Source organism: Fulmarus glacialis, unplaced genomic scaffold, assembly GCF_000690835.1.
Source record: "Fulmarus glacialis isolate BGI_N327 unplaced genomic scaffold, ASM69083v1 scaffold42835, whole genome shotgun sequence".
Taxonomy (NCBI): domain Eukaryota; kingdom Metazoa; phylum Chordata; class Aves; order Procellariiformes; family Procellariidae; genus Fulmarus; species Fulmarus glacialis.
In genome coordinates, this window is record NW_009211887.1 from 3635 (window position 1) to 75723 (window position 72089).

The 72089-nt window shown below is 38.4% G+C and overlaps 1 protein-coding gene across 1 annotated transcript; it reads left to right on the forward strand.

The window, feature by feature from the left end:
• Positions 1-12624: 12624 nt before the first annotated feature.
• On the forward strand, positions 12625-55011 carry VEZT (vezatin, adherens junctions transmembrane protein; the record flags this gene model as incomplete). The annotated part of the gene is made up of 11 exons (XM_009577703.1): positions 12625-12765; positions 19999-20088; positions 22553-22728; positions 25528-25803; positions 30875-31012; positions 39356-39503; positions 42594-42925; positions 43574-43767; positions 49039-49139; positions 50319-50526; positions 54446-55011. Coding segments are annotated over 11 exons (2370 nt in total), but the record flags the coding sequence as incomplete, so codon positions are not given.
• Between the last annotated feature and the right edge of the window lie 17078 nt (positions 55012-72089).

Consider the following 72089-nt stretch of genomic DNA (forward strand, 5'->3'; position numbering starts at 1 on the left):
TTTGATAAGATTCATAGGCCTGACATATTCCTGATTGCTTTTTTCTCCTTGTAAATATAGGCGCTATGTTTGCTTTTTTCCATTTTTGAGTTTATAGATTCATTAAAAATCCTTTCTGCTGGATCTTTGATCTCCTGTGCCCATTCTTTCAGAACACTGGGATGAAGGTGATCCAAACACTCTTCGAGTGCATTTTCAGCTCCCGATTTCTGCTTCCAGCTAAGTCATTTGTCCTATGTTTTAGTGAGCTTGTTCAAGTTTGGTTTTTACATTTGGATAGACATTAAAGGTATGCTCACAGAATGGTTGAGGTCGGAAGGGGCCTCTGGAGGTCATCTGGTCCAACCCCCCTGCTCAAGCAGGGCCACCTAGAGCCAGTTGCCCAGGTCCATGCCCAGACGGCTTTTGAATATCTCCAAGGATGGAGACTCCACAACCTCTCTGGGCAACCTGTGCCAGCTTGGTCACCCTTACAGTGAAAAAGTGTTTCCTGATCTTCAGAGGGAACCTCCAGTTTTCCAGTTTGTGCCCATTGCCTCTGGTCCTGTCACTGGGCACCACTGAGAAGAGCCTGGCTCTGTCCTCTTTGCACCCTCCCTTCGGGTATTTACAAACATTGATGAGACCCCCCAAGCCTTCTCTTCTCCAGGCTGAACAGTCCCAGCTCTGTTGGCTTTTCCTCATGTGAGAGATGCTCCTTCCTTCAGGTTCACCCAGATCGTTGTTGGAACCTAATCCCAGAAAGTCTTCCTGACTGTGTCAGCTCTATGGTGGAAGGATTGGAGCTGACTTTTGTTGTTTTCCATTTTAATGCTGGGTTTGCAGAAGAAAGTTAATCCATGCAAGGTTTTTTACCAGATTGCACAAAAAAATGAGATTTTGACACCTACAATGTCAAACTGCCACCACCTTAGATTTTTAAGGGCTTTTTCATACACAATGTTTGAAATATAAAGCTTTGCATGTAGAATTGTGTAAAATATAGTACTGAATTAATTTCATTGCCATAAACATCTCTCCATTTTTTAAAAACTTTAATTAGGAAAGAAAGCTTTCTTCACTTGAGACATTGTTTTAATTAACTCATGAGTCTTGTGCCATTCCTACAACCAGTTCTGTCCATATTATTTACTTAATGTTGCTATTCACTAGCTATTTCAGTACTAATGGAAATACATGTTAAAGAATAAGCCCCACTAAAGGCTGGCTGAGTGTCATGATGGTAGTGTCACTGTTGAATCTAATCTTTTATTCTGGATCTAAAGGATCTGGTCATTAGTATGACTCCAGAATTTTGAATTTGGGATTTATTGTTTGTCCCGTTAGAAATCCCAAACTGAAAAATACAATATAAATTGTATATGTGATCTTTCCTGACTTCAAATTTTATTTTGTGCAAATGGGAGAATAATACCGAATTAACAAAATGAGACTTTCTTTGGCTCACCTATCTGCATCGAATCTCAGAATCCATGCTAATCTGTATTTAAAAGGGGATGAATGGGGATGAATGCAAAGAGAGTAAAAAATCTCATGTCCAAATTCAAAAGTTTATATCCATGTAAAATATTGAACACAGCTCTACTGAACCTAGAATTGGAACGCACAAACTCAGAAGAAAGATTTTGAACGTATAATAGGTGTGCTCATTTCACAGCCAGCCCCTGCTCAAGCAGTCATCTGCCCATCACTGGGGGAAAATATGCAGACGTGGAATTACCCTTTCCCGAGTTTGGAGAGATGTGGTCTGCGTTCTTTGTTGTCTTGCTGTAGTGGAAGAAGCTAATGTGAAAAATGAGTCCTATAAACAGTGTAGAAGTGCTTTTCAAGCAGCATGCCATCCTGAGAGAGAAAGGAAACACCAGGGCTCGGTAGAGCTGGCAACTACATGGCACTGGGTCGGGCCTGTGTGGGGAGGAGGTAGGAATGGTGGAGTCTATTTAGGAGGGACATGGCACAAAAGTGCTTGGGAAATATTCGGCAACATCATAATGCGTTCAAATGTCAGGTTCAAAAAGACAACTCTTACTGCTTATTTAGGCAAGAAGCCAAGATCCTGCTTGGTGCTGAGGGGCATGGAGGATGCCTACATAGAATCATAGAATCATTAAGGTTGGAAGAGACCTCTAAGATCATCGAGTCCAACCGTCAACCCAACACCACCATGCCCACTAAACCATGTCCCTAAGCGCCTCATCTACACGTCTTTTAAATACTTCCAGGGATGGTGACTCCCCCACTTCCCTGGGCAGCCTCTTCCAAGGCCTGACCACTCCTTCAGTAAAGAAATTTTTCCTAATGTCCAGTCTAAACCTCCCCTGGCGCAACTTGAGGCCATTTCCTCTTGTCCTATCGCTAGTTACTTGGCAGAAGAGACCAACCCCCACCTCGCTACAGCCTCCTTTCAGGTAGTTGTAGAGCGCGATGAGGTCTCCCCTCAGCCTCCTCTTCTCCAGGCTAAACAGCCCCAGTTCCCTCAGTCACTCATCATAAGCCTTGTTCTCCAGACCTGTCACCAGCTTCGTTGCCCTTCTCTGGACACGTTCCAGCACCTCAATGTCCTTCTTGTAGTGAGGGGCCCAAAACTGAACACGGTATTCGAGGTGCGGCCTCACCAGGGCTGAGTACAGGGGCACGATCGCCTCCCTCCTCCTGCTGGCCACACTATTTCTGGTACAGAATGTATCTGATATACATATTTCTGTAAGATTTAAAGAGATTCTGTAAGATTTAAAGAGATTCCAGCAAGAGGCACCACCATTTCCCAGCATAATACAACTATATTCAGAACAGCCTTTAGCTGATGTGTTCTCTGCATGCCTACAATAGTAAAACATGACTAAAATATGGTATTTCTTTGCTTGGAGTACTGGTGTGTCACAAAGTTGAGATGTTCAAATCCTCATCTGAACCCTTTTAAACCAAATGTAGCTTTTATCAAAACACTCAGTGATGTTTGTTTTCACAAATGCTTTCTCCACCCAAATTAAGCTGTTCTAAAATTATTTTGTTTAAAAAATGAAACAAAAACAAATGAAACCCCCAGGAAACCTAATCTCAGAAACTTTTTGTTGTGATGAAAACTTTAAGTCACGTTCATTCAAAAACCTGAAAACTTTAGGACTTGCAAAATAATGTGATTTTTGTCAAGCATCAAGCTTATTGTATTGTATTCTAAAAAATATGTCTCAAACATTATAAATTAGGAAAAAGAAGAAGCTGAAAAAGAACATTTACACAACTTCAATGGTAGTGTCAGTAATACTCCCTCAACAGGATTTATCTCACCAGATGTTGGGTGGACTAAAGATGTAGTACTCTCATTTTATACATATGCATGAAATAAAGCTGGTTTGAAATACACAGTTCTGTCAAAACTACAGTTCACTTGTCATTCTGATGAGCTGTTTCTGAGACTGTGCTTTGTCTGTCTGAAGTGTGGGCTGTTGCCAGAAGAAGCATTCAGGTTTCACTCCTCTTTTCCGGCTTATTCCCATCTTCTTCCTTATGCTGGCACCTGGATTTGTGGGTGATGCTGTAAGCTGGCTCAGGAGATTGATTAGACTATAAACTAACTTGGCTAAGAATGTAAAAAAAATAAAATCCGTCTTTTTTTTCTATCAGATCAGTTCCTTGTTTCATCTCACCATTTGGCTGTATAAATATTACCATTAGTGTTCTAAAATGGTACTGCAGCTTTCATCTGCGCCCACTGGTAATGGCAGATTAAATTGACCATGTAAATGCAGCCTGGGGAGATATCTCTGCTGCAAACTGCAGTGTACTGTAGAGGCACCTGAACTAGTGACGGATGGGCTATTTCAGATATTTTGCTTCTCAGCAGTCCGCTAAGAGGAAGGAAAGGACAGGCTGTGCTCCTTTTCATCACATGACTGCGAGGCAGGTGATACCAGAGAGAAAATAAAAGAAACTGCAAATTTAAAACTGTGTAAAGAACAGTCTGGTTGTTGCGGAGGCCAAGTAATCTCATCAGGCATTTTTGGATAACACTAATGTCATATCTGAACGGATAAAGTATTATGTGGGCTGTATGGTGCGTGAACCCATATTGCCTTTATTATTTTTCATAGAAAATTTGAAGACAAAAGTACATGTTGATCCATAGTAAATTTTGAGGTCTGTTGGTCCAAAAATTTTTTAATCATCCTCCTCTGTATTAATTACTCTGCGGTCATGTTTACGGGAGGGTTAATACTGCAGTACTGCTCTCACAACTTCAAGTCATGAATCAGTTTCCTTGAGACACTTGAACAAAAAAAAAAGACTTGCTGTACTTTTCTTTTAGTCTTTATAATGTGACTTTCTTTTTTGTTTCTTGATGCCTTTTGCTTCAATAAAGATGTTTGGTTACAGTGTGTTGTCATTAGGAGTCAGAATTAACATGGTTTATAATGGATAAACAAGGTAATGCTTTGGAGCCGGTGTTTTAAAGAGGTTTCCAAATTGTTTCAGAAATACTCCAGTAGTTTTCCAGTCAGATGCATTCATTTCATTAATTTAGTTTTGAATGTAAGTGAAGAGTAAAATCTGTGAGTTGTTAGTAACTGGTATAAAACAAACCAGTTTTCCTGTATCAGCCTAGTCCGATGACCTGCATGATCAGTGACTTCTCACCAAAGCTCCAGGTACAGAGTCTGTCTGGCCTGTTACCCTGTCCTCCACTTTTACCACTTTTACTTTCAGTTTCTCAGATATTTTTCATCTCTGTCCTTGTCAGAAAGGTCCTGCTCAGCTTTTCACCTGTATTTGCAGGTCCACTTTTGAGCGGGTAGATAATCCAGAGCTCTCAGTGAGTTTTGGGGCTTTGTCTAGAACGTAATATTTCTTTTTAAGACTTTTCCATGATGGCAATAATGTGCAACCACCCGCTGAAAATGTGAATCAAAGAGCTTTCCCATGTCACAGATCCAGTGATACAGAACTATACACAGGCTGTAATACTTTCCTAACTCTTCAGGACACGTGGGTGCATGCAGAATTATATATTGTGCATCAGAAAATGTCCGGGAACAGTAATAGATTAATGGCTTCAAAGTAGTTCTGGGAGCCTGCTTCTAAATCAGATGATACAGTGGTGCTGGAGAAACCAAGGTCTACGCTCCTGTGGCGGTGAAGGCAGAATAGGAAATTTAAATGACTCTTTCGCTGCCTTGAAGTCATTGTCTAATATTAGCCCTGTCAGCGCCTGGCTCTTTGTCAGTCGAAGCACAGGAGGAGGTGGTTACCAGCCAGGAGAATATGACCAAGGCTTTTAAATACTGTTGCTTGGAAAGTCTTATTAATGGCTGCATATAAGATCGATGTGCAATAATTCTTTCAAGCAGTATCTTTTTAAAAGCCTTTAGCAATCTGTCATCCTCGTCTCCCTCCCCCCAGTTAGAAAGCCACATTAGTCAGGAGAAATTGCACGGTCCTGGGAAGTTTCAAACTGCATCCGCTGATGCTGTCAGGAAAATGCTACTGTGCAGGGGCACAGGTGCAATTACACTGACGGCTGCTTCTCATCCTCGGCTCGGGTCATCCTGGAGGGACAAGCAGAAAGAAACGGGGAGGCAGGCGAGATTCTGTCAGGTGCATGGGAGCAGTACCGAAGAGAAAAATGGAATACCCTCTTCCAGGAGACAAAGATCGCGCTGTCTGTGAGTGTTAGCTCAACTTCTTCAAATCTGTTTTTTGCGAGAAGGGGGGGAGGTTTCAATACTGTTTATTTTGTTCTGAGTTTAGCCACCTGTTCAGCATATCTTAGCCTTTACTGTCACTGTGGTAGAAATGTTTAATCTTTTTTTTAACTGATAATTCATAACTTTTAGTTATTTTGGAGGTGGTGTAACCTCCCACAGTGGTTTTGGCATATTGGAAACCTCAGCTTTGGAAAAACGTATCTGTATTTTAAGAAGAGATCTTTAAACCTTTTATTTTGTGCAGTGGCATTAAATATTATTTTTAAGGTTAATCTCCATTAGCTATGGTTGGAAATTAGAGCAGGGGTTTACTAGGTAGGAAATTTTATCATAGTAAAGAACATTGGGTGTGGGAAGCCCCTGTCTCTAACGGAGAAATCCTGAGTCATTTAGTTCACGATGCATCAGCAAAAATAATTTGGGTGTGGCTTTGATTTTCAGCTGCTATTGTAACAAGACTATGAAAGCTGACAGTGTCTTAATCTGATTTGTGATTGCAAAGGTTTTTTTCAGAATACGCACAAAATGCCTCACATTAAAGTGCAATATCTGTGCTTGCAAGGCTGCAATAGATGTAAGTATTTGAGTGGGTATCTATCAAAAGTAAGCTCTTTTCCGAAGCTAAGGAATTCTCTACAGCCTTTCCGTCACATAGCAGTAGGCAATGTTGTATATGTTTGATTATCTTCTAATGTTTGGCTTGGTTTTGATTTTTTTGTATTTATTTTTACTGTAGGCTTAGAGTTGCAAACATGATGTTTAGTCTTCAGTTTAGGTGATGTTTTTTTCTAACCAAGTCAGTGCTGTATGGCAAGTGGCATTAAAATAAGCATTGGGAAAGGGTTAAAGAACAAAACTAATTTAGTGGACTGTTCTTTAATCCTGCATAATATATCTTGGGTTTAGAATGAGACTCAACCACTTTCAACAATGAAAAAAGAAGAGTTGTAATTAAACATATGTATGTGAGTGAAATTATTTTTAGTAGTATGGATCTAAAATAAATATGCTCAGGGAGTTATGAATGAGGAGGACAGGATTTTCTTTCTTGATTCTGGAAACAGCTTATATAAACCTATACTGTACTATAAATGTCTAGTTACAATTGAATGGCTTTGCAGTATGACTGACTGTAGTGAATTAGAAAAGTCATAGAAAGATAAGTGGGTTTTTTGTTGTCAGTCTATGCTGAGTCCCGAGAAAACCCTCATTCTTAAAATTTTCAAAACATATATTCCTACTCAGTACATAGACTGTTTCTGACTACCCTGCTTCACTCATTTACAAGATTTTTCCATGTATAATCTGTACAAAGTACACCAGAGAATAGTGGCATTTTGTCTTCTGTCTGTCCTGGAACTGTTTTCCATTTCCAGCACACATTTTGGACAAGTACCGTAATAAAAAAATGCCCTGACTGTAAATGTAATGCCTGTCTCTTGTACCTAGGTGGTCTCAGAAAGTGACTGAGAAGAAGAAGAAACTTAGAAGAAACTTCAGAAATAAATACAGCATATTGCTGAAAAACCCCGTAAGTGAGGAAAAATCCTCACTTACTTTAGATAATATTTCCCATCAGTAACTGGTAGTATGATGATAACATAACAATAAGCTGAATTATTAATTTTTTTTTTCTTCTCTACTTTGTAAATGATTCATTACCATATCATTCTACCAGAGACAACTAGAAGTAAATAAACAAACCTGACTGTCAAACATGAGTAATACTAACTATTCTAGTTATTATCTAAGTTGAGAGTGGTTGAAAGGAAAGATTCAAAAATACATGGAAATAGATTCTTCTAGAATAATATGCTGTATTAATAGGAAGATGAGATTTTATATTTTAAACTTCCTTTTCATCCTGTCCACTGAAACAACCTTGCTGTCCCTTTACCTTATATTCTAACATAAAAGCTTGCTTTCAAGTCTAAATTATGTATTTTTTTAAGTTACAGCCTATTACTGCTTCCAAGGATAAACTTTCTGATATGTCCTGAATTTCTTAAATGAAAAGTGTAGTACCTGTATTATATGCAGAAGTGTAAAATCAGTAGATCTTTTTTTTTTTTTAATGTTGGAATGTTGGACTGTTGAAAAAAGGAATGCATGAATTTGGGGCAAAAAAAATTAGGAGGAAAAAAGGCAGATCCCGCCTATTTTCCCCAACCAAAAAGTAGATTTTTTTAATATTATCATGGCATTTGCAGGTGAAAACAGCTGAGCCTGACAATGCTGATGAATGATGGCATGAACTGAAACCAAGGAACTTTTCTCACAGTTAGAAGTGCATGTGCAAGAATAGGTGCATATCTGTGATCTTTTTTATGGGAAAAAAGGCATTTAGGAGTGAGAGGTTTGGGTAAGGATGTAAGCTAGAAATTCAGAGCTATAATTTGTAGGACATTAGACACATCATGAGATTTAATTATTGGTTTTAAAGCTTTTTGTGAAGATTAAAAATGCTTTGTAAGCATTAAGTATAATACTTCTGTCTCTTGTATTGAAACAAGCAGTATATAGAATAGGATCTTTTAATGGTATATTGCAATTCTGTGGTTGCATAATTAATAAATTTCTGATTCTTTGATAATATTGGAACTTTTGTGTGAATGTTCACATACATAAAATCTACCCTTCAACTTTTTAAAATTCCTTTACTTGATTTTATAGCCATTACTTACATATGTCATGGGGGAAATTTGCTACAGACTGTTGGAGACATGCTCAGTGAGTTATACAGACCACACAGCTTTTACAAGTGACAGGCTTGTCAGTATCATTTAAAGTTGGGCAGTATCTAGGACATGAAATATAAAAAATAAATAAATAGTGTGTGTTTTTGTCTTAGCATAGGCTAATGTATCTATGCCATCAGTGATATTTCTAATAGAAGAGGAGTGTAATCTTCAAATTTTCTGAGCAAAATGTGAAGTTGAGTGTGCTACACAAGAGACCTTACTCTTAATGGAAGAATTTTATGATCAGTTCATTAAGGTTCTTAATAATCTAATTTCACAAGGGCCTCAACCCACTTCTTATTCAGTGCTTTCCTTACCCACATCTTACATGCTATTAATGGATTCAGAAAGGAGAACAATGGTGGTTTTACTTACAGCATAAGGGATTTTAGTCACAGCATAGTTCTTGGTCACTTAATTTAATAAAAAATGAGGTTTTCCAATGTGCACTTAAATTCCACTAACAATCTTTTAGAAAAGAATGGGAAAGACGTAGCATGTGGAGTGAGAGAAATGTGCTAGAGGAGGATTGTCGTAGGCTGAGTACTTTCTGAGAAACTGAAAGAGGAGAAACCTTATCTACTTCAAGGAATATCTGATAAACATTCAAGTTAAATTTTAATCAATTATCATTTGCTAACTCAATAATTAGAAAACTGATTTCCAGTTCTGAGCAGTGATAAAAAATTGCAAATCTACCCTTAATGAGACCCTGTAGAAACCTTTGAAAAGTTAATCAGAAGAATTTATGTAAAAACTAGTAAGGTGCCTGTATTCCACCTTGATTACAAGAACAAAAAAAATTATTCATCCTAGCTAGGGGCTGAAGTTTCATTAACATTTGGAGACATGGTGTATTCTTTACTATTTCTGCAGAGTAGAAAATGTACTAACTACAGTTAGATGGAAGGTTTTGATGTTGCCAAATACCCAGTAAGAAGGAGGAATTGGGCATTCTTACATCTATGTAATATTTCACTTACTAAATGTAGCATTCAGGATTTTACTAATTCTCTCAGTCTTCAGTGGACAGAGCCTGTGTCTGTCTCTGTCTCTCTGCCTTCCTTCATCCATTTTTGTGAGGAAATTGAACCAATCTAAAACCAGTTAGACCGGTTTTCTTGATCGGCTTTTAGAAAATTATCTCATCATGGACCCCAAAGCGAGGTGCACCCTGAGATACTAGTGGAAAAACTCCTTGGTATATTTGGGTTATTTTGCCAACTGTCTGTATGTAGGTGAGTACCAATAAAGTACAAGAATAGTCGTGTCAAATGATGGCTGGCCTTGCTTGTGACAAATATGATCAAGGTGATGATCAAGGTGATGGACAGGTCTGGTCAAGATGATGGACAGGTCTGCCAAGAGCCTAGATACAATTTCATTGGAGGCCTGCCTGGAGCGAGCATCAAAACTATGATTTTGAATAAAACATTCTCTGTTCACCCACTGTTTTGTCTATGTGTCTTCATCTAAACGGGGAAAATTCTGGCTGGTTCTGACTGAAACCTCCATGCTACCCTAAAGCCTCTTGTGTGGGGATGTTCAGGTTGCTCCAGGTCTGCTGGCACTGCACAGCCTGCTCTGTATGAAAACCATTTTAAGAAGACAAGGTTATGTATCCGTTCATATTCCGAGTTACGTCCTCAAGTTATTAAGTGAATTTAACAGTGTCTTTAAATACGAGAAGTATTCTAGTGTATTCTGTTTTCTTCTCCATTTTAGTTAAGTAATTCTGGTAAAGTAGAGAGAAACATACTTTCTTTCCATCCAGTCCAGAACAGCACATTGTTTAACTAGAGTTAGATGCATTTGAAAAAGTACTCAACCATGGAGAAAGGGTGCTTAGAAAAAAGATAGGATTGAGTTGTCACACTGGAAAAATTCCCACAAGGAAATGAGTCATTAACCTATCCTAGCGTTTTGCACAATCATTGTCATTGTGGGTGAGGGGGATTGTCTGTACCTGCACAGAGCTGGGAGCTGGTACGAATGTTTGAGTTTCAGGTCATGACTGGACACTGAATCTGTTGTGAGTAACTGAAGAAGAGCGTGCAAAAGTATGAGTTTGCATGCTTTAAATAGGTAACAGTGATCAAAATAGCACTTTGATGATGGGGTTAAAGAAAACAAGTTGATTTGTTCAGCTAGTATGAATGATTGCTTCCAAGTTTTATTGTATGGCAAGCAGTCATTCGAGATTTGGCCATGTTGGTACATGGTCATGGTAGATGTGCCTTTTTCACAGCTTGCACCAGCAAGTTAATCATAGTTAACGTAACGATTTGTAGTAGGTGCTCTGTTGGTGGTTGTTTCTGCAGACCTCTGCAGCTGTATTTACTGTAAAGTTTTTGTTTACAGTATTTTTGTTATCTCACCGATAGCATGTTAGAATTCTTAAAATGTTTTGTGTTCTTCCTATGCAGTTTGCTAGTGTTTGCATACTAGCGTGGGTTATTGATAAAGTTTTTCAGAGGTCAACATGAATCCCTAACTAACTAGGCTATTTAAGACTGATTGCTGAGAGGTGTTCTTAAAAAAGAAGTCTTTTTACATCTCCTGAGTAGAACTGGAGTTAGCATAAATACCCTTTCTATCAAATCTGTCATAGATACTGCCATATATGTGGTTGCCAACAGAAAAATAAGTTAAGTAAATCTAGATATCTGATGCAATGAAAACAAGAAAATTCAGAAGTCTGTATAGATAAATATCTAAACATGTAAAAACCCACTGTTTGGCGTTCAGAATTCCATACTTTCACTAAGAAGTTTTATTAAGGACTTTTTGAAATCAGTAATTTTGCCAGCAGCTTAAAAAAGGTGGTGGGGGTGGGTTATTGGTTGTTTTTTTTTTAAATAACTATCATACTCCTTTGCCAGAAGTGTTACTACCATCTGTGGAGAGAGCAGAAGCCTTTTTCTAATTTGTTTTTCCATTTCTGTAAAACACTCTAGGTGGCTAATCAGGTTACAGTGAGGCTTCATTTATTGAAGTTTGAAAAGTTCTTTAGTTTTAAAGTTTGTTTCAGTAGAAGTAGTTCAAAGTATAATCTATTCAATTTTTATAAACTTTAGGAAAACAGTTTCATTAAGTGTTCTGGAGTCACACAATAATATTTTAAAATATATTACCAAATACATAGTTTATTTATTGAAAACATGTAAGTTACATGCTAAAGAACCCTATCAGGTAACCTATAAAAAATATTGCTATGGGAAGAGTTGATTGGTTGCATGCTTATTTCTCATCACATTGTTTTGTATGTTGACTCTCTTTACAGCCTCTTTCATTATGGTCAGGATAAAACTTAAGGAAGATATTTAAAGCAAAATTTTGGCTTCTTTGCTATTAACTGTGTTGGTTTTTTTCCTGTTGCGTGGAATCATAGAATGGTTTGGGTTGGAGGGGACCTTTAAAGATCATCTAGTCCAACTACCCTGCCACGGTCAGGGACATCTTCCACTAGATCAGGTTGCCAAAAGCCCCGTCTAGCCTGACCTTGAACCCTCCAGGGATGGGGCACCCACAGCTTCTCTCGGCAGCCTGTTCCAATGTCTCACCACCCTCATTGTAAAAAAATTCTTCCTTATATCTAATCTAAATCTACCTTCTTTTAGTTTAAAGCTGTTACCCCTTGTCCTGTCACTACAGGCCTTGGTAAACAGTCTGTCTCCGTCTTTCTTATAAGCCCCCTTTAATTATTGAAAGGCTGAAATAAGGTCTTCCTGGAGCCTTCTCTTCTCCAGGCCGAACAACCCCAACTCTCTCAGCCTTTCCTCATAGGAGAGGTGTTTCAGCCCTCTGGCCATTTTCGTGGCCCTCATCTGGACCTGCTCCAACAGGTCCATGTCTGTCTTGTAGTGGGGACCCCAGAGCTGAACACTACTCCGGGTGGGGTCTCACCAGAGCAGAACAGGGGGGCAGAATCACCTCCCTCAACCTGCTGGCCACACTTCTTTTTATGCAGCCCCAGGAACGATTGGCTTTCTGGGCTGCAAGCGCACATTGCCAGCTCACGTCCAATTTTTCATCCACCACTATCCCAAAGTCCTTCTCTGCAGGGCTGCTCTCAATCCATTCATTGCTGGTTGTGCGTTTGCTGTATTCACAGTTGTGTTTTGTGGGGAACGGGATGATTTTTAACATTGTTTTTTTCTCATTTTTCTTTTTTAACTCTCTTTCAGAATTCCCCACTCTACCAATATCTGCAGGATTTGGGACACACAGATTTTGAAGTATGTTCATCTGTGTCACAGAAGGCAGAGCAATGTGCAGCAGCAGAAAGCCAAAACGAGCGGACGGTGCATGCTGCCCAGAAGGTGAGCGCTCTCCTGTTCCTGAGTATTTCCCTTCTCAAAAGAGAACCACATTACTTCACAAATAGGCAAAATCAGAGGGGATAGAGATAAATCTCTTACTGTATTAAAAAACAAACAAACAAACAACAAAAACAAGCAAACAAAAAAACCCAACCAGTTGTCATATCTTGTCTGCAAATGTGTTTGGAAATGCATGGTTTGCCAGTATAGTTTGAAGTGTTTCTTTGCACTTATGTAAGCTAGGGAAGCAAGAGACTTTGATAGTGAATTTTTTGAGTGTTGTAAATTATCTTATTTACTGGATGTTATTATGTTAGCTTAGCATGACATTCTGGGAACAAAACCTGTAATTTTCTGGAACAGATTATTTATAGTTCCCAGCCCCTCTCAGGCATTCAGTTGCTAAATATCACTTACTCTGTGGCAAAACATATTAAGAAAGAGGATTTCTGGGAAGTATAAATACAATAACGAATCTGAGTGAGATAGTAGAACTGTGCTTAGGTTATGGCAATTTTCTAACAGTAACAGCTGACAAGGATCATCAAATGATTAGCTCAGACTTCTTATTTCTCTATCATTTTAAGTAAAGGCTTGTGGATTTTTTTAAACATTTTGGTATTAAATTATGCTTGAGAATTTGGTTGTTCAACACCTACTGTGGCCTACACATTTTTTTGTCTTCCTTATTAAAAATAAATGGTATTTTACTATTATTGGTAGTGTACAGGCAATGTGACTCAGATGAGGAGCTGTAGTGCGGGTGAAGAAATTCCTCTTTTGAGGCAGCTAATGTAGGAATCTCATTGCAACAAGCATGTTGAAAATTCAGCAGTCAGTCTGTCTTCTCCTTAGCACCTAGATGGAGCATGCAAAGGGCAGTTATTTTCTGCCTACCTCTTTCACTTCCACAGTGGAGAGTTCAGTTTTCGGTGGACATGCTCCAGCTATGTGCTTTCCAGGAGGAAAAAGAGGCCTCCATGCAGACTCCTCTGTCCTGGCCACTGCAGGCTGAGGTGGGCAGTGCCTTACAGGTAAGGACCCAAACCAAGCATTCATGGCTTGATACATTGCCTCGGAAGAATTACCATTTCTTTCTCATCTCTCCCCACCATCTCCAGTAGCTTCCATCTTTGTGCACCTTAGGTCATCTGATTCTTGCCCACTGTGGCTTTTAACCTTCCACTGGAGCTCAGTTTTCCTGTTGTTCATTTCTGTTTTGTACCTTTTCAGCTATCTTCGAATCAGAAGTTCACAACCCCTTCCCTCTCATTGGTAAGCTTTGCTGCTTCCCTGCTCCACAGTTCCACTCTGCCAATTAGCTGGCAGTGAACTGCGGGGAGAATCCTATTTTTCCCAAACACAGGCAATATGAGTGGCCCTGAGATCTCCGGAAGGTCTCCCTGCACATTGTGGCGGATGGGAGATCATATGGCAAATGAGGAGAGCTGATGCTTTTCTTAGGATCTTTTCTCAAATAATGCCATGTTGATGTATATCCGCTACTCAGTTCTCAAGATGCTTCAGGGAATTAGCCAAGTAATAGTCACAGTTAGTTAGGCTTTATTTCAACAAAGTTTTTTCAGTTTTGTACGTGTCCCTCTTGTTCCTCCTTTGTTTTAGGTCGGAAGTATTTTTTTCTTGTGGGATTTTTAATCTATTCTGCTCTGTGTAGGTTCTTAGGTGGGCTAGGATTCGGAGGTGTATGAATGGTGTGGATAACATCAGTCAGTTTTCTTCTGTGGTTTTTTGAATGTTTGCAATAGTATGGTGTACTTGCAAGGACTGACATGCACAGTCTTTGAAGTGGAAATGTAGAAGTTGCAGTGTGAAGCTTATTCATCTAGCAGTATTCAGAGAAGTGTTGGGAGGTCATATTTTCATGTAGTGATACTCATTTCAACCACTCTCTGTATAGACTATATAAATGTCCTCACACACTCATTAGTCCGTTTGAAAAGACAGGGTAATAAAACGTGAAACATTTTGCTCTGGTCTTCAGTTCTGTTGGAGTCTATCTTCATGGATAGATTGTTCATAGTTTGTGTTTACCAGCTGGGCAGGTGCACTGCGCACTTTGCTTCACAGCCTCGATCCGCAGTTTCTGGGACTTGTAGTCCTATGGAAGTGTGTCATGACTCCCTTCTTCTTTCATGGCCCACTTTCTGATCAAAGATGACCATGTAGATAGGATAACAGGGTATATATGCATTGAGCAGACCTGTGAGTACCACTGCATGCCTAGCGCATGGATTAGAGAGCGCCTGTAAAAAATAATCATACTATCATCATAATCCTTAAGTTTTGTACTGTTCTGCCATGCTCTTGTAGAGCTTACAGTTTTTCAGAGAGTTCGGCAATCATGTAGAAAAAAACTACCAGGCAGCTTCATACAGAACTCCAGTCTCACATACTGAGGATTTGTGAGCCTAAGAAACAGATTAACTGAAGGGAGAAAGGGAAGTGATTCTTGCAGTGTCTCCATGTTTCATTGGCTGGTTTCTCTAATGTAAGATTATTTTAAATTTAATGAATAGATTGATTTCTAGTTACTGTTGATGTGGATAGCTATTACATTTGTAATAATGATTGCTTCTATCAGTGGTCACAAGGCAAGACTGAATTTAATTCAGGGCTTAACTCACAATTTTTTATACTTTAATTTAAACTACCTTTAAAAGAATTCATGGAAATATTAGGTCCACTACCCTTACTTTTCAGAATCGTCAGCTGGCACTCACCATAGCCCTCAAGAAACCACCTGAAAATATATTTTCCCTTTAAAGCTATTGGCAGTTTTGTGGTACATTTACATTGAAGATACCTATTCTGGCTTAGTGCAGGAAGACTTTAATTAAACCACTGTTAATTGAAAATTAGGGTGACATATTTCATTGGCTGGTTATCTGTTTGTTGCTATGAAATAATGCATGGACTATTGCTTGTTAGCTGCATTACTTTATTTTGCATAATTACTTTTGTGGAAGTCAGTAAAGCAGTATGATGCTGTGTTCATGTATATCATTTCCACTGAATTTAATACAAAAGTGCTGTGGGGTTAAAAACCTCAGAAGTATTAAGATACACTGCTTTTAAAAGCCTTAAGTGTTCTTTTTTTTCCCCTCCTTTCCACTCAACCATTTTAGACTTAATTTTATTGTTTTGGGAGCAAGTCCCCCAGTATTGTGTCAGATGTAGAAGTAATTCGTCATGGTTTGCCTTGCAACTTGAAGGGAGTGGGTGTATGAAAATGGGCTGTCCATTTCTTACAAATACTAGGATGACATTCACATTGTCTCATCTCTGTCTAGACAAGGATATGTATTGGAAAGGAGGAAGAGACCTGTGTGTAATTTCTAGTGATAAAATGTCATAGGTTCTTACTGCTGCTGTTCCAGTACCAGTTTGGGAACATTAACACTTTTCTTTTGTAATCTGATGTCATAAAGTCTGTTTTTGTCATTTGATTTCTGTGTCCCATTTTGGTAGGGTGTCTCAAAAGGAAAGAGAATGAGGGAGAGGCAGCTGACCACACATTTAAAGAAGTAGACTGATTTAGGAGAATCTGAGGCTTTGTTGCAACTTTTGTATGACATGCAGGCAAATCATTTACATTCCCATCCAATCATTTCCTCATTTTTACGTGATTCTATTACCACTTCTCTTCTCTCAGCCTTTGCTGGCCTAGTCTACTGAAATTATAAAATGTCTGGGAAACAAATGGCTTCTGAGTTCTGAATATATACCTGCCCACAGTCTTAATATAAAATTAGCCTAGTTGAGGCTTGGTGTAATATAATATAACCACAGGGAACAGATGATGTTCCAAGCTGAGTGATGTCTAGTATGTGTGTATTGTTTTCCTTCTGTTCTGAAAAGCAAGTTTACAAATGCCTTTTTAAACACTTTATGAAAATAAAAATTGAAAAGTTGCAGTATTGCTTTGTCTTTGAGTTGAGATTGTTTACTCCTCTTGTATTCAGTCAAGTAGGAACCCTGTGCAGATACAATCTGGTGACATGTAGCAAGATTTTGACACGGCAAAGATCCAGTTTGGGATTTTCAGGGACTGAAAAAACAAATCTGGAATAAAAAAAATCAGTAGTGACTGATACAAATGTTGCTGCTGTGTCTTGCTGTCCTGCCAAGCAGAGCATATGTTTCAGGCTCAATGAAAGGCAGACGCATAAGTTGAATTTGAAGCACAACTTAAATAGTTCTCTGTGTTTGTGGTTTTGGTGGGTTTTTTTAATCGGAACATGGTCTTAATGAACATTGAGCTGAAAAGCTGTAAAGGTGCTTCAAGACTGTGTTCTGAGGGCTGATGAAATGCCAAGCTCCCATCTGAGGGAGTATAGAGATGTGATTTAGCACGGTAATTATAGGTGCAGTGTTCCTGGTTGTACCAATCTCCGGAGAAAGTTACAGCTAAAGTTCTGGTCTCATGATCACTTGATACTCAAAAGCACTGTTTGCAAGAGCTCCTAGACCTGTTTTCTGGAATTAAATCCTATTTGGGTAATTCTGCTTGATCTTTAAGGAATATATTTCTTCCCATTTACATTTTTCCTTTCTCACTCATTTTCATAGACTGCTATGCATAGCTGAATGTTTAAATTGATTATACTGTCACACCTTATCCCATCTTAGATGTGATAATATTTCATCACTAGAACAGGGCTGGTGCTGGAGGCAGCTACTGAGGATTGTGTTGGGACTAGCCCTCAGTAGCTGTGCAGGTGACCTGATATGGAAAGGCAGAGGGACCAGTTCTTTGTCTTTGTCTAGGGCTCCCACCCACTTAATGCTAGCTCTGGGTGGCTGGAAGGGATTTAATATGTACCATTATCTTCTTTCTGAAGTGCACAGAATTGAAAGGTGCCAATGTGAATGATGATATTTTAGATACCTGCTAGTTTGCCATTTCAGGTTCATCCTGTACAAAAGAGAAATAGTCCTTAGAATTTTATTTTAGATTCAAATGAATGTACCTAAAATGTGCATGTCCTATGCTATTTTTTTTAAATGTTAGGAGTTAAACATCTTTGTTACTCAGTTTACAGAGAGTTTGACTGAGTGGTGTTATAAAGTTGTAAGAAGAATACTCCAGAAGCATTGGCAACATGACCTGACTTGTGTCTTGATGAAAGTTGTTTTACTTGTCAGTAACACTCCCAATGGGAATGCAAACTGTGAGACACTATTCCAAGGATCTGAATAATGTAATGTGTTACTGTACTCTACTGGGTCACAGCCCAAGACAGTAGGTTGTCTTGTTTTGTGTTTTCAAGCACTGACATGTCTGTTGAGTGTTTATGCAAGCTCAGATTTTTATTTTTAAACCAAAACATGGAAAATAAACCAAAAGACTACTTACGTAGCACACTAGTATGGGGTTTTTTCAGTAATTCCACAGTCTAGTTTAGTCAGCTGGTAGCAGTTTAAAATTAACCTTGATGTAGATTTAAATGTTCATGATAAAAACCCAAAGACTCATGAAGGCTAAGCAGCTGAAAATGGTAGGTTCCAAGAGGCATAATTTTAAATAGTAAATGGACAATTCTTTCTATACTCTGCTTTCAAAGTACTAAGGAAAGTACTTCTGAATGAAGTATCTGTCTGCAACTCAAATGCAGAGCAAGGACCTTTGTTTATTTAATCTCAATTTTCTACAAATTGTAATTGGAAAATTTTGTTTTATTTTGCACCACTTTACAAGAAACTTGGAGGATAATCTGTGCTGCAGTTTGTGACACTCTTCTCCTCTTCCAACTTAGGTCAGTGCCCTTGAGCAACATCAAAATGCAATCACTTGGATTTATTCCATAGTCTAAGAAGTGTGGATTGCTGCGATAGCTCCTCCTAATAAGCCACGATGATGTCTCTGTATCAGGAAGAGCTATCATGATATTGGTTTGTCTCTCCACTAACCTAAAAACACTTCCTTTTGGCTAGGTCTGCAGTTCTCTAACTGTACACAGAAAGATGACACATACGTAAAGAAAAAATTGAGTTAGGTTACCTAAATGGATGCCAAAGTAAGTTATTTCAAAAATTGTTGAAGCATAAGGGCTTTAGGGTGACAATTTCTGATGTTACTCAAAGCTGTTCTGCCCTGACTTGCTGCATCGAACTTGTGTCATCCTGCCTTTCAGAGGGCTGTCAGGCTGATCACAGGGCTAACTGCAAAGCTTCAAGCTCCTGTTGCTTGGTTTTACTCTTCTATTTCCCACCTTATAGTTGGGGGAAAAAAAGAAAAAAAACCAGTATGCCACAAAATGTAAGTGCTCCACAATTAATTTTTTTGGCATACATTTTGATTGATTGTATTCTATGTCAGCAGTCTGAAGATTAAGAGGTAGGGCCTCAGAATTCATGAAGTATATGTAAGTAAATATTTTGAAAAATACTTCCTGTCAGCTCAGTCTGAGGAAAGTAGATCTACAATGTGTGTCAAAAACTCCATTTTTTTCTCATTGAATGGCTGCAGAGTGAAGCAAAATCATGCATCTATTTAATTATAATCTTTCATGCACCCTATTTTAGGAAGATACACGAGTAAAATGTGTGATGACCGAGAGGGAGTCCCTCTAATTAGTGGCATTCGAACTTATGTTTACAGCTCAGATGAAAGTGTGGATTTAGGTTGCGTGGGAAGCAGCATGGAGACAAAGTACCTGCTAGCACACACTGGTTGGGAGAGGGAGTTTCTGGGACAGTTCGTCTTCTTACAGTCACTCTTCCCTGTCTCTGTTCACAAGTCCTCCAGAGCCTTGTCCTCAACCTGCGGTGGTCTGCCAAGGAGAGGTTGTCCCTCTCGTGGTCTTTTACTTTTCTTGAGTCCCTGTCAGCCATTTAACTTCACTGCTTTTTTTAATCCTCAAAGAGAGAGAAAGTCTTTCATATCGATGCAGTAGCTGCCAACTTGAGATCAAACTAATTCTAGCTGTAGTTATTTTTAACAGTACAACATAACAATCCATTATGCTCCAAATAGGTGGGGTTACTGAAAGCTTTATTTCACGCTCTTGTGTACAGGCAAACTGACGGGAAGCAGATGTTCCCTTAGCGTACTCTGAAGTTAGGCCAGACACAGTAAGCGAAACTTCCTTACAGGTACTTGGGTCTGAGTTAACAAGAAAAGCAAATGCAGAAATAAAGGAATTGTCTGTTGTTATTTATTTATTTTTGGCTTTGGGTTTTTTTAATTGGAGTAATTTCTGTTCCCTTCAGCAAGGCATCCTGTCAAAACTAGTTGAGTTCTTTAGAAGTTGGTTTCCTTTTCCACAATATAAGAAAAACGATGACATACTTCACCGACTGGTAAGTGATAACTTTTTTTTTTTCCATTTCCTTTCCTAATCCACAAGTCTTCCTCTCCTCTGTACCTCATCCTCTGAGCACCATCTTTGGTCTGTACTGTTGGTTTTGGCTCTAACAGTTTTACTTCTTCTTCAGATAATATTGATTCTGGTTTTCAGAGTTACTGTGGCAGGCAAATTGGGCACACAAGAACAGGAAAAATATTGGTAGCCAGCTTGAAGATGTTAAAAATGTGGAAGAGAAATTAAAATAAAACATGTGAGAAATTAAAGAAATTCTTGAAAGCTGAAAGGAGTTAACCTACAGTGTGGCTACCCCACTGTAGTGGAAGGCAGAGTGGAGGCGCTGACTGAGAAAGTCCATATGTTGCAGCCTAGCACCTTGCAGACACAGCTCAAGACAGAAGGCTCTCGAGCTTCATCTGAGTATTGCTTCACCCTCTGTTTCAGCTTGTTAGCTCAGGCATAGCACAAACGCGGTGCAGCTGTACTACCCCTGGACCCATCCTGGCCTATTTGTTTCTTCACTGCTCTCCACAGTGCTTCTGCATTTGGGAAAAATGAAGCAAATTAAGGCACCTCCGCTATAATGCTTCAGAACAGTGTTACACGTTAAGAGCAGACGACATCATGTAGCGGTCTGGCTGTAGGAAGAGGCAAGAACAGTTCCCTGTACCACCTATGTGCTCTCATCTTAGCAGTTCAGAAGTGGGTTGGGTGTCCATCTGCCTCACCAGAACCTGTATTCTCCTACTCCTGGAGCCTGCAGGAACTTTTAGGACCCAAGTCAGCCTGTGTGGGGTAGACCCGAAGGGTGATAGTTCTACACCAGATAGTTAAAAATAGTTTTATGCTGCCTTTACACCTGTTCTCTGCTGTGTCACTTTCTAGCCAGTTCAGTCTTCTAGCCTGGACTTGTCTGAGATCTGCTTTAACTTGCACCCAGCTGCTTCAGGTTCCTAGTCTGGCTTGCAAATCTCACATTAGTCAGACTGTTCCAGAATCTAAAAGTTAGAATTTTTTTTTTTTTTTCCTACTGTGATGTAGTGATGATGTCTTCAAATGTAGCTTCAAAAAAAAAAAGTTGAGCAACATGAGAAGTTAGGGGTTTCCATTTCTCAGGGAGTTCTGCCGAGTCCAATTACTATCTCTTCTCCCTTATCTCAAGAGGACAAAATTTCCGCTGAAACAACTCATTAGTGATCTTTGGTTGTCTTTTGTCTTCCTCCGTCCTCCCCTATGAATCAAAGGTATTATCTTCACAGCTTTTTTTAGCCTTACTTTCTTGAGATGGAGACACAACCAAAGACCATGGAAAACACGTTTCTCCTGCTCCATGCTACAGCAGGGTACTGAAATGACACAGGATGCGTTGGAGGAGGGCAAAGTTTCCTCTTGCACAGAGTCCTCAAACAAATGTTTTCCATTAAAAGTAGAATGCAAGTTATCGCAAGTGACATCAATGTATGGAATTAAACTTTGGCTAGCTATCTTATGGTTTCATAAATAATCTTATTCTGTCAATGACAGAACTAAACAGATTTGGTACTGTGAAATGTCATACTTCTGTTAACTTCTATTAGAGGGCAATCTAGCTGGATGCAAAGATGCATGTGTTCAGTGTTTGTTGGGTTTTGTTATGACATTCTTAACTTGAAGTGTTTTGTAATTATAGTTTGGTGCAATATGCAAATTAAAATTTCAGGGGGCTTCTCTGATGGATATATTTGTCTTCAAGAGCTGTGTGTTTGTCTTGAAGAGCTATAGCTGTAGGGGAAAAAATAGCAAATGCTTATCATGGCATCTCATCCACAAGTAAGTAACTCCCTGAAGTTTGTCTGGAGTTTAGCAAGTGTGAGGTCTTCAGAGTCCCATGCTGTTTCATGTTTGGGTTGAGTTCCCTTGGGAAAGGCACAGAATCCTGCAGGAGAGAACTTCACTGCCTTGGCTGGGGGCTTGAGTCCAGTGCATTGACCCTACTGTTATTAAATGTCCACAGGTGACTTCTTGTTAACTGATTTGTAATATATCTCTTTCTCTTTCTAATTATTGTTTGTTAATGATGTAAATTATGTCTGACAAAAAAAAAAGTGGGGTTTTTTTTGTTTTATTAATGATCTTCTAATAGATATAGTACCTCTTTGATTCTTACGCAAATATAATGGCATAATCTGTGGCATGTTTCCAGGTAATGTTACAATCTAGGTCAGATCACAAAGTTGGTGCGATGCATCCCACAAGTCTGAACTGTTAGGTAGTATGTGAGTTTTTAAAGTTAAGCAAGTTAAATAAAAATGAAGTAGCTACTTGTGATATATCTGAAACATTCCTGTAGTCTTTGGGAACAGATTGTTGTCAATTAAGTGTAGAATGTCTGGGTGTTTTCCTTGTTCTGCTAACTTAATTTTAAGAATTTGCATATTCTTTACTAATGCCTGTTTTTTCTCCTGCCCATTTGTGGTAAGGATGTTGGATTTCGATTTGACACACTCCGTACCATCCTGCAACAGGAAGTTCTGCTGCAGGAGGATGTGGAACTGATTGAGTTCCTTGACCCCAGTATCCTGTCTGCAGGGCAGTGTAAGCAACAGGAAAATGGACAGCTTCCAACGCTACGCTCCCTAGCAACTCCTAATATTTGGTATTGTACAGAGAATATCTACCACTCTATTCACTGAGAAACAAGCAAAAAATATATTGTGTGTTCTTTATATAAAATGCAGCAATAAAGTAACTACTTTTTTTCTCAGGTCTTCGAGTGTTTGGTCCACTAGTCCCCAAATTTTTGTATAAGCATGTTTTTTTCCTCGGGCGTTTTATTGAAAGGGTGAGTTTTAATCTGAGATAGCTACATGAACATGAATGGATACTTCCAAACCCTAATATGTGCTACAAGTAAGAACTAACATGGTTGATTAATTCATGAATTTCTAAAGCTATACAGTGGTGATTTTGATAAATGAGACATGATTGTGAAGACTGAATTTAAAAGTGTTTTCTTTGCTGTGGTCTTCATAAAATATGTTGGGGGGGGTGTGTGCAATTGATTTTCAGATGCAGAATACCAGAAGAACAGACTAAAGAATATTTAAATAAGATGCATTCAAGTCAGCAGAGGCTGGTGAAATTCACCCTAGAATACTGAAGGAGCTAGCTGCAGCAGTGTCTGAACAGCTACCACTTGTATTTGAAAAATAACAAGGATGGTGGGTGTTCTGACAGAGTGACTTTCTCAGAAATGGACGGGAATCAGTAGATAAAAATATCTCATAACACAGCCTAGTGCTATGTTTTCATATATATGTTAGGAAAATAGATAAAATTATTATAAAGCCACAGCAGGTTAAAAAACCCAACTGTTTAAGTTGTAATATGTCCTTATTGATGCTCTCTGTCAAACAAGAGAACTTTTGAACCAGATTTTCCAGCGGTTTGTCCTGGTCCTAGCACTATTCATTGTTTCTTTAACTGTTCAGATGATAAAGTACACTTACAAAATTTGTGAATATTGCTCAGCTTACAGATGACACCAAGTTTGTAAGTGTTTTGGCAGAATGGAGTTCAAAAGTGGCTTGGAGAAATATCTTGAAATCAACAGAAGACTCAGTAATGACAAAAGTCTAATGCTACACTAGGGCAGGAAAAATCAAATTAACAAACACGAAGTGGTGAATAATTGGGTAGGCAGTACTACTTCAGAAAAGGATCTGCACATCTTTGCAGAGCATAAATTGAATGTGTCAGCAAATTATTCAAAAAATGGCAAATCTTATCCTGGTGTCCTTGTTACATGCAGGACCCGGGGGGTTTGTTTTTCTATTTCCTTAAGCCTTATGTTAGACTACAGCATCTGGTTTTGGATGCCACACTTGGAGAGGCATAGGTAATTTAGAATCAGTCCAGAGCGGAACAAGAAGAATAATGAGTTTAGAAAATGTAATCTTTCAGAAACATTAGAGTGTGCTAGGATTGTTTGGCCAAAATGGAGAAAATTGAGGTGGGATGGAACAGTGTTACGATGGGTAGGAGGTAGTTAATAAGAAGGTGGTGATCAGTCATCGTTTATTCTGTTCAGAAAAGGGAAGGATATGAGGAGAAATAATGCGATTAATTTGCCAATGATTCAGACTGGACTTGGGGGAAATCTTTTGAGCTCTAAGGATACTTACGAGTTGGAATAGCTACTTGGGTGGGTTGTGGAGTCTCCATTTTCTTCTTCAGTCTGTCCGTGGTGATCTGGATTAACCAGAAACTGAAAATGGACAAAGTGAGCTCTTAAATCCCTTCCAGTCTTTCATTGTTGTGATTCATTTTTTGTGTGTGTGTTTTTTTTTTTAAATGTACCAAGGAAGTTATAGACTGTGTGTCTGTCCTTTTTAAAGTTACGTCTGGAATATTTTAACCCTGGACCTTTACTGAAACCTATCAGTAGCCCTGAAGAGTTAACACTTGTAAAGCTTGTTGAAATATGACCACAAAACTGCCCAGAAAATAGAAACCCGGAGATCATATCTTATTTTAGAAATGGAAAAATACTCCTTGTGAATACTTCCACAACTAAATACAGGATACGCAGCTTTAAGGGGTGAAGAAAGTGAATATTTTGCTTTCAAAAAATTCTGAAAAAGTAAAGTTGTTATGCACCTTGAAGCCCATATCCCATCCATCTCTGTAAGATTGTGATATTCATAATCTTAAAGAACTGCAACTATAATACTATGTATGAAACACAGTGTATTTTCTAGCAGTTACTTATTTTTGTTGAATTTTTCTGGATGAAAATAACAGCTTTATGAAGTTTTTAAAATGTCCTTGAGAAATAACTGAACTGAGCTACTAGTTACTCTGTTTCCTTAAGGCTTTTCAAAAGCTGCCAAATTATTTAAAACGATTATTCAAGCCATCTTTATGAAAATGTGTTAAAAACTAGTGGTGTGTTGGTGTCCAAGTTAAATGAGTCAGAATCTGGAAAAAATAAAGCTGGCATTACTTGAGGGTTTTGTTACCAAAAGAAACATGCCCTTCCCTACTGTACTCTTGAACCTGGAAGTACAGATGTTCCAGTTCCTACCCACCCTGGCCTATAATGCTGAGTAGTCAGGTTTTTTTCTTTTTCTATTTTCTTTGCTTTTTTTTGGTTTTTTTTAAAGTCATATGTGTAAGAGAAACTGACCTTTCCAAATGGTACATTATTCTTCTACTTGTGTCATAAAAAAGCCGGAGAAATGTTTCCTTAGAGTATACTGACCAAGTAATACCATGTACGTATACATCTAAATCTGCCACTAGGAGTAGTTTTCGGTGTTACAGCTTCCTTCAGGACCTACATAAAAGCCCCATAAAAAGATGTCGGAATCTCAAATGTAACCGAAAGCTTCATGATTTTCCCACTTGTTTGACCTCAGGAATCTGTGGTTGATGATGCTTTCTCTGTTTGCAGGGATGTCTCGCTGTTTCTTGCCTTTGTAAGTGCACTGGTTATGCTTCCTTCATGGTGGAAGGAATCATCGTGGCTGCCGTGGGGACTAGTTCTGCTTGTCTATGCAGTCTTTCGAGTGTGGGGCACATGGAGGACAGCCAAGCTGCAAATGTCCCTGCGAAAATACTGCATCCAGCTGGAAGAAACTGTGGCAAATAGCCGAGCTTTTACTAATCTCGTGAGGAAAGCTCTACGACTCATTCAAGAGACTGAAGTAATTTCCAGAGGATTTACCCTGTGAGTCTATATTTCACTTTATTTAATACACAAATCCATTCAAGCCAGATGTCTTCTAAAATTGTCTTGTTACGCTGTCTCCCATAACAAGTGGAATTACTGAAAAACATAATACTTAAAGCTTTTCATTTACATAAAGTAGTATAATTACCATTCATAGTAAAAGTATGAATTCTAACAACTCAGTGTTAAAACCCTGCATCCTGAAGGAGAATTAAGTCTCACAAAACTCGTATGCCTTTGAAATCTCCTGCTCTGCTAGCAATGAAATACATGAAGAAATGGATTTTGAACCAATTTAGTTAACTATTTTGGGAAGTCATTTAGAGGGTTGGTTGTTTGAGGATTTTTTGTATCTTATATTACCAAATCTATGTAAATAAACTGACCTGCAAGTAATCATTCATATTTTAGAAAACAAGATGACATGAAAATCATTCTATTTTTATGTAACAAATAACAGTCTGAAGTAATGAGAACACAGCAATCAGCAAAGACCGTCAAATGTCATTTCCCACCTCAAATAAAGTTTATATTACTCTTTTTTCTTGCATACAATTGTTGAGATGTTTAGATTCTTAAAGTATTTACTGCTGAATTTGCCTCTCGTCCACTTAAGGGATGTGAAAGTGTTCCTGGTTATTTAGCTCTTGTAGCTATTTGGTAATTTTTGCTTGTTTGCTATGTGAAAGGACAGCAGAACATTGTCAGTGTATGCAATGATCCCAAAGCCAACAGGCCCGCTGTTGTGCACTCTCATTGCCATGTATGTTTTTCCCTTCTAACAACCTATGCCAGATAGACTTAAGATTAAAGGAGGTGGGAAATGCCAACAGCTAAAATCCAGTCAACTTCTTTCTAAAAACAATAAAAAATTCCCCTCTGTGCACCAAGAAATTTTTTGTTCATGCTAGACCAACTGTTCTGCGCTCAGGCACATGTTTTTACATGCAAGCTTGAAACTGTAGACTTAACATTTTGAATTCATTTTCTAGCTTGAGATACCTTCAGTATGCTTCATTGAAGAAATGTTTCATTCTCCCTTTGGAATGCATAAGCATGTCTTCAGTCTGCCTAGCTATGTATTTTGTTTTGGTTTGTTTTTTTGCTGAAGAAGCATATAGTTAAGCAATAGGCAGTCTTATCTTTGCAAACGGGTTCTTAAAAGAAATTATTGTTAGGGCTTGTCCAAATTACAGATGAGAAAAACATTTGGATTTTTTCCTAAGTTTAAGCAAACGAACTTGTGGTCAATGTCTAAATTGCTGGTGCCTCGTTCTTTTACTACATATCTTAGATAACAGATTAACAAAAACCAGACTGGTCTTTAAGCTGATGCTTGATCTAATAGCCTCTTTACTTAAAACTTTGGCAAGTTTTTCAAAAGACTTTGGAGTATGGATGGAGTGGGAGAAGTCTGGCTGTGCCAGCATCCTCATTGGAACAATTGTCCAGTATGAAGAAGTCAGTGCTGTACAGGTTTTGGTTTGCTTTAGCCTGGAGGAAGTTCTAACTCCAGAGTGTCCTTTTCTACATCCACATGTGCAAGAGATGCTGCTGCACAGGGCACCATGAAATTCTTTGCTTGAGATAGTGCTTCATGTATGATCCAAAAAACTATCTACCCCTGTTTTCTTCCAGAATTTTGCTACAATAAACCCTAGCAGAACAAAGTTTAGTATGTTCTCCTGTAGTAACCTTGTCAAAGTCTTAATGCTTGTTCAGAAAGAGTCACATGGCAATAGAAATGGTTGCAGCTGAAAAGTTAATGAGTATCTTCGTGTGTCATTTTATGTCCTTGAAGGAATGGGGTTTCAACCAGGTAGCACAGCGCCCTGTTCAATGATATGTATGCTGCTGTTTTATTATACTGCTAGCTCAGCATAGTTTGGACTGTGCATTAACTATGTTCTGAATGGAAAGATACTGAAGCTGACATTTAAATGGTACTGAGTTCAGATTTTGGCTAACTGTACTTAGCTAAACTCTGATACGGCAAGCCCAGGTCTGCAGCTTTGGCCTGAAGTTCCTTGCATTCCACTGCTGTGTTTTTCTCCCCATTGCACCATCCATTGCTATGTTCTCATAGGGTAATTTACATATGCTTTGAAATATCTGTGGCTTTGCTTTATTGTACCCTATTTGCCCCTTGTTAATTGATATTTGGCTGTCTCTGTAAATGTTAAATTATTCTTGATGAGGTTTTGGTCAGTTGTCCACTACTTCACTGGTTTACTACTGTGTGGTAGTGACTGCTATATGCTTAACCAATTCAAGCATCATTTTGCCTTCATTCCCACAGCAGCCACTCAGAAAAGGAACTAAGAACCCTGTCAGGCCTCTCTTATATTAGTTGCTTTCAAAGGCAACTGGATATTCTGATTTCAGAATGGCCTTCAGAAGTGTTTAATGTTGCTGTTGGCATTTCAGGTATGTCTGCATGGTACAAGATCTGCCATGCAGAGATGGCCAAGACCTCACCAGGGTAGTTTGGATTACAGAAATTGTGTAGCCAAGGTAGGGCAGTGCTCTACTCAGGCAGAATGGCAGTATTTCTGTCTAATTGCTTCATTTGCAATTAGACAAATGAGGCCTGCTCACAGGTTGCAGCCTGGAATTTCCATGGGGTAATGAAAGTATGTCCATTGTCTTGCACATTATAAAATGAAAACTGTAGGAATACGTAATGAAAGGCTGCAGCAATAAGCAACAGGTAGTTATTTCCTTGTCTGTCACTGAAATAATTAGCTTTTCTCCAAAATGCTCCCTTTCTACTATATTTAAACTAGAATCAAGCTCTACGAGCGCATATTGGTGTATATAGCATCTTTATAGATCTGCTTTCATGTTGGAGTGCCGTAATAGGTTTTTATTAATGTGTCTATACAAGTTTGTTAAAAGTTGGGACCCTATTTAAAATTTGGCTTGTGAGATTAATGGAGAAATAAGTCACTGTTCTTTACGAGTAAAATGGGTTTGGAGCAGTAGGAAAGAGGAAATTCACCTTTAACCTTTTTTTCTTCTTGCTATTTGTGGCTGATAGGCAAAGCTGATAACATTTCGTAAGTCCAATTAAAATATATAGAAGGTAAATGGAACATTAGGAAGTTAGGGATATGGCATGTCTGGCACATAGACATTTTTAGCAAGTTATACTGACTTAAGATTACTGGAATAAAGAAGAATTATTTTATAAAAAACACTGAAACAAACCTTCCCAGAAAGAAAGCAAATTGTTTTGCTGAATACTGGCAGTACATACTGTGCATGAGTTGTGCTATATTTATTCTGCATAGGAACTGGAAATGCTTACATTGCTGTAGCAGAACATAGATCTCTCTCTCTCTTTTTTACAGTCGAAAAATTTTGCTCCTTTTCTTTGAGCCTGCTTCTGACAATTCACCCAGGGCTTGAGTCTACAAACTGTTGTGAGAGTTTATCCATAAACACTTCCAGTTGTTACCTTCGAAAGCTAGGGAAACATTAGAGATTGGCATGTACTACATTACATGCTGTGTTCCCTAGTGAAACGTATGGCAAGACTAGCATTTTAAATTTATGTTTAGAAGTTGAAATTAACACAGTTTGTTTTTATTTTATTCAGATTTTAAAGTACTTTATGAGATGTTATATAAACCATTTTAATATCAGTCACATAATTTAATACGGTACACAGATATTTTAATATGGTATTTCAGCTAGCGTATTCAATATACTGCAGGCATGAATCTCCTTGTGTTAATAATATTTAACATACTGATATGGGTCCAGCCTTGCTCACTGGGTGGGCTGTATTGCTTTTCATATGTGACAATGAAGACGATAAGCTATTTCCCCTCCTGGTCAATGTGCAGCATGGTCCAGCTAAGCATATGCAGTAGGACTGATGTTTTTCCAGCAGTCAGGTCTGCTGGCTTAGTCAGCTCTTCAGTCAGATGGGCTACAGAAATAGTCACCAATGCAGCAACCCACCTCAGTCTTGCCTGGTACCCTGTATGCTTTTCCTTTTAAGTGACTGTGGACATGAAATCACCTCCTCACCGTGCCCTGGGAAAGGTGAGAGCAGAAGCAGGCTTCCAGTCCTCAAACAATTCATCACAATTCATTGTTCTGTTGTCCACACTATGTCCATTCATGAGCTGATTGTAGTAAAAACAGTCCCAGCAAGTAGAGTGCACCTAGGCTATTTTCAGTGTCTCAGTCATAGGTTTGGCATCAGACTGTACAGGAATAGATATAACTGGATATTAATCTTTTTTTCCTTTTCTACAGCTTCACATTACACAGACATGTTTAACATTCACCCAGTTTACAATTCAGTTTATTTCCAGATGAGGCAATTTCTTACAGTTCTAAAGCCATTCTGAAGTATACTCTAATAGGCAAATGGCAGTTTCTTTTAAATGGTATATTGACCTGAATATGTGGACACCAAAATATATTTTCAAATATGCTTGTATAGGTGCATACATTTCATGTGTTTACCTGTCAGACTCCCACAAACACAGCTGTCATTCGTTGCATGATGACAAAATCTATGTCACCACTCAAATAATGTTTTTGTTGACCTAGAGAAGATTCTGCATGGAGAAAGTTGAAAGAATATAGTGTTTTGCATGAAAAACAATATGTAGTAGCACATTTTTTCTGCAAAAATTATTTGAAGAACAGATTTGCATATAGAGAGGTATATGTTAAATATCTGTGTGTTAAAACTTCCAAAGCTTACAGTGGGCTTGTGATAGTTTTTGTATCAGAGATAATGTTATGGCCTGTTTACCCTTAGTGTATCATTTTGGAAAACTTGGAGAAAACAAATGTCCTCAGGAGTTTTGCCAAGGCTCAGATGAGAATAGAATCAGGCTGTCTACTGAGGAATCCTGGCTGCTTATCTGAAATTGTCATTAAATATATCATTGATATGATGGATTTTTTTTTCTTCTCTCATAGTTACTGAGTGGTTTGAAAAAGTTTTCTAAGTAATGGAATAAGAAAACTGATATACTTTTAAAAATACTTTAGGACATCTGTACAGTTGTATCACATTTTACTTTTCAAGTTTGCTTGACAGGGTCAGTGCCGCTTGCCCATTTAATAAAGCTGGACAGCATCCTAGTCAGCATCTTATTGGTCTCCGGAAAGCCGTTTATCGATCTGTCAGAGCCAACTTTCGAGCTTCAAGACTGGCTACTCTATACATGCTGAAAAAATATCCTTTTTGTAAAAACCCGCAAGTTCAGATATTCCACGTTACCTACCTGTTGTTGTGCCAATGTTTAGAGTTAGTATGTCTAGCAACATACAATATCTAATTACATATCTAAACAAGATAAAAAAAAGGTAGCACAGTAAATTGGGGCTTGTGCTTGGTTTGGAACATTCTTTAAAATTTTGTCTTTTTGTGTACTGTGCAGTATGAGATAAGATTCTGTGCAGTGAAAACATTGTCCCAGTTACTGACACCCATGCCTTTGGTGCAAGTACTGATAATGTGTTTCAGAGTCCTTCAGGATTTTGTTTTATAATTCCTTTTAGCCATCTTTTTCCCTTGCACCAAAAGACCCTCTTCTCTGAACAATATGGCCCTTCACTCGACATCCCCGTGTTCAAAGGTAAGTTAATTTCCTGTTTCAGACAAGCTGAGTGAAACTCTGATTACATTAATTAGCCAAAAGGCACATTTAAGAGCAAGGAGTTTCTACTCTGAATCAAAGCAAAACACTTTGTCCAGATTCCATTTTGTGAAGTGTCATCTGTATTTCTTCGGTGCATTGTATACTTTCTTTAATGGCGTTAGCATTTCAAGGGTTTTTTCTATTATTATTGTACTTATTGTACTATATGGGAAATAACAATGTCTTCACCCTGTATTATAGCAAAAAATAAAATAGGTATGTTTCTGATCTTAAAAAACACATGCAGGGAAACAAAAGCTGGTGGTAATGCAAGTGTTGAAAATCTGACATGACAAATTACTTGTTTTGTCTTCCTGGAACGTAATATTTGACTAACATATTTTGCCTGGCAAATGGATGGATATATTGAGTGATAACGTGTACACATACAGAGGCATACTCAAAGCTAGAAGTGCGTGCATTCACTTTGAAGGAAATGAGTATTTCTTTGCAAAATAATAACTTGTGTAGGGATAGGCATCCTCGTTCTGGGCTCAAGACTTCACTCTTAGCTCTGAGGAATAAGATGTATTTGCTATGTAAAGAAAGAAAAAAATACTCTGACTGATTCAGACACATTGATAAGAGCAACTGATACCTAGCTTGGAAATAATCAAGAATGACTTCTAAGAACATGGGAAGAGAGATCTGAAAATAGGATCAGTTAACATGGCCCTCCTAAATATCCTCCAGCATGAAGAAAGTCAGTCCAGCAGTGGTTATGACCACTGTGGTAGATCTACACTGTGTGTAGATTGTTGCTGTGGCTGAGGAAGTTACAGGTTCAAGGAATACTGGTGTGTATTAGACTGTCCACTAGTTTTGTAACTACTAAACTTAAGGAATGGCTTTTAAATTAAGGAATGGGAGAGAAGAAAGTTTCGTTTACTTTGCATAATTTGACATTTATACCTACTTTGAAAAATTTTTAAGATGCAAGTTCCATTGTACCAAATTGTCATGCAGATATCACAGTGGTAAGAGCCAGCAGAAATAAATGGCCAAAAATTTATTGAAGTTGCGTGTATATAGATAGGTTCTTGACAAATGGAAAGAGAAGCATTATATTGTGCAGAACGTAGTGGCAAAAACAGTGGTAGCATGTGAGCTGAGATGCAGGCTGGGCCAATTCTGCAGTGCATGAAAACTGAAAGTAAGGAATTTAAATGTAGGGAAGGTGAGTAAAGGATTCCTCCTCCCCACAAGGATAATTAAGAGTGGCTTCAAGGTAGTTCCAAGTTGCCTTAGTTTGATTTTTCCTCTGCGTATTGTGAATGCCTGAAAATGTTATGTGTATTACATGGGTATTGATTGCAAGGAGCATCTCTCAAATAGATTCCAGCGCCTTGTGCAATTAAATACTACTCTTATGCTGGAGGGGCCAAAGATTCCTTCATGTCGAAAGCATTCACAGCTGCCACTTGTGACAACTTTAATACCCTTGTCTGTCATCAGATTGTTAGCACAAATCTGGCCTACAGCAAGGAGGAAGAGGAACTGGAGAGATTAAATAAAGGAGTGAGGTGATAAATTGAAGGAAAGGAATGCTGATAAATTAAAGGAAAGGAACTTCCATCCAAAGTCTGGAAATGAGATCCCAATTCTGACTTTTACAGTTCTTTTTAGTAAGTTCTGCTTTGCACAAAATCAGAAGATATTCTTGACTTTAAATCCTCTAGGTTATTTGAGTATAAATTAATGAATTGCTGTTTGAAATTTGCTTTTTCTGAGCATTGTGAGAGACATGAATCCAGTAGCACTGTTAGTGATTTACACTGGCAACAGCAAAACAAAATGCTTTTATTAGAGAAAAAGATATTAGAGAAACATTCCAAATATTTAAAATTTGGATTAATATTACAAAATGACATTAAAAAAACCCCAAACCTATTTTCCCTGGTTAGTCATAATACTTTTTAAATAAACATTTTTTGTTTTACTGGATATTGCTGTGTATTTTTGTTGCAGAGCAGCTGTATCTCTGTATTTAGGCAAGTGAAAAACTGAATTATTTTTGCTTGGAACAATTTTCAATAGAAATTTAATATGCGAAACACCTCCTAGTCTCAAGGGCAACAAAAATTGCATCTTCCCAGCTAATACACTAAAGATCAAATCTTAGTTTCATTTTAACTGATGGCTGATCATTCTTTAGGGCAATTTTAAAGAATAAGGAAGTAGTAATTTCTTAAGACTGTGAGAAAATACATAGGACAGCCACTGCTTTGAACCACAGAGTGTGCATTTCATGGAAACATTTATGTGCGTGTATAAATGGGAAATAAACTTCCATATTACAGTTTGCTTTCCTTGGTTGACGGTATTCAGTTGATACTGCAACGTGGGCGTGATACTTGTCATTCAACAACAGTGGTGAGCCTTTGACTCCAGAGATCCTTTCTGTATGATGTCCGGTTATCAAAGTAAGGTCCTAGTTTGTGACTGGGCCTTCTGAGTGGTGTACAGGCCTACAAAAGGATGATAATGTGAAGTACGTCCTATTTTCTTTTATCTTTGTTTTTCTTATAATAAATCTGGAAATATGAGATTGAAGTTTATAATGCAGTGAAGATAATTGTTGCCTTAAGGCTATGGTAAACATGTCTTGAACTGAGACATGTCTATTATTAGATATAATGGTTAAAGTATTGTAGAAAATGGTATTAAATTTACTAAAGTTGTAAAAGGTATACTTTGATTTAAGCTTTCATTTAAAACATTCTTATATATTCAGACCTTACTGGAGATATCTGTAGCTGAATTATTTTTCAAGCTTACTATGTCAGAATATCCCTTTCAAAAATAATTTGTAACAAGATCAATTTACTCATTTAAGGCTTAATAAGGACTGATAATTTTCTCTACTTTGAAAATACGCATTTATATGTGCTTAACAAAATGAGCCAAACAGCCTCTTATAGGAACAGTTTTCTAAGACAGGTTGCATGTATGTAATGTTAAGTTAAAAAAGTGTTCAGAAATCAGCAAAATCTATTTCAATGGGTTATTTTTTTCCCAGAAGTTGTCATTTCAGTGAATGATGATGTACAGACATATGTTTGAGGTAAATTCTACTGTGAATTTTCATACTTACGTTGTTTTAAATCTAGACCTCTAAAACTATAGAGTAGAATAGAGAAATGTTTAATCGTAAAAACATTTATAGGTTTGTATCTCATTTTGTTAACAAATGCAAACTGCAAAGCTTATTGTTGCTTTATTTTACACAGCCTTGAGAGATTTTTTTGTTAGTAATCTTAAGTAGGTTGCTAAACATATGCTTTAATGTATTTGATTATTTCTGAGATAAGTATCGAATTCATACTTTGAATCAGTAAGACTAATCCTATTGGAAGCCAAAGGGAAACTGCTTTGAACTTAAGCCACTTGCTTTATGTTGTAACTTCAGGAGAGACAAGGAAGAAAATATACTTGAGGGCCTGAGCTGGTAACTGTTGGGCTGAGTCTTAAAAACTGGCTAATCTAAGTCTTAATCTTAATTGTAAACATAAATGAGTGACTAAGTAAAAATAAATTAGTAAAAACATCTCAAATGTTGAGGGATATATTGAGCTATGCTAATCCATTAAGAGTGGATTTTATTACCATCAGTATTATTTCTCCTACCAAAACATCTGCAGCAAATTAGGCTTTTATGTTAATGTATATCTCAAATGTGTTAGAGGGAGATCTGTCTGATGAACCTGTTACACAGAATTAAAAATCTCAATTCACAGTTTTATTCATGGCAATACAAATTGCATAAACTTGATATGTTATCATTACTTGCTTCAATAAAACTAGAAGTTTAGCAATATTTGCTTGTGGCTAGTGCCCCCTTTTAGCTAGGCAGCTGCCTTCAGTGAGTAGAATAAATGCTGTCCTAATTAAAATTTTTTCCCATGTAAAAGAGAAAAAATATACGATTATACTTTAGTCTTATACCAGGCGTTTGTATCAAACTTGGTGGAACAGTAATTTAATGAGATGGAAAGTCATGTTCCTTACATTTTATATGAAGGGACAGTTGGGTACTAGCAGAAACAATTCAGCATTTTCTCATGCCGTTCTTACTCTGATTTGTTCATATCGGCAACAGTACATTGCTCAAAATCATAGAAGAAAAAGTCAGAAGGCAAAAAAGAGGAGTATTTCTCTTTTAATCTGGAAGATAAGGGTGTAGCAGGATGCAACGGCTGAAAGCTTAAACTGGAAACCAGGCATTTTGGGTTAAGTATTTACAGGATGTTGTATAGACCAGTCACTACTAGTTCAACAAATCTCTGCACTATACTCCATTGAATTGTGTAATAACTCAGGCAATACTTCAGACAGCGTGCTAGTTGCTTAGTATTTTTATACTTAAGAGCCTTGTGGGTTCTGCATCATGGGAATCTATGGTTTATTCACCGATTTAATGATATGCAAGCTGGATGGAGGAAATTTTGTAGCTTATGTTACTGGATGATGTTAATAGTCTCATTCTTCGCTGGTGCAAGATGGTGTGATACTCCATTTCCATTGAACTATATTGATAGGTAGGACCTGGGCACTGAACCATATAAACTGAAAAAACTTGAATTTTGTTGTAAGTGTAAGGTGTCGTTCTCTGGTGGCAAGGTATAAATAGTGTTATAAAAACAGACATTGGATAGCAGTGTTTTAAACTGAATGATATCTTGCCCCATTAAGGTGGAATGGATATAAAATGCATTCTATGTCTTTGAGATGCACTAAGCACAGGGAAACTTGCAAATTTCCTCTAGTAAACCTAGTGAAAAATTGTTCCTTCTCCTCTGTAAAAATTTAGTTATTGCATCATGAAATGTTAGAAAAACACATACCTTTTAACTGGGGAAAGAGAAAGCTCACACAAGAAAACAGTAAGCTAACCAAAAAGTAGTACCCTCTTTGGGTCATAAAAGCCTAAATCAGAAATCCAATGCTGGAAGGTATGTCTAAAGATACTTGGACATTTTTCAGTGCGATGTTTCTTCCTTGACCAGCCAGTTGATCACACGCTTAGCTCATCCCTTCCCACCTGGTGAGCAGGTGAGAATTTTATAAAAGAGCAACTTGGATTTCTCAGGGATATTGTGACGCCCTCCTGTTAGATCTTTAGATGGGAATGTGCTTTTGAAGAGCAAAGTATGAATATTAAATTGTTACGTACAGGGGTACATTAGCGTTCTTGCTTTTCTATAGGTAAATAAGATCGGCCTCCTGACAGAGGTTGGACGTTCACTGTAGAATCATAGAATTGTTTAGGTTGGAAAAGACCTTTAATCATCAAGTCCAACCGTTAACCTAGCACTGCCAAGTCCACCACTAAACCATGTCCCTAAGCACCACATCTATACGTCTTTTAAATACCTACAGTGATGGTGACTCAACCACTTCCCTGGGCAGCCTGTTCCAGAGCTTGACAACCCTTTTGGTGAAGAACTTTTTCCTAATGTCCAATCTAAACCTGCCCTGGCGCAACTTGAGGCTGTTTCCTCTTGTCCTATTGCTTGTTACTTGGGAAGAGAGCCCGACACCCACCTCACTACAACCTCCTTTCAGGTAGTTGTAGAGAGCGATAAGGTCTCCCCTCAGCCTCCTCTTCTCCAGGCTAAAGAAACCCAGTTCCCTCAGCTGCTCCTCACAGGACTTGTTCTCTAGACCCTTCACCAGCTTCGTTGCCCTTCTCTGGACACGCTCCAGCACCTCAGTGTCCTTCTTGTAGTGAGGGGCCCAAAAGTGAGCACAGTAGTCGAGGTGCGGCCTCACCAGGGCCGAGTACAGGGGCACGATCACCTCCCTACTCCTGCTGGCCACACTATTTCTGATATAAGATTTTTTTTTATGTGTACAGATATTTTATTCTGGATTTAACAGTTTATTATTAAGTAGCTTTGCCTTCTCTTCTTCCAAGCTAGTAAGGAATGTAAGTTAACAGATGAATGAAATATTTTCACGAAGACATAGAAAAATTTAACTAATCTAAGGTTAGTTACTGTATTTTAGCTTTAATAGAAAACATTAGCACTAAAAGTACTTGCGTTTTAGAGCAAAGCGCATGAAGGAAGTGTGTTTGTGTGTATGTATATACATAGAAATGGGAGTGGGAGGGCTACAACAGAGCAGGGCAAAGCAGGAGGTGCAGGAGTCCACTGGGAATCCCTAGCTGAGACAGTATTGATAAGTGGCTCCTTTGGTCAAACCACTCATTTGAGATGTTGCCTGGAACTTTTTTTCAGCATGACTTAGAAATTCACCTGTGTCCACACTGCTTTTTATGGTCTTCATGCTGTTGGAAATGTCTTGTTGTGGGAAAAGATTAACAAGGAATATAATTAGTCTCTGAGATAACTGGTCCTGAAGGGTTTTAATCTGATGGAGTTACCATCCTCATCCCATGTGCTCCATCTGCTGGGCATGCTGTCAGGTTAACTCAGAATAGACACTTTATGTGAGGCAGCTGCTGGTGGCAACCTATTCTGTTCCTGATTAATTTGTATTGCAGGTTTTTGTCTGAACGCTTAAGAGGCTTCTTTCTTTTTGGACTTTGGGGAGAAATTAGGGAGAAATGTATTTGTTTGTTTAGACCCTGGACACTTAGCATTGCTGTTTCCTGGGACACGGAATATTTTTTTTTTTTATGCAATGTTCCTCTACTCAAGTGGTAAAAATTTGCTTGAGCAAATCACTTTTACAGGTTCAATCCTATCAGAATTTAGCACGTGGAAAATTTGGGAGTGAAAGTGGGTGGAACGTGCAGCTTCCCCAGAAAACGTACTAGTTGGACAAGAGACAAGTGCTTCTAATCGGCTTTATGAGCCCTAAGAGATGAGAGCATTCAGTTTGTAAATCAAAATATAAATGAAAAAAAAGTAGTTTAAATTAAGGCCTTATTTTCATGAATGCTTTACAAATGTTTTTATATACATATGTTTCTGTGGACCAAATGTGCTTATGACCATAAGTTGTAAGTTTCTGTTTCAAAGCAAATTTTACTATTTTTGTGACTGGGTAGCTATCCAAAATGTGCAGAAATCTTGAACTGTTCCTTCTCCCCTTTCCCCAGCATGAGGTCAGCCTAAAATTAGAGCTATTTTAAAATAAATGCTGCCTAGTCTATGAATTATTTTTATCTGTCTTCTTGTATCAGTTATATTGTGCTTGTTTCCTACTTTTTAAGCATTTCTGAGGACTGGAAATGTACATTTTCCTACTCAGAATTTAAATGTGCTGAATAGTGTTGATAGATAACAGTTTGCTGCTGTTCCTGCCAAGATCATGGTGGCTTTACAGCGATGTAATCAGTAAAATTAATGGTATGACAATTGGGGAGCTCCTGTTCTTCACAGTACTATCTGAAATGTCAAAGAGCAGTTATTGTAGAGATCTCTGAGCGGTCCCTCCACAGACAGAACTCGCAGGGAATTCCCATCATCCTGAGTTTGGGCTATAACATAAGCTACCTTTGAAACTTAAAACTGCACAATTGTTCTCCTCTGTCCCCTGTTAAATATATGATTTCTGGTTTAAGATTGACATGAGCTACTTCTTGGAAACAATATTTAAAGATATTTTCCTCACTTGAAAGGGATGCAGGGATTTTTCATCACTCTTTTGTTTCTTTTTATGTGTTTGTATTTAGACATAGGAATTTTGTCAGTGTCTTATCTCTCATGCTTCTAAGAGCCTTTAAAACTTGTGCTCTGAATAAGGATTGCAAAAAGTTCAGTTAAACAGGATTCAGGTGGATTTGGTTGGAATGTATGTGCTTTCATACAAATTGCCAGAAATAAGAAACCTTATTAGGTGTTTTTTCCTTTTCTGTGTGTTTAATGCAAAAGTTGCTTTGTTAACCACCTTAACTTCAGCTAAACCTACCCTCTGAACTCAGAGAGTGACAACGTGACCAGCTACATCTGTGTAGTCCCCTTTAAGGAGCTGGGTCTGGGACTGAGTGAAGAGCAGGTCTCTGAAGAGGAGGCACATGATCTAACCGATGGCTTCAGCTTGCCTGCGCTCAAGGTAACCTCTCCTAGAAGGACACACGCATCCACGCAGGCTCCTGGTGAAAGTCTCTTTTGGCTGTCATGAAGTCCTGTGGCTTGTATGTACTAGCCTGTAGTAACACGGTCAACTGAGGGGGAGATGTAATCAGTCTCATAACATGTGTTTCTACATTTATTGGCATTTAGGTGATTTCTTTTTGCATGTAGTTTAAGAAAAGTTGCACAATACAACAACAGGGCTTTTTTCTGCAAATCATGTAAATTCAAGTCACTATTTTATAATCAGCTTGATCAATCTCCTTCTTAAACATGATTTTTTGCTCTCTGATTTTACTTGATCCCAGCTGAATAAAGTAATTCCCAGATTTGTACTTACATCTTTTTTAGCTAATCTCTTGACTTGAATAAAAAGAGAGACATCAGAAGATATAAATTAGTTGTAATTGCCAAAGGGAATAGCTGCATTTAGTTACACTGAGGAGTAGAAATCATAAGCGTGGACCCCTGCTGCCGTGAGCCAGTGTGGTTCTTTGATCTTTGAAAAACATTTAACTGAACAGAATGACAACCATATAATGGCCTTTTTGTCTATTCTGTTTTGAGATGTTAGGTATTTTTAATTTGCATGAGTCAATGTTTGCAGTTGGAAAGAAGATTAATTTGCATGTAAGCCTTCTACACTCTAGTGGTTCTCTGCTGAGGCAGTTCCCTTTTAACATTATTTTTTTAATGGAAAAATTATAATGTGACTTCTGTGTTTCTATTGGGTTGGCTCTTGTTGCATTTTATTCATGTAATTCCTAGACCTTGGCTTCTTTTGTTCTGACAGTAAATGTTACCAGTAGTAGTGATTGCTAAGTTTTGAGGCTTTGTCTAATTAGTTGTAAGCTAAGAGCTACATCAGATGTAAGCTTTTGGGATTTTTTTCTTGCCTTTTCATTAGCTGAAGTTCTAATTGCAACCATGCAAGCCCACTTATTTACCCACTTATTTTAAGCCAGTCAGAGCCCAAGCTTATAAGCTAAGTCTTTGTTTACCTGCAATTTGCAGTAATTTAACTGAAATCTATTTTAGTTAAACTGGTTGGGATGCTTTCTGGGTACAGTTAAGCTCACAACTAGTAAATCTGAGTTTACGTTAACTCATAACAGACAGTGATGTAGGCTGGGTGTGGTGTAGTTGAACCAAGCTAAATTAACATAAATCAGTCCTAAGCAGATTCCTGCGTAGATAATAAAATAGATATACTTCGATAACCTTGGAACATATTTGTGTTGCGAGCCCTGGATTTATGTGCAGTCCTCTTCAGTCTTTATATTAAAATGCAAGTAGAATACAGACATGTATCCAGATTTGGTTAATATTTTAATTTTCATTCAAGCCCATGTCTAGGCCATATGACAAATGTAGCCTGTGTCTTTTTGCTACCTTGTCCTTGAACTAAACCAATTTAAAGAGTGAAAATTTTTGGCTTAAGAAAAAATACCACTTCAAGCTGAGGAGAGCCAGTTGGATGTTTTGGGTGAAGTTTAAGTGTCAGTAAAAATCATCAGAAGTCATTGGCAAAACAAGCAATTTGCAACCCTAAATACATCTGGAATTTCCTTTTCTCTCATCATTGTGCCTTTTTTCAGGTATGTTTTCGATTATTATTATCAATTCCTGAAGTCCACTACTTTTGTGTGCTACTTTTTCACTGCTTTTGCCTTATGTCTGGTGGAAGGGATTGGTCGTCTTTTGTGCTTATTGTAGCATGAGCTCTTGACTTTCTATCCAGGGCACCACACCTTCGGGGACACTTGGGTAATTGCTACCCATTTGTTTGCTTTTTATTTTAGCATGTAGCCAAATCACAGTCTTGCATGTGTGCCCAAAATTAATTTCATATCAGTCTGTGTTCTTTCTTCTCATAACCATCTTCTGTAAATTGAGAATTTTTTTTTCTTTTGTAATATTTTATCAGTTTGCATCCAAGTATTTTTGATATACCCTTGGGGTATATCAGAGCACATCTATCTGCAGGTGTTTAATTTGTTGTGTTATTATTCTGAATGTTTTGCTCATGATTGATTGCACACTGGATAAAACTGCTACTTGTCCATAGTAGTATGAGTACAAAGATGTAAATATATTATTTCAAATCCTGTAGTTCCAAAATCTCAGAACAAGTAAATTGTTGGTCCTATTCTGTAGCTGAGGGGGTGGGAAAAAACCATGATGAGTAATTACTTTGTCCTCCTTGGTCTGGAATGCTTGAGAACAGATTTCAGACTACACCTCATAGTCACCTACAGTTGATCCCTTTTAATAAGGGCCAGTATTGCAGAGAAAAGTGTCATAACCTTTCCTTTTCATTTTAGAGATATAAGATGCTACTGTTCTGTCATGGCCTACTGAGCCAACAGTCTTCTCTAAACTAAGAAAACAGTTCTTTTCATTTCCTTGGAAGTGGAAGTTCTCAAGAAATTGAAATTGTGGGTTTCCTTGCTCCCAGATGGACTGACCTCTTTTGTACAATATGTAATGCTGTGAATTGATTCATTTCTTACAAGCCTTTCCCTCCTTAGTGGTATTGGTGAAATTTCTCACTTTGGCTGAAAAAACCATTAAGTTAGTAGCTCAGCTTTCTTCAGATGTAGAATGGTTTTTGTTGAAGTACAGTGCAATTAGACTCGTGTTTCAAGGTTGGGTGTGGGGCATCGCAGTAGTTAGTAGATTGTAGAAATGATACCGTGGCATTATAAAGAAAAAAATGTCTTTGCTGCCACTGGAATTTTGGCAGCCCTTTATGAGCTGTAGGGTATGTGGAGATTATAGCAAATAATGAAACTGCCTGATGAGAATATGAGTTTTTAGGCCTCTGACAACCTTCTGAGCGTAACTGCACATACTCTTCATCAAAAAAAATTAACAGTCACCTAAGGTTCACAAGATCTGAACCTCACATGGGCTGGGATACACTTCAAAAACATACAGCAGATTTTCGCAGTTTTTCAAAGTTCCTGTTGCTGGCCGAGGAACGTTTTCCCATGGTGTATCTGTACATTTACTTTGGAGGCTGGCTGTCTTCCCAGGTGCACAGAGCTAACCCTACCCTGTTTTGCAGGTCCTCTTTCAGCTCTGGGTAGGGCAGAGTTCAGAATTCTTCAGGAGGCTGGTGCTGCTCCTTTCCCCAGCCAACGCGTCCCCCAAGCCCTTGGTCTCCCCTGAACGGCTGCCTCATCATATCTTGTCTGATGTGACTCAAGGCCTACCTCATACACATGCTGCCTGCTTAGAGGAGCTTAAGCGAAGCTATGAGTTTTATCGGTACTTTGAAACTCAGCATCAGTCGGGTTTTGAACGGCCAACCAGAACAAAGCAGAAGTCAAGAGAGCTGAACAGTCTTCAGACAGCGGTACGCAGCTTGCAGCTTCATCTCAAGGCACTGCTCAATGAGTAAGTTTACACATGAATTAAGAGAATATGCCTGTAGGAAGAAGGCTTCAGACTTGAACTTCTCTGGGTTGTCAGCTTGTATCCCAGATTAAAAATAAAAAAGGCAGATACGTACAGTCATTGCAGTCATAGGCGTATCTTCACATAGTATGGAGTCAAAGATCCTTGGTTCAGTATGGAATCTGATACTGTTTCCTGGTTATTCTTTAAGTATCTGGTGAAAATTCAAAGCTAAGCAGTGCATTAAGATCTTGCCTCGCTTTTGTCACTCCCTTGAAAAAATCTGAAAACATGCTTATCTTTCATTGATTTTGCAACATACCAAATGCTTTAAAAGAAAGTTCAGCTCGTAGTAACTGCCGAGTAAATATTTTTAAAGATTCATCACTGCCTTGGTGAAGTAGTTGAAACTGTCCTACTCCTTTAATCTTACATATGAGAATTACTATAATGAATGCAGGTGAGCAATGTATCTTGATGTGGAGCAAAGGATCTTATTTTTTAAATTGTGGGGCATCTTTGAGGAGTTGGCTGAGTTAGATTCTTAAAATTTGAAGAAAATAACAGGATTTTAAATGAAATTCTTGAAGGAATGGTGAAGTCAGATATTTATTATTACTTATTTCTGTTCATCTCCTCATCACTTAGGGTAATAATTCTTGAGGATGAACTTGAAAAACTTGTTAGCACTAAGGAGACACCTGAGTTGACAACAGAAGCCCATCAGGTTCTGGAACAAAAACTAAAGTTTATTCAGCCTCATATCCAGGCAAGTAACAGCTGCTGGGAAGAAGCCATTTCTCAGGTGGAAAAAATGAGTGGAAGAAACCCAAATAAAAAAGGTAAATGTGAGAGATCAATTTAGCAACTAATGGGATAGTCTTTAGAAATGGAATGGTCAAATAGATCAGAATCTGTGTATCAGAATTTTAACTGAAGAAGGTCTTACAACCATACACTTTGAAAAACTATATACATATGTCAAAATTTTTCATTATGATGACCTTGAAGCTTTTGTTTCAGCAAAAAATGCAAACGTGTTAACTCAGTCTGTTAAACCTGTGGATTCAGATTGTTACATTTCCAGGTGTAGACCAATGGTGGCTTTTTGCCTTTGATTAGTGAATCACATGTGAAGGAGTAGGATTTTGATGAATCATCTGTGAGATTTTCATTTTTTTACTGCATAAAAATTACATAGTTAATTGCAGTGACAATGGCGTTGTCATGAAACTTTCTTGACAATGACATTTCCTGGAACATTTTAAATTGTAGAGGATGTATTGAGCATATAATACCCATTTACCTGCTCTCTCAGAGTGAGCTAATCTTCTGCATGCTTAAAAGTCATACTGAGCAGCATATCCCAACATTTTGCCTTATGTCCCTCTCCTTAGTGACCTGTACTGCTCATGCTGTTCTCCTTGTGAATCACAACTGGCTTAAATAATGGAAGTGAACTTAGGCTCTCCTGACATGGAGTTGAACCTATAATTTCTAATCTTTCTTTTTTCCAGGAGCTTTTTTACTGTCCTAGGAAGGCACAGCCCAGCATCTGAAAAATGCTGGTAATGGAGACTGCGTTAGGAAAATTATGACTTGGGGTGTCAGCAAGTTACCTACAGAAATCCAAATCTGTAGTGAGCTAAGCTCTTAATGATATATGGGTGGGATATCCAGTAGGTGGATGAATATTGCTGTGGGCCTAGAGGCATGCAAGCTGACCTTGTTCATGCTTAGAACTGGGAGCACTGGGAGGCCTAATGCAGGCTCTGTGCAGGTCCAGACACGGTATAACCAAATCTGTGTGTACTTTGCCTGATAGTCTTGTCTTACAACTTCCCTCTCAGTGCCGCGTAAAACAGCCTTTGAGGATATTAGATGTAGTCTGATGCATTTGCATGTGTTAGCCTGTTGTGTTTTGTTGATGCCCTCCACACCAGCAGTTCCACTGATCTTTTTTTTCCCCTTTCCTTTAATGTTCTTTCTAGACAGTACACCATAGTATTTTTAGTTAGTTTAGTTTTATTTTTACTTTGTGTATAAATTTCACAACAGGCACTTCTATTATAACTTGCTTCCTTTTAACGTTCAGTACAAAAATAACCTAGTGTGTGATCTAGAAGGGAAGGATTGCGTGGGAAATAAAAAATAAGAAATCCTTCACTTTCACTTTTGCCCAATGACTTTATTGGAAATGTGCTGGGATTGAGTCTGTATTTTGCAACAAGTTTACTGAATTACTCCACAGGAGCTACTTTTAAATTATGTTAGTCATTGAAAACTATTTTTATCTGAATACATTTGACTTTCCTGATATATTTCTAAGCAGTCCAGCTTCTATGAGTTGGCCTTTTCAAGCTGTGCATGAAATCAAGTCTAATTCTTCAGCTGTCTTTCTACAAATCTTAACAGCTGGTCTGTCGGTCATGACTATATGAATTACTTCATTAAATTATCTTGGTTTTTTTTCAATGCTTCCTGAAAGCTCTTTAGAAGAAGATAACCTAAGCTAAGCACATCCTTCTTTTGTCTTTGTGCACTATTGTCCAAAACCAAATGAATCTTTTGACAAGAGCTGTAGCGAGAACCCCATGGTAGTAGAACACTGTGTCTAAGTGCACTTTTGCTACAATAGATGTTTGGTTCAACTAACTAGTTCAACCAGTAGAGCAGTGGGAATACTGTTTTCAATGTCAGTTATGAACACTGTTGAAGAGGGAACTGTTTCTGATGGCTTAGACCCAGTTTTGAGAGGAAATATTTCATTACATAAAAGCTGTATATATATTTGTTAAACATTTTTAGCAGTATCTCATAATTGTGCTTATTTAAATAAAATAAGTCTTTTTTGCTTCTTCATCTATAAATACAAAATGTATCCAGTATTCAAATTTACGGTTTGCTTGCGTTTCGTTCTTACCATGTTTATATACTGAGCAAAAATACATCTTTGCTTTTCCTTCTTTGTTCCTGCTGCTCTCAGCACGGGAACGTTTCCTTCCATGAGAAGTAGAAATCAGCTCAGCAGTTGCAGCAGCAAAGGGCTGTGTTGCTCCGCGGAGAGGAAGCAACTGGGAACTCATTGGTCCATCCAGCATCAGAGTGCTGCTGTTGAACCAGGAGTTGAAAGTTTCCAACCACTAAGGAGCTGTTTTGAACTGTGGACTATCCTAGTTGTGGCATCCTACGTAGCTGCCTATCACTTATTTTCAGAGCACTTTTGCATATCTTTAACTGTTTTCTGTATAACCAGATGAGTCTCTTTCACCAAGCACTGCATGCTTCTTGCCCTAAATCATTCTGCGTCAAAGCAGGTTTCATACAGCTACGTTAAATAGTTCATGGTGTCAAACTGTCAAAGCAAAGCCTTTAAGTCTAACTGACTGAACATTCAAACACTCCCATCAGCCTTTCATGGGTGGTGATACTAGCATGTATTATAGTATATGGTTACTTTAGTGAATGCCATTTGGTTTCTTTGTTTACAGGACTTGGTGTATTTCTAGAACCAGTGCCGATAATCACTGATCCTGTCAGATACAGAACAGAGCCTGAGAGCAAGTAGGGCTTTAGCACTTTGAGGGGAATTCACCTCTACTTAAATTCATTGGGCAATGATAGACTTATCTGTCATTGATCTACGTGTAGATCTTTGCTCATTTCCAACATGAATTGATTCTAGACTTTCAGCCATCTTCTCTTTTTCTTTCATCATTTTTCATCACTGATAAAACCGGTTTACCACTTAAGGCCTCGACAATTTTAGGATGTAGTAATCTACTGCTAATTTTACAGAATGGAATACCCTTTATGGCTAGTTACAGTGTTGTTTTAATAATCTTTGAAGTAATATCCCTCAAACTGTTTAAATTCCATCCTTTTTCCTTTTAAACTGTCTCTGTCTTTGCAAATGTATACAACTTTTTTAGATATTTATAAGAGCAAGGCCATAGTACTCTGCTGCAAGCTCCTGGATCTTGCAGTCCTTTGATCCACTGGAGAGGAACTAAAGCGGCAGCAGTTTTAGTTAAACACGGTGAATTCATGATCTTGAAGCATATCCTTAGCAATGGCATCATCCCATATAGGTGGCAAACAGAGCAGTCTGTACGTATTAGAGTAGCTGGTTTACTCCTCTGGTTTGGGAAGGCAAGCTTTTAATTGGTGACTTCCATATACTCTTCCAAATTTGTCTTCATATCTTCAGGAGCATATTTCTATTGATGCTGTCATTATTATTATTAAAATGTTTTTATTACAAGGCAGAGTTATGCAATGGACAAGGGGGCTTGATATTTATAAAATAAATATCTCATGTCAATTTTCCACTTACTTCAAATTTCACTACATGCTTCACCTTTCTTTTAAACTTTGCATTTAGATACTTCTGGAATGTCAAATCTTTAGCTCAGCCCAGGCAACTAAGGAATTACATACTTTCCTTGTTTGCAAAAGCAGGTACCTAAGCACCACTAAAATTGTCATTAATGTGAACTGCCTACTTTCAGAATACCATCCCTAAGTATTCAACGTATAGATTAGAAATTGAAAATAGGGATAGGTGGGGCTTGGCGAGGTCATCTAGCCCATTTCCCTTCTCAAGGGTAAATTAGTGTTTGTGAGTAAATGTTGTTTACCTGTTCCTAAAAACCTCTCTTTAGAGACATTTTACAGTATTTCCAGGCATCTATTCCAGCACTTAACTCCATTACCGGTAGAAAGTTATTACTGAATATAAATATCTCTTACTGCAATTTAAAAGCGGTACTTTTGATCCACCCACAATGGAAATCCATTTCCTCTTTATAGCTCTTACATTTTTGAAGACAGTTAATATGTTTCTTTCTGTGTTCTCTGCATGACTCTCTATCCTTCAACTGTTCCCTGATGGCTATACTTTATTTAGTCCTCTGATCATTTCCACTGTTTTCCTCCGGACTCCCTCTAGCTGGTCCACAATATTATTGAATGAAGGAGCCCCACACTGGGCACTATGTTCCATCCACAGCCTGATCAGTGCCAGAGCAGAAATGTAATTTCATGTGTCTAACAGTCAGTGCTGTTGTTTATAGGTACTAGTGTGTAATTTGGCTTTTTGCTTGCAGCAAGGTATAGTTGACTACTACGCTCCTCACATCTTTTTCTCAGTGGTGCTGCCCAGTCAGTTGTCATATATTTGTGCATTTGACTATTCCAAAGCACAAAAATTTGCAGCCACTGTCACCAAACAGCTGTATCTGAAATCCAATTCTTCCTGGGCTGTATCTCTGATTTTCCAGTATTATGTTCGATTCTAATTGTGCCCTTCAGTATCCTTGCAGATTATCCAAATGTCAGCAGATTTAATGAGCTGAAACACTTTTTTTTCACCCACTGGAAATATTAAAGAGTATTGGACTTGAGACAAATCCTCACTCAATATATTGTTCCTGTCTGAAAATGGTAACTACACTGATTATCCAAGAGACTGTTCTATACACCTACTAGCAACTTCTCCTGGCCTATGCATTTTGCTTATGAGTATGTCGTGACACCGCGTCAAAAGCCATACTGAAAACAAAATGCAGAACGTCTTTGGCTGGCTTCTTTCTATTCATAAGACCAGTTACTGCATTGGAAAATGAAATTGGAGTTATTTGATATCTTCTATTCTCAACAAACCCACACTGGCTGTCACTTATCTCCTTGCTACTTTCCAAATAGCTTCCTGTAGATTTTGCTTGATTATTTCTTCCAGTGTTTTCCAATGATTTGAAGCTGATTTGCCTATAATTTTACTATTTTACTTCTCTTTTTCAACTTGGGCACCAAGTCTCTTTTCTGGTTTTACCAATTTTTCTTGCCATCTGCAGGTTTTCAAAGTCTATAAAAATTTTGAGATTTGTTAATTGAAGTTTCATCAGACCCAGCTTATATCAAAATAGCTAAGTTATTTAAGCGCTCTCTAACACAGTGTTTCAATCTATTCTAACCAGCCTTCTCACCATTTTTTTCGTGTGCCAATCCCGGCTAATGAAAATGCCTGGACCCTGCCTGAGTGAGTCAAAAACATCATTCAACACTCAATCTTTTTCTTTTTTTTTAATCCATTTTCTTCTTTCCCCCTAAAGGCAAACTTGAAGTTTCCTGTGACAACCTACAGCGTACAACAGTACCTTTAACACAGCCTGCCATATACATAGAAAACAAAGATCCAATCCCTGAAGAGCAGGTAAAAAAAAAAAAGGACTATTTAGAATAATAATTGGGGCTTGTTTGCTGTATCCATTCCTTTTTCAGTTGCTTGTGCAGTGACCTTCTTGTCTTGCCAAGACAGATCAAGTAGGTAGCCAGTGCCATTTCATAATTTGACTTATAGAAAAAAATTATGTATATTCCTTTTGCTGTTCCATGGGGAGGTATTCTCCATCCTGGAAAAAAGAGCGCTACCATTCACTTCTTCTCATATAGATCATTAGAAATAAGTGACAAAAGGAGAGCAGCAACACAAGTCAGAGTAATATAGAAAAAATATGAATTGTTAAAATGTGGTATATAAAATAGAGTCCTACCTGCATATTGTTAGATGAACTGACACAGCTGCAAAAGTGACAAGCTCCAGAACAAACCAGCCTGTCTTCAGTTTGAGTAATCTCTGCATTTTTGGGTACCTAAAACAGTCTGTGACACTGAACAGTTTTGTATTGTTTGGGGAACTCGTGTGTGATGGTTGGGCTGTCTTGAAGAGAGGATGGCCTCCTCCATCCCCGAACTGAGTGGCAGGTGCATTCTGAAAGCAGACTGAACACCCAAGCTCTGCTCTGACCCTCCCTCGCCTTCTCCTAAGCCTACCCCACGTGTATTCTCTCCAGACTTTTTTTCCGTATCAAAGAGCTGGGACTAATAATTTCACTGGCTGTCTGTTATAACATAAACGGAGCTCTGTTTTTTCATGCTTGTAAGCCAATATCGTTAAAATTGGAGGAGGAGTTTGCTATTATCAACATCCTCTTAATAAGGATTTACATAAATTAAATTAGCAAGATGCCTGACTGAGGAAGAATTGCTTACGGTGTAAATTAAAAAGAAAAAGAAACCCGCATTGGCATTGCTTATTTCCACCTGTAATTATGGGGAAATGCACTCCCATTTTCAAGGTATATCACTTGATCATACTGGTGTATGAAAGTAAATCTTAGGTGACTGCAGTAATGTTAACTTTCAATGAGTGGACTTGCTCCAAAATTATACAAATATAACTGAGAGCAGTGTCAGATCCACTGGCTCTGCTCAAACAGGGCTCCATCCTATTACTGTGGTTGGCTTGTGTTGAGATCACTTGATCGTGCATCAGATTGTAGGACAGGGTCTACACTGACAGTGAAGATCAAGATTTTTTTTCTTTCTTTAGGAATTGGAAGCATATGTTGATTATTCAGATGTGGAGAATGAATACAAAAGGGAAGATTTTTACTGCTTTTCCCAGGAAGAAAGAGAGAGACAAGAACGAGAGAGACAGGAATCTAAGAGGGTGTTACAAGAATTGAAATCCGTACTGGGATTTAAAGCTTCAGAAATAGAAAGACAGAAATGGAAACAGCTGCTATTCAGCGACCATGGTAAGCATTGCTTTTGAAAATTAATTCCTTTTTAAGAAAGGGTAGGTGTCTGTTTGCCATCAACTTCTGACTATGTTAGAATTCGGACAGTGCTTAGCTATAGTAGTGTCTTTGATAGAGCTGTGTGGCCTTAGTTTGCTATTCCATCTCTTTACTATTACTTGTAGCAATCATTTTACTCTATATTGAAAAGAACTCAGAGAAATGGGAATTTGGCTCTAAACAAAACATTGAGCTAAAATATTAAACACACAAAATACTAAGACAGCATAAACAGAACTGTCAGGCTATAAACCATGCAAACTGAATTGACTTTCTTTCATGGCTTTCCAGTAAATATGAATTTTAATCAGGGTACATAAATAAATTACTTTTCAGAATTTAAAGAAACTATCAGAAATTATCCCAGACTTACAAAAATATATAGGTTAAAGTGAAGAGCTAGACCTTGAAATATTAAAGGTTTATAAAAGAGTAAGACTGGCTTTTGTTTCCATGGGAGAGTGAGTATACAGAATATGTTTTCAACAAGAAAAAAACCCCTAACAAGAGGAGTTCTTCCAAACTAGCCTTTACTAACTCTGAGGACTGCTGGGTAGCTCCATCCACTTGCACTTGAAGGCAGGAATATGAAAATTTCTCTTGCCTCAACAAGACAGTCTGTCTCTGTTCCAGCAATAAGACTGGATACAACTTGATTCCTTTCACTGCTTGAGCCGTTTGGTTTATAATCTTTAAAATTGGCACTAGTTTGTCTTTTCCTTTTTCCGTTCTTTTTCCCCATTTTCATTCCTTCCTCTTAAAGACAGATTACGAAAAGCCCCCTAAAAAATTTCGTGTTCTATGTTATGAAAACAACCCTCAAGTCTGGCAACATATCCAAGGATTCTGCCTCTGCCAGTGTCTACCAGAAGAAAAGACCATGGATTGCGTCTTTCAATAATTTAGTGGGAACCCACAGTAACAGGCCATACCTATATATAAGACTGTTTCTTTTGACATCAAGCCCACAAAAGTATCTGTTCTTTACAACTTTCTTCTTTATGTCCATTTAGCTACAACTATGGTAAAAGAAATCACTTGGCCATTCTCTTCTAGTTGAGTGAAAAAAACCTAAGACATCAGATTGCATCAGAGTCTGCTCAAGAGTAGGATTTCTGTATTATCCTTCTGGAGTTAGATGCGACATCACACAACTCTTCACATAAATCTCCTCAAGTCTTCTTTCCCTCCCTGTTGAGGGAGAAGGAAGGAATCCTGCCTCCAGTTCAAGTCTTGACAGATCTAGTGACTGCTGCAGAAAGAGTTCTTGTCAGGAGAGCTTCCATAGGGTATTTCCTTATCTAGGTTAGCAGCTGATACCTGTCCGCATCAGTATATCCTCGGGCCATTTGTGGCTGCAAAGAGTCAGCTGACTCCTGTAGTCTTCAGTAACTGTTCACCTGAAAGCCTTTGTGGCTTATGTTGGTTCCTTTCCTTTCTGTGCACAGATATTACATTGTTTCAGGATTAGAGGTTCAGTGGTGGGGAGGGAGGAAGGTGTGATTTCCTCCAGCTGCCTAGCTGGAAGTAATCATTGATTACTTCCATCCTGTACAAAACTGGAAAACATGAGGGCGGTTCATGAAAGTAATTAATATTGTGTAATTTTGGCTCAGAGACTGTGTGTCTAATCTGATAGACTGATATGGACAGCAGACATAACATCTTCTACTGGTTTTTAAGGAATTTCTTCATTATTTCTTCAAAAGAAATACAAGTCAGTTAAATATGACATAATGGACCCTGGTATATTACTGCTGCAGACTTTAATTTATCCATACGCACGAGTCACTTAAAGAAACATTTTTGTGAGCTGTGATTTCCACATTTGTGGATTGCTTTATCTTGAAGATTTAAACTTGGAAAGGTTCATATTCTTGTCTCCATTGGCCCAAGCCGATGGATGGCTGTGATATCACACTTTTCCATAGCCCTCTTAAATCTTGCTTTTACAGGATGATCGTATTCCAGAAATCCTGTGTTCTCATAACTTGTGATTATTGTGAAAAAAGATCCTGCAATATTCAAAGGCTTTAATCTGTTAGTCAAGGCACCCAGCAAGCCATTCTGATTTGTTAGGGTTTTTGGTTCATTGAAGGAGGGGCTGTTGAGGGTTTCCACATAAAAGAGGTCAGCTCCAAACAAGTCAATATGTCTAAAGAAGACAGCATGAAGTCAACTGGAGATGACAGGTTGGATTCCAGAAGAAAAACATCATCTTAGCAGAGCACCAGACTAAAGCAAATTTGCCCAGGCCCAGCACCATGGTAATACTGCTTACTGGGCAGTAGGTAATTTATGGGAGTGTAGGTGAGCTTATATTTTTGGTCTTTTGGCATCCTATTGAGCCAGTAAAATGGAAGTGCTTTTGAAGAGGTCTGTGAAGTTGTTAGTGGCTTCATTTTCATTTGCCAAATATTGTAAACCAACATTCTTCTGGTGCAAAATCACTTCTAGCATTTCCCCTAACCTCTCTCCCCAAAAAAGTTCATTCTGTCAGTGGTTGTGTTGTACCCAACTGTTTCCCTTTCTCCCACCTTGTCCATACAACAATTCTTATACAGCTGTTTCTCAGATTTGGAAAGCTACACACTGAGAATTGATGAATTCCACCTTGCTTATTAACTAATCAACTCAGCAAATTGGCCAGCTACCAATCTGAAGTATCTATTTATTTTTTGAGAAATTTTGGCTTTGGAAGTATTCTTTGGAGGAAGTAGGCAACAAGTTTGCTCCCAAATGATAAGATTACTGTGCATATTCCTGCCTCTTCAAGCAAACAGGCAGAAATAAGCAGCAGCATGTTTTTTACAAGATGGGGAACGAACTACCCCGTTAACAATTGAGATGAGTCTGGTGCAGTGCTCCTTCAGTATATAAGGTTTTAAAACAAACAATGTAATACAAATTCGAAGCCACAGTCTTTCAGTGTGCTAATGACAATAATTATCAATGTGACAACTATAATGATGCGCCTGCCTTCAGCTAGCTAATAGTAAATATTACTGAAATAGGATGCAATGGAAAAATCCTAATACCGTAAATTTTGTTTCCCGTGAAAAGTTTGTGTATTTCCCAGAGTTATTTTCATCTCTGCTTACAGGGGTAAAGTCAGAATGGAATTAGAAAGGGAAATGCTACTTGGGAATCTGCTGTTGCCGCTCTCATTTATGTTCGTGCTGCTACTCTAATGGAGCTACTGCAGTTTAGGGAATCTGTTACTTGGAAATGGACATTATATCGTTTTCTTAAAAAGAAAGACGTCTGTTCTTCAAGAAGTGATTGTACCAAGTTATACTAACCCTTAACACTGGGAGGAGAGACTTCCTGGCAAGCATCCCGTTGCTGGCAATGGGACTCGCTGCTGCTACTAACTTCAAGAGAGGCTAAATTAAACCTTTATTTGTGAGGACACCTTACCTGACTGTATGAATACATGTTGTATTTATATGTTGTGGTGTATGAGATCAGATATTGCCTATAAGGACTTTTTCATGTACCAGCTGTCTTTACTGGATTAGGTAAACTGTTCAAATTTGTATACAGTGCAGTAGTTTTACTTGTTTTCTACTTCAGCATTGAATGCATCACCTGTGTTTGATGCCGGTTTTAAACATCATCAATTTCGTGCTCTTTACGTCACAGATTTTAAGGAGTAGTTACAACAAGTAGCTATCACATTTCACTTCAGCTTTGTGATTAGAAAACATTGCTTTATTTTAAGTTTTGTTTGATTGTGGTTTTTGTTTCTGTTGTGTTGGGGTTTTTTTAAGCCATTTTGACCCTTACAATCTTGCACCTTTTCAGATACAAATAAATTATTTATATATAGCAGCTTGCTTTTAGTTATCATTTAATTTTTTTCCCCCTTTTTAAGCTGCAGTGAAACCCTTGTCTCCTGTAGAACCACTGAAGCTACTAAATAATTTGGAATCACATATGAATTCAGATACAGAAAAGCAGGACTGCAGCCAAAGTTGTGATAAATCTGAAGAAAAAGACTCTAATCCAAAAGTCAATGCTGCTGATAAAAGCAGGACAGAATATTTGTATGAAGATCCTGAGATGGAGAAAAACAAAGACAGTACTACTGAAGGTATTTCTACAGGGGCTGAAGAAAGAATGTGTTATCAGCATGAAGAGGAAGTTGAAGAACTCAAGCCGAGCAATATGGATGGACTAGAGGTTTCACAGTCTCCCTGTAAGGATGCATTACATTCAAAAATCAAGGATAGGCTGGCCCAGCTCCACATATCAACAGATTTAAACTTCACATCTGGTCTGGCTGCACAAGTTGCTGCCAGGTCTTTCACTTTTACTACAATGCAAGAAGAGACTTTTGGAGATGAGGAGGAGGAGGAAGAGGAGACACGGGAGTGTGAAGACCTTGTGGAGGACTGTGAGAATGAAGATAGAGGCTCTGAAAATGAAGAAAAAGTATAAGTCTGAGCTGAACTTTGTTAAACCAACAGCAGGCAATTTGGTGGAAAAAACTAAGGTGGGGGCTTGAAGATGAAAATACTGGATGGAAAAAAGGAGACCTAAATGTAATACATCTTGTTCCCTAAGTCTGATACACTAAATAGGACTTATAAGTATATTGAAAATTTGCAGATAAGAGAAGTTTAGGCTACATCCAAGAAATAGCTGGCTGTTGCCTTTTTAAGATCCTAGTGGTGGGTTTTGGAATTTACCTTTGTGTTTTCTGTTTTATTTATTTATATTATAATGTATTGTGTGGTGTTTTTTTTTTCTAAAAAGAAGGAAAAACAACGTCTTGAATTACAACAGACTCTGTTTTTTTGCTCTCTGATTCTCTTGTCATGGTATCAATGTTTGTTCCAACAAAAAAGCCAGGACATTTCTTTTGGAAGAACCTGAACTGTTCCCTCTGATCTTCCCCCACCACTTTCCTTTCAATTCTTGTGTCTGCAGTGTGTTGGCTAAGCCACTGTAGGCATTTGTGATTCTGTGGCTAGTGATGTGGCTCCCAACTAAAATGTAGAATTTTAAATAAAAACTTGAAAGAGCTAGTATTTGATGTGTCCTGGGGTATGGGGCTGAAATAGTATAAAGTTAGTCATGCTTCATATTAAGGTTTATTTAGAATTTTATGAAGGGTTAATAAATGATTTCTAGATGTTGTAATTCATGTTAGAGAAGTGTGTAGTATATGTTAGGGAGGGTTATAAGCACATCAGTAGGAAGTACTGTAGACAGCTAGAAGCTATCTGTTGGATTGATAATAGATGAGAAGTAAATACCTATTTATTAAAACAGCTATTAATTATTTGTTAACCTTTTGTAAACTGAACCTTAATATAATTGTTTGATTTGATATAATGATTGATTGTACATTTTTGTTTATGTCCTGAAGTAATTTTCTTAAAGCAAAATTACATGAGTGCGTAACAACATACAGTATTTTGTTTAAACAAGCATACGTGCTTTTCCCTAACGTTCTTTCATTTTTCCTTAGATCACAACTATAACCTGTGTGATTAAGAATCCATGAGAGAACAAGAATTGTGTATTTTCTAAGGTGTATCTTGTAACTTAGTTGACACCGAAGTCTGGATGTTTGGTATGAGGTTATGTGGGTTGTTTTTTTCTCTGTGATGGTGTTACGAGGAGCAGCAAACTAACGCTCACCTCATAGAGGAGCTAGTTAATGGCTTCACCGCCTTCTCTTCCTTTTGCCCTCTGACACAAAATGAAGCAAAGGTCTCATGTCTCTAATGGCAAGAGAGCCGCGTCTTTGTATGGAATACTCTGCTTGGACCTGGATACATTTCTAGTCACAAAACACCTCATCAGTTACTTAGGGCATTTATTGTCTCTTGCTGATTCTACAGAATAAAGGGGTTTTTAGATGCAAGTGGTTCGGAGCAATATCTTTCCTAGGATGCCGTCATGGGAAGTGGGGAAGCTAATGAAAGTCAGCAGGTTAGGGTGGAACTCTTGACCATATGTCAGAAAATAAGTGCTTTCTTTCAGCCTCCCTCTCTTCTCTTAGTGATTTTGTATGAACGCTGTTAAATATGTGGATTTTTTCACAGACCGTAAAGAGGTAAATATCAATTGATAGAGAAGGGAGTATGTGACTTACACTGTTCTTTCACAATACAATGCCTGTCTTTTCCCTCACACACAGATTTTGGGAAGAGAATGTTTTGCCATTCTTCATTACCCAGTAACACTGTGTTCTGTGTAAGTGACTGGAAGCTGAATCGATGATGTCTCGGGGAACTTGTAAAAGAAAAAAAAGATGTTTCTCATAGTGTATTCAGGAGCTAAGCCTCCTCTTAGCAGTAGAGTATATTCTTCTGTAGGCCTGTAAATGTTAGGCTAAGATGATGAAACACTGTTTTATTTTCTCTGTGGTAAGCAATTTTTTTATCAAGTCTAGAACAACTGCTTTGGATAAATTGTGTTTGAAGCATTGTCTGTGCTTCTGAAAAAGAAGTCTTCCTCATCCTTGACTTGAGATCCTTGAGTTCACAAAGTGCCCAGATATTTTTTGTTCCTAGCTAATTGTTCTGACTGCCTAAATGTATGTTCCATTAATATATTTCCATGAACTCATCCACTAGCATCTCATGATCTGATGTTGTGTATCCCAGAACTGATAACTCCTGAACTTTTCCCATGGGATCCAAATCTTAGTTTACAATGTATATGGCTGATACCAACTTGGAAAAATGATCAGCTTTAGGATATGAATTATCACTGTCCTCACAGTTTTGGATAAAGTCAGTAGTAGCATGAATGCTTTGCATTGCTAGTAAAATAGGTTTCAGATCTCACATTTATAAAAGTTGCTAGCTCCTTATTCCTTTGCTGCAGTCCTTAGCAAAAGACCTGGAGAATCTACTTTGGTAGCTCACTTGGGACCTAGTTTTATAATATGCTGGTCTTGGTGATGAAACTGGCCTAAGAAACCCCAACCGTCATTAGTTGTTCATTTTCACCCATCAGCTGGGTCAGCACAGGTTTTTGTGGCCATGTTATAAACCAGCTCACTGAGTCCACTTGGGTCAAAAATCCCCCCTTTTTAGGGGTTATTTTTCACCGTTCTTATAGCAGTGATGCAGTTTACAGTATTTACCTCCAAACAGCTCTATCAGCACATACTGTATGGCTGGTGTGAGACTCGGGATTGCTCATGTTTATATTATTGGCAAAGATGGTGTAGTGTGAAATTACAGCCTTGACATTAGACATAGGTATGATCAAAGGATGACTTTTTGGAGCAAGTTCTGATCCTACTTTGAACAAATAGATTTTCTACAAGCAGTTTAACTGATTTCCATGGTCTTACTTAATGCAGTCTTAGAAGCTGCACATATGAACACCTGGGCTTACTTGCTTTCTCTGCCTCTCATCATTATGTCTATATATAACAGCCATCAGGTCATTTATTTTGATATACTTAATATTCTCCCTGCAGAAAAATATGGCTAACAGTGTACAGCACACAAAGCATGGCTTCCCTTGATTTGATAACCAAGTTCCATCTACATATAAATAGTCTGTTATAATCCAGATTTCCTCATAATTATGTCATTTGAAAGGACTGTGCATACATGCTGTAGATTCCTTCAAGAACCTGACAGATTTCTTGGCAATCATAATTTATTGTTGCATTTAAAATAATATATATCAACACACTGAAGTGTGCATTAGTGCTGAAGGGTTGTGTTAATATATTGAGCTTGTCGAGGTCTGAGTGCTGTCCTGTGTTCTTTGGCTCATTACCCTAGATAGGAATTATTGTGAAAACAGAACATGTACTTCTTAGAGCTTTGTAACTTTTTGAAACATGTTAATCAGGAAATCCGTACTAAATAATGGGTTATGCCAAAGGATATCAGCTGCCAAAATTCTTTGCGAAGAGCAGAGCTAACAATAAATGCATTTTCCCTATTCCGTTTCCAATTAGCAGCTCTGTGAAGTTGTAAAGAAGCAAGTAATTATATAGGGTTAAATAATTTCTTCTCCTCCTGTCCTACCTGGAAGGCACTCCAAAGATGATATTTGCTTCTTAGGTTGGATTGCAATCTAGCACTGCATCTTTTATGTCACTTAACTTTACAGCTAAAGATCTAGGTAAAGGCTTAAATGGGGGCAAAGATCTGTGATAAGAAGATGACTTGTCCCTTTTTTTAAGTGTGTGTCTTCATGACAGAAATGAAACAGTGGTGTAATGGAAGCAAATTTTGAGAATTACAGATAATCGAGCATCTTTCAAATGGACTCTGATGTGCCTGTGTCAACTATAAGCAAGATTCGCAAATGTGAGGGCTTCTGCTATCAGTTGCAGTAATGAGACAGTTTTCCTCCCAACAGAGGATTACTAGACGTGACTGAATCTTGCACTTAGTTTTCTAAATACAAGATGGAATCTGGTAGAGTAGCCAGTTTTATTGAGGTTTCTGATTTTGTCCTAAGCACACCTACCTGTGTGTGACCCGACTGTTAAGACTATTGGAAATTTTATGTGTATCTGAAGTGCAGAATTTGCAACTGTCTTATTAATTTCTTTGGCAGTAAAAAACCACCTAAATGGTGGACCATGTAGAGTTGTTGGCCCACACCGAACTTTGTAATCTTGTAGTCTATCTCTTTTTTTTCTTTTTTTCCTTTTTCTTTTAACAGGAACAAGGGGTCAAGTCTACTAAACTGCCCTTGTTCTTTACAGTATTTAGTGAAGGGCTGCTGTTGTTCTGCAAGTGGCTTGTTCCCAGGGCTAATTACTCTTTAGAATTAACAGGTTTTCATACTGTCTCATCTGAAAAAGCGGGCAGAGTGCGAGAAAGGCACTTGGACAGTGTAAAAGTCAGGCTACTCTGGGGTCTTGCCTGTGACAGGGACTAATAGCGGATGCTGAGGGAAGAGTGTGAGAAAAGGGAGATCATGTAGGATGTTTCCCCAGGCTATTCCTCAACAATCTGTGGCTCAGGGACTTCTTGAGCCAGTGGTGGTGGCTGCCAGCTTAACGGGTCCCCATGGAATTCTCTTCCATAAATTTGTTCAGTCTCGTGTTTGGTCAATTATTACTAGTCCCAACGCCAGTATGTGCTCATCTTCATTACAGTCCTTTACAAACGAGAAGATTTGTCAATAATGCTTTTTAATTTTCTTTTTTAAACTGAGCAAGCCCGCTTCTCTCATTCCTTCCACAGAGGTCATGTTTTCCTGGTTGCTTTCCTTAGAAATCTGTCCAGTTTTTGAAGTATAATGACCAAAGTGTGGTGCAGTACTCCAGACGTAACCTCAGCACTGCTGAGTATGGAGTAATAATCACCGCCCATAAAACACTGAACCATTCAAATATTTTTGAGTCCATATAGGAAAAAAAATCTTTTCAGATCTTTTACCCCTAGCTATTAGGATGACAAATGAAAATATTTGATCTAATGGAGGAGAAATATTTATTCACTGTCAGCAGGATTTGGCTGGCTGGACAATGTTTTTCTTTGCTAACAAAGCAAAAAGTTGTTAAATCAAAATGATCTTCCAATAGCTGCCACCTGGTCTAACACAAACTAAAGATGCCAAACAACACTTGTTTAAATTTCAGCTTGACTTTTCAGAGCTGTTCTGGTCTCTGATGAATAAGCACGTATCACAAAATATATTATCGCACAAGAAACATGGCAGTGGATATATGGATATCAGAGATCAGACTGAAGGCTTCTGTGGCTAATTTTTAAAATGCTTGGAGGTGTGCTTTATTCATATTCTCACGATATTTAATTCCCTCATGTATATGTTTTTATTTTACCACCTTGAATTTTGAATGCCAAAAAATACTTTGATTTGTTTGACTTGGAAATTTGTGCAGTAATCAGATAAGTGGTGATGGTACTGTAACTGTGATAATAAGACATGGTCATAGGTAGGGGTGAAATCTACCTGCCATGAACTTTGCTGTGTAGACGGATACAGCAATATAGTTTGAGCTACAGATCAGTATGTAACTGTACTTGATATTCTGCCTCACTTTTCACACTGCCGTCTCTTAAGTTATTGGCAGGTTTGTCAGAATAAAACTTGACTCAACAGCTTGAATGCTCTGTTAGCCACGTTACACTTTCTGAGTTGAACATAGGATTCTGAAGAAGTAACCATTATTTACTAGACGAGGAAAAAGTTTGTTTCTTTGTAACAAAGTGGCTTATTTTAAAAGAGTTGAATAGGACCAAAACTTGAATACTTTCACATGATCAGCGTATTTTGACCTTTATGCCTTCTCAGCTTTAAATCTTAAAGGCCTCATGGACAGTCTGCTTTAGGGGATGCAGTTCTATAGCAACTTAAACCAATCTAAGTCCAGGCTGCCATGACCCTGCCATGGCCATGCAATCTCTGTCCCTCCTTTCGGCTGGCTTTTGTAACCACTCAGTGATTTAGGACATGGATCTGGCTGAAAATGCACCACTGCTTTAACTTGCAGCTGGCTCCCTCAACTAATTCATCGTGTGGTTGAAAGAGCACTAGGAGCATCTCAGGGGAGCAGGAGGGAATACATGCCTGGGTGATGAGGAGGAATGCCATAGCTCAAATTTAAATCAGTTTGAATTAAAGTTTACGTGCTGTGAGTTACATCATTAGTGTCGGTTTTGAAGTGGGATAAACTCAGCTCCATATGTTGTTTCTTTCATCTCGATATTTTCTGTTGATTGAGGATGATGCCACTCATTATTTTCTTCACTCATTTTGACTCCATTTTTTTTTTGTTCTTCAGGCCTAGGCTGCCCAAGACCTGTTGTGTCTTACTCTACAGAGTCTCTAAGAACTGTTTATTATACTGCCAGTAAAACTGAAATTACCATGCATGGTTTTTTCTGCTTACTGTTTTCACCCTTCTTGTCCTCTCCCTTTACCACCGCTCTTAAGAGGTTCAGATTTTAAAATAATAGACAAATTCTTTTTGTTTGTGTTTGAAACACAGCTTGATTCTTCTGTATCTTCAGCATTGGAATGACTAGATCTAGAAACGTATACTGATTTTCCCACTTGACTTGAGAACTGAAACAGAAGGCGGTCAGCCTAACGGGGAGTACTACAGTCAAAACAGAAATAACAATGTATAGCAGCTCAAATTTATACCATACTTTTGGTGTATATTGGCTTTTATAAGTAATTCTGGCCTACCAAAAAACACCAGTTGTGTTTCAGAAATAACTGCAATTCTAGTACAAAGTCCCAAAATAAGCATCATTAGTTGGCTTGATTTGTGCTCAAATCTTAATATTTAAAGACTGCTTCTTGACCTTCTCCAGCTGCATGGATGAGAACTGAAAATAATCTCAAATTTCCAAATAGAGAGTGACCAATGCTTTACGTTACTTTTTGCTATTAAAAAGAGGTCCATTCCTAAATAAACAAAAAGAGAAAAGTCAGTGCTTAATATCTTCAGTAGTCATTACTAACAGAGAATCATGCATTTGATCTCAATAGAAGCACCATAAATGAGGGCTGTTTATAATGTTTGATATCTGTGTTTCAAAAATAGTAATAATAACAACAGGCTTTAAATGTATTATAGGATAAAAACCAGAAATCTATGAATTGTCCTCCAGATCTTTCATCCGAAGCCACATGTGGTCAAATTTAAACAAATTCATGCTGTCCGTTCCTGTGCTGCTCAGTGTGACATTGTACTCAAAATTTTTAATGTCCTAACGTGAGTGTTCACAGACAGTCTGCGTGCACCTGTGTGCTCAAGGTCTGCAGAGCTTGTAGAGATCATAGAACAGTGCTGAGTGAAACCTATACAGGAGCGGGATGCATCAAAAGCCTTTGGTCTCTGTCTTGTTCTATTGCAGCATTCACGCCATATGCAATCCCATTCATAAACTTTTTCCTTCTCAGCTTTCCTCTTCATAGACCATACAAACCAATTGTGGAGGGTTTTTTGTTTGTTTGTTTCTCGCCTAGGTTACTATCCTATAATGCACCAGGTAATGTATTTTCAATAGAAGCTTAAACATTAGTGGCCACATTGCAAAGCACAGGGCCTGGGCACACAAGGGCTGGAGAAGCTCTTCTGGTTTGACCACTTCTGGGAAGGATTGTACTGAGGTGATTGACTAGGGGGTGCTGAGCTAGGCTCAATGTCTCTGCAGGTATCTTTCAAAGCTCCAGTTTTTGCTAGGTCCATTCTTTCCTATGGTGGTCTCTGTCTTCCCTCTTAGCAGTCTTCAGCTCTTCTCCAGCATTCTGCTGCCAACTCTTTAGGAACTTGGCCACTTTTTCCCTTCATTTCTGAACCCATTGTCTAAACTTTATGAAATGGTAGGTTAGAGGGAACCACACCGAGGTGCTGCTGCACATTCCCAGTCAAAAACTTGTAAAAAGGATTCTTAGGGCTGGTAACTCATCTGTCCTGACTTTCCTTCCAGGGAGCTTTGACTTCCATTTCAACCTGGCCCTCCTATTCTTTCCTGGATTTCAGAACTTTCACTTCCAGAAATCTTCCTCCTTAATGATCATAAGACAATAATGTCTCCCCAGCAAGACTGATCCTTGAACACACATTCCTCATTACATGAACTTTACTTTTTCTTTCCAACAGGATGGTGGCACAGTTATGGCTGAGTCTGTGTTCCCCCAAAATAAGCTTGCTTCTTGCTGCAGTAGGGGCTGAAAACATGCTCTCCAGTTGCTATGCCAATGTGCTTTGGCTCCACAGCTGCCTAGCCTTGAGCTCCAGAAGCTCTGGGATCTAGCAGTTGTGCTTAAAGCTTTCCCACTGTCAAAGAGCACATGTTTTCAGAACACAATTACTACTAAATCTCCCCTGAATGGAACCATTTTGAATTTTTGTTGAGCAGCATTAATGGATTGTTTCTTAACTTAATTTGAGGGGTTTGTGTGAGGTTTTTATATATCTAGATGTGTATATATATATACACACACTTCATATTCTACATATGTATTGCCAGGTATCACATTGAAAGTCTGGTCTAGCAAAGAGGTGGTATTTTTCTCATATCAAACTTTCCAGTTACTTACTCAGAAGTAACTTCTTGCTATCTAATGGCAAAAGAACTGAATTCTGTTCTACCAAGCAGGCTGTGTGGAGGTATTTAAAATGCATGCTGATTTTACACCCTTTATTAGAAAAGCTATTTAACGTTGTTTTCTCTTATCAAGGCTTTGCACTTGAGCTGCTGTGAGTGCCTGAGAGCCCATCTGCCCTGTCTCAAACATGTAAACAAATACATGTTCCTCAACATCTCCTGCCTGCTAAGTCTTAGCATTTCCCAAAACAGGGCCTGAGGGCAGCATAGATTGCCAAGGAAACCCCAGGGAAGGGAAAGAAAAGAATCTTGATAAGCTGCTGTTTAATTGGTTAATAAATGAGAGCGAAAATACAAGAGGAAATGTTTAAAAGAACAAACTGCAGCAAGAGACTGCTGGCAGGGCTACAGAGGGAAATCACATGTGATACACTCTCAAGTTTGCAGACACTGGGAAGGATCCACAATTTCTCTTCACTGTGAAATGGAGACAGAAAAAGTTCACCAGACTGGTAGTCTTCAGCAGCTCTTATAAAAACCTGTATTTTATCTACATTTCGTTTCCACAGAAAGACTCAGTCCTGCTGTGCTGGTGTATCAAGCTGTACGTAAATCAATCTCCGTATCTCTTCCTTTAAGCTCTGTATGATGTCAGCCTCTTTCCTTAGGCTGCACTGAAACCCATGTGGTTTGGCTCCACTGGGAGCCTCTTCTGCACCTACCCCGCCAGTTGCTGACGCTGCTTTAAACACAGTTGATTAGATCGGCCTCAGGCAGGTCTTTAAAATGGCTGGCTGCATTAAGGCTCCAAGAACTAAAGTTCTGGGTTGGATGTCAGCAGTAGCAGGAAGACATTCCTGGGTTCTGCCCTTTGTGATAGGGTTTCTTGCCTGTGGTATTTTCCCAAACCCTTTTTTTTCTCTTTTTCTTACTTTCCCACTTTACCTCCTTCCTTTTTCCCATGGATATGAATCAGGACCTAAAGTCTTTTTTACATATTTGATCATATGCATCACCAGGATTATTTTTAAGCCATTTTTAAAAATTTTTGACTGGGTTTCCCTGGTTTCAGAAGTAGTTTTCTCAATTGTAATGCTAATTGCTTTCAAAGTCTTTTTGGTTGCTATTATTTCTTCAGCATCTGTAGTAAAATTCTGCCTCACTACTGCATGTATCGCTTTTTCTCCTTATCCTGTATCCCTGACAGCTGCCTAGGTGGGGTGGATGCAGCTTATCCATCCTTCAATTAGTAATGATTGAATGGAATAGGGAATGCTTTTACAGGGACGCATAAATGTTGTATCAGCACTTTGTTTGATCTTTTATGCAGAAGTTTATTTATAATTCCTCTTTCATCCTGAAGATGAAATTAATTTTAAGCAATCCTGGCAATAGTTAGTTTCTGCAGTATATTTTTCTGGTTCCTTAGTATAAGCACTTTAGTAATGAACACTGGTTACTCTTGTCTAAGTAAGTGATGACTGAAGAAAGAATGTTTTTCTGTGTCGTATGCTTCCAGTTGCACCTTCCCATCATCTTTCAGAGACCTATATGCTGTGCAACCATGTGGCAACTATTAGCAAAATCCCTTTTAGCATCACATAAATGGCTAGGTAGGTGGGGCTTTAGGAAGAGAATAATGTTTCAGTTGAGGAGACTGGTAGCAGGTAGATCTTTAACCTAGGAACCGAGCTTCGGTGCTCTGCAGGAGATGTCTTCTACTTGTCTAGCTGTATGACTCCTAAGTCTGTACACTTCGAAAGTGCCAAAATAGTGGCAACAGTACATACTGGCTCCTTTTATCTGAAGCTTTGTGGCTCCCTCATAATGCTTAGACTTTATTATCAGAACAAAGGCTGATATTCTGCTGATGTTAGGAGCTGTGGCTAATGCGCACCTCTTCCTGTAAACTTTCCCTGTATTGGTTTTAAGGTTGACAGCTGTTGACTGGTCTTCTCACTTCGGTATGACTCACTCTCACCTAATTCATATCCCCAGGAAGGAAAGCTTAGAGATGACTGGGGAAGAAAGGAAATAATTTGATCTTGAAAGGTAAGGGGAAGCTTGGTGAGGCAGGAGTATTTATTCTTATGTATTGAATCTTGCTGCCTAATCGGTGCATAATTTGTTGTGCAGTACAAAAGGTCTTGCTTATTCTTTGCTATTTCCAGGTTTGTTTGTTTGTTTTCATATGGAATACTGAACAGATCCAATTGCTGCTGTTAGAAGAAGCCTGTCTACCAAGAGGGGTCTGTAATGTTTTCCTTTACTTGGAGATTTTTTGAATGCTAACTTGCCTGTGTGTATTCTTCATAATGTACCATATGCAAATATTCTTCAGGAATTGACACTACCACTTCAGACAGTCAGTATTTTCTATGTAAGAACTGTACGTTTCCTATACTGCCAAGAATGTATATATATCTATGAAGACTTAAGATTGTATCTTTTTGAGCAAGCCTCTTTCTTCAACCATCTGAAACTTTCTTCCTGTTTCTCGAGTTCTCTGCTAATTTATTAGACACTTGTGTTATATTGTGTACTTTTTTGTATCAGCTGTATTGCTGTATTTCTCCTTTCTCTCATTAAAACCTGTTCTTCTCATCCTTTTACTGTGCTGCTTCATATTGGAAATACTCGCACTGTATCAGGTAACCTGGTCTGGTGTAGTGGGTCTGGCTGAGATGGAAGCCAGACCAGTGCTAAAAAGCCAGTCATTCAGACTTCTATTATATTGTTCCACTGACCCCAGCATGTAATCAGTTTTACTGTATTAAGCTTCCCTAGGGTTATTTTGCAGCATAGTCCGTACTTTTGTAAGATAGTGAAGAAAAAAATCTAGAATGGGATACCCATGGTGTAAACAAATGGACAAGGCACAAAAATTGTACTGAGAGATGAAGTCTGTAAGTCTCATGGATGGTTGTTTCTGCTGACATATGCTAAGAAACCTGTGGTCTTCCTGAGTGAAGCAAGTTTTGAGGAGAGATTTGGAAGAGGAATCTAAGGGCACTTCTTTCCTAGAAATTTGGCCTTCAACTTAAGTCAGTCAGTTCTCTATGCTGTCTCCATGCTCAACTCATCTTCCAGGTAGATGAAGAGGAAAAAATGAATGCCAGGGTAGGACCTGTAAGGACCTGCTTACTTCCATTAGAGAAACAGCTGATTTACAAACAAGAAAATGCCGTCTCCCAAGAAATCACTCATGAACAGATAGAGAAATGATAGTACTTCTTTTATCCTCCCAGTGAAAAGCAAGGTTTTCAGTGTTTCACTGATGCTAATCCCTTTTTAGCAGTGCAGGATCTTCCTTGACCTACAGCTGTACTCTCAATAGTATCTGTTCCACAGCATGGTATGCAGGAGGAAAGAGTTGAAAGGTCCATTACAGTGGACCCAAGGTATTGAAATAAAGAAAGCGAACAGAACATGCACGTGCACCTATGTGTTGAGTATTTGGCAATTTCTGAGGTTGGGAGATCAGCTGGCAAGAGGGAAAATACCAGGAGCATCTGCTCTTGGAGAACCTACTGTTTCATCTGTAATTAGACACTTACTTAAGGATGAAATTAATCACATCTTTAGCACTACCTATGTAATTATAGTAGTGTATATGGAAATAGCTATGTCACCTAGCCTTGGTTTTCTCTCAGACCCTTCATCATCCTCTCCTTCATTAAGACTGTTTTTATGCCCCCAGTTGCACCTGCTCATGTGCTCACAGCCTGTGGATGGAAGAACCCCGTGGAATGCCCCAGTGGTAGCACTTCAGGATTCCTTGTCATGGTGCTGTGGTAGCAAGGAGCAGAAACACACATGTAGAATAACCATGCTGGCTCTGACCACATGTGACATCGCTTATACTTAATTTAGGTTAGGCAAATGCCCATCTGTGTGACTGCATACATTTGCTTCTAAAGTTGCATTTAGGGATGATGCCACAGTGGGAAATATTTAGGAAAATTCTAGTGTCAAGAAGAACCAGCACAGAGAATTCCACAGGCCACTGCAGCCTTTCCAGTCACTCAGAGAAGCATTTGCAAAAACACCCAGCCTAAAGCTAATCTGTCCTGACTGCAATCAAGAAAGCTTGCCACTGACTTGGAGGGAAAGCACGGTAGGCCAGTAATTAATGCATTTGAAAATGGTACTGTTAATTACCTGTCATATTTAATCCCTGACTTCTCTACTATTCCAGTAATTGTTTTGTGTACCCATGTGAAGTGACAAGCTTCCTTCAGAGAAGAATGGATTACAACTATAATATGTGCTGTTTTCTGCTGTTGTTCAATATAAATGAAACACATATTGTTTTGTTAAGCTAAAAAGAAACACAAGAAAGGAACAGACTTTCCGTGACTTGTCAAAGCTAGCTAAGAGCAGCTCAGCAAAAGACTGCACACTTCATTTTGGGCTATATGCTGTGTTCTTCTTTGCTGTCACTGCTGTCAACTGCTTCTCAGCTATTAACAGTAGTTTAATTGATAGTCATCATCATCACACCCTGCAAAATGTATTGGTTAAATCAGTAGTGGAATGCAGTGGCCTTTGCCTTCCTACCAGGCACTCTGAAGTTCCGGTTTGATTACCAGTTTGCAGCACCACTAAATTAAAAATAACGATATGCATATGCTCTAGCTCCTGGGAATGCTCCCTCTATGAGCTGTGTGCTTAGTATGCAGCTGCAAAGTATTTGACCATCTGCTGCTATTTCTCCAGGTTATGTTTCTAAAGCTTCCCTGCAACTATTAGTTAAATGAAGAAGCGAGTTGCCAGAAGACACCTGACTAAAGTAATTGGTCCTTTAATTGCAATTAAATTTTTATGGATAGTGCCAAAATGTAAATATAACAGCCCATAAACCAAGTAAGTCTTAGTCAGACATGCACAAAAGAAATGGGGGATGTGCCCAGGACCTTCACCTCTGTGTTCTTATTTCCTTCTTACCAGTAACTACCAGTAAAGATTCTGTAGCTCAGCAGTTAGGGTTAGACAGTCCTAACTGTTGAATGGGACAGGAAGGAATATAGAAGATGGAGAACTTGTAGACACACCAAAAAGGTGCAGATGCTTTGATGTTGAGACCGCTGTACTTGCTGCTCTGAGTCACAGTGCTGTATATTTAAGAAACTGAACAAAGAAGCCAAAGGTCTCAGAATGAAGTGATTAAAAACCATGGTGATGGAAAGTAAAATACCTGAACTTGAAATCACTTGGAAGACAGTAACCCATGTGGTAATCGCTCCTTGTCTTAGCTATTTGTTTTTGAAGGTCTTTAGTTGATTTACTGTAGCCGTTGTAAATATAGTTGGCAAAGAGTAGCTTTCCTTGAATGTACATCTGCCAAAGAAAAGAACAAAAAAAATCCAGAATTGGCAAGAGCAACCTCTTATTCTAAAGGAAGATGATAGGTTGAGAAACAAACAAAGAAGGTTGTTAGGTAGCCTGACTTACAACTTTATTATGGCTTACAGCTTTTACCTTTCATGACTTTGTTATATAAAATATTTTATTTCATTTAAAAAGTTAAAAAATAAAACTCACATTTTTCTAGTCCCTCCAAGATTTCAAAACACAGCATACTGGTGTGTATAGAACAACATTTTGCATGCTGCTTCATGGACTACCAAAATCCACCACCATCCATCCCAGTAATATTTCAGTTTAGGTCTGGCATAACATGGCATATTTGAAGATGGACACAGACAAATACATTAGGCATAGGAAAAAACAGCTGTTTGTTTAGTTTTTTCCTTTTGCATGTGTTAACTAAATATTTTTCTTTAATTTTTTTGTTTTGTTTTGTTTTTTACTAAGAAGGAGTAGAAGCAGGGTATCCTACTTCTAAGCTTTTATTAAGTAGCAATGAAGTTTCCTGTTTAAATACTGTATCTCATTGGAAACATTTTTCTAGAGAAGAAAGGTGACCAAGGTCATTTGACAAGTGATTGTAAACCTACAAGAACTAACTAGGCCTGATGTTCAAAGCCATAAGGATTCAAAATCTGGGCAAAATCTGAAACTTTAGCAATTTTCTCTCCCTGGAAAAGTAAACCAGGAGACTAAAGCTAATTCAGAGCTGTTCAGAAGATCCAGAAATATTTTCCAACTCTATTTCCACAGTTTTGAACTTGCTTTGATTCCAAAGTATATTTCATGATGTCTCAATCATTTGCATGTTTCCCGAAGCTGGCATTTGAAGATTACTATCTTATCATGACATCCTCAACAAAACAGATGAGTTAAAAGCCAAATTCTGTTTTGTTCTAGAACTTAGAATTCTTAAACAAGTCAGATTAATGATGCATTTTGTAGTAAGATCTCAAGAACTGAAAGGAGCTGGCCTTTTGGATTTTTAGAGTATTTCTACTGGTTTTGGATCAGTTTGTTGGGTTAGGCCTTTTGGTTTTAATGTCCCATTATCACAGCAAGTTTAAGAAAAGACAAATACTTATTCAACATGTTGCAAAGACTGTTCCACACAGATATAACATATGGATGATCTCAGAATCAGGGCTTGAAGAAAAGCCTGTTGAAATACTAGATATAAAAAGAATGAAGGTGAAAGCATCAGCCTTTTCTCGGTCAGTAAAGAAACAGTGACATAGTTGGGCCAGGTTCTCACTGGCGTGAAGGCTTGTGTCATTGTTCTGGCAGTGTAAAGGAGCCTTTGTTTAAGTGAAAATTGGCTTCATTGAATTTAAAACTGTAAGAATCATTTAAGCTGATGTACTATCCAAAGCTGCTTGTGTTGTGGGATGTTCCCAGTGTTACACAATTGGAAACATCTGGCTTATTTCATGGAAGCTCTCAGCATGCAGGACTCCAAGTCAAGACTCTTCAAATACTTCAGGGTAATGCATATTCAGGTAACAATGGGTGTATTCACTAGAAGGAAATCCAAAGGACCACTGAAATTGTCTTCATCTTATGCTCACACCAATATGTATTCACCTGTAATATAACCAGTAATGAACATGACGTAGAACACTGCTTTTACTTGTGGGTAATTGAGAGGGAAAAAACCATTTTACATCATGCATTTTTCAGTTTCATGGGCAAAAGTTATTATGATAGCGCTGTTTACTCCACTCCGAAACATTTTTCTTTCAGTCAAGTAGCTTGTCTCATTACTGTGAAAAGCTCTATTTACCCAAGTGTGAGAGGAGCACTCACAGCAGTGCAGATTTGAAAGTGATGAACAGTTTAATACATGTTACGCTATGACACAGGTCCTCATTTCTCCGCTCCCTTGCTTCAATCCAGTGTTGTGAGCAGTGTCAGCATCATAACAAAGGGAATCCTGTAAGCTTTCCTTGGGGCACAGTTTTGAGTGTATGTCAGCAGTAACATCTGGCCTCAGCTACTGATTCTCTGGCGATACATACCCCTTTATGTCTGTGTGTTTTCCCCTTGAGGCAAAGTCTTTGCATTCATTTGTTCTGACTTTCCTGATTCTCTCTTGATTTTCCTATTCTCATTTCAGTTTCTTCCTCATACTTTATTTGTACATATGTTTCCTTCCCTGCTTCTTACTTTTTTTTCCCAATCAGTGCCTCATCTTGCTTCCCATAACTGGTCTTACGTCCCCTTCCCTATCGCATTTCTCATTACACAGATCCCTCTGATGTGACGTCCAGTCTCTCATGCTTCTCCTCCGTATCTCTGTTATCGTTCTCCCTCAATTCTGCATGTTCTTTCCTTGCCTGTGGTGGGAGCACAGAGAACAACAGAAGAAACCTCCAGCCACCTACAGCCCAGCTTACTGCCTCTGCTCCATGTGCCAGGAATTTGTGCTTTGGGTTGGTCACCACTCCCTGGTCTGTTCTAGCCTTTGGGTTCCTGAATTAGCTTCTTGCTGCTGCAAGCCCTTACGTGTTGTGTCGTCCAATTTAAGTGCCTTTCACTGCCACGCTGATGAGGAAGCAACACACGACACTCCTCTCATGTTGGCTCTGTTTAACCACTGGCATTGTCCTACTGCCAAAAGGTGGTGGGGTGCGTACCAGGTTTGTTATTTCGTTTAGAGCTCTGACTGTGTTTCATTGTGGCTAATGAAGAAAACTGTAACAAGCAGATGGGGAAGGAACCTTTTGCGGCTGCAGGATTGCCTACAGAATGCTTTGAAAATAACACTGCTATTCTCTGATACACGTGCTCTGTAATTTTACAAAATGAAGAAGCTGATAGAAGGGGTAGATAAATCTATTCCAAAGATGATCTGATGCATTAACACACAATGCATTGAAACTTTTCTAAGTGAATATAAATGAGAATGCTGCCTCTGGCAATCGCCATTGCTGTCAGAGGAATGTAGCCCTTTCCATTACAATTCACCTGGTTGATTCTGTAATGTTATGACATGGAGGAATTTCATTATTTCTTCCACCACAAGCAATCAATTTGTGCCTTCAAGCATAAAATTCAAGTATGCTTGAAGCTTTGCTTTGCTTTGCTTGCATAATACATAAATGTTACCAGCCGAAGTTT